Consider the following 51651-nt stretch of genomic DNA (forward strand, 5'->3'; position numbering starts at 1 on the left):
GACTGGTGCTTTTAGATCATTGACAATGAGAAAGATTTTGCCACTCTGTGTCTCTTGATAGGTGCATTTAGACCATTGACATTGAGAAAGATAATTGTCACGGGTTTTTGTGCATCTTCCTATAAGGGTTTATTGCATTTATGAGTGTTTTCTTTCTTGTCTTACAAGAGCACGTTTAGTCCTTCTGTCAAGTTTGGTTTTGACTCTGTGAAGTTCCTGAGCTGTTGTTTATCTATAAAATGGTGTATCGTTCCATCAAGTTTGAGTGAAAGTTTTGCTGGATAAAGTATTCTTGGTGAGGCATTCAATTTGTTGACTTTTTTCACTCTATCCCTCCATTGTCTTCGGGTTTGGAGGGTTTCCTCTGATAGGTCTGCTGTAATTCTAAAGGGTATTCCATAGTATGTGATTTCTTTCTTTGACTTTGCTGCTTGCAGTATTGCATCTCTATCTGCAGCATCCATCATTCTGACTATGATATGACTTGGAGTGTTTCTATCAGGATTTCTTTTACCTGGCACCCTTCTGGCTTCTTGAATCTGGATTCTTGCATTCTCTAACTCTGGGAACTTTTCAGCAAGTATTTCTTTAACTGTTTTTTTCACTGGGGTTGGCTCCCTGTCCTTCGGTACTCTGATGATTCTAATGTTGTTCCTCCTGGAGTCATCTCCTAGGTCTCTGATTCACCTTAGAGCTATGTTGAGGTCTTTTCCCATTGTGTGTTGTTGCCTGTACAATTTCTGCTGCTCGTCTTCAAGTTCGCTGGCCCCACAGAATGCCACGCCCACTTTTGATGAGGCCACACCCCATTCAGTGGAGGCCACACCCCCAGCCAGTCCCTTGTTAATGTTTAGTCCACACACACGTATGCTCACTGCCGGGATGGTCCTGGCAGGAGACTTTGGGCAGCGCAGGGCTGGACGGGAAGGGAGCATGTGGCAATTCACTGACCTGTTGAAGGGACCGGCGATGATGAGGCAGGCGCAGAGGGCACAGGTGAGGGCAGGTGCCCTTCTCTCACATTTTTAAAAGTAAGTTTTATTTAATAAAAATTATCTTGCTTAAAAATATGTTAAAAACTTTACTCTAAAGTGCATGTGGAAGGGAGTCTGGGGCCGGGGCCGGTGCCGGCTCGATCTTCGCCAAGATTTGACCCGGGTGACCATGTCTTTGCACAGCTGCTTTGCTGCTGAACGAGCAGGATCCAGAGCCAGCTATATGACTTTGGGTTCCAGTGATGCTTGCAGCCATGTTTCCGGACTGTGAACTAAGCTTTTGCCCCACTCTGGCTAACGGAGGAAATATCCTTCTTCCTTTGTTTTTCTTCCCTCCAGGAGGAAGAGGTGTGGTGTCCGCCATTTTATGGGACTTTTAAGCAGTTATGAACTTGGTGGCGCGGGGGAAAAAGAAGAATGTGCTTTGAACTTGAAACAGCAGGATGCCTGGGCCGTCTCGGGCCGGGGCCGGTGTTGGCTCGAGCTCTGCCGAGATTCGACCCGGGTGGCCATGCCTTTGCACAGCACTTTGCTGCTGAACGAGCAGGATCCAGAGCCAGCTATATGACTTGGGGTTCCAGCGAGTGCTTGCAGCCATGTATCCAGACTGTGAACTAAGCTTTGGCTCCATGCTGCCCCAGGAAGGGAAATGATTCAATTTTCAACTTAAATCTCCCTGGACTTAATTACTAAAATACAGAAATCCTAAAACTGCGTGGCCACTACTGCAGCTGCGTGACTTTATATCTCTTCATTCTCATCAGTGGAAAACTAATTATCAAATATTTCCCTGTCAATAGGGCCGTATCTTGGGAGATAAATTCCAACAAGCATAATCAGTTCTGTGTTGAAACTCCAACAATAGTGAGTATTGTGTTGAAATATGGAGTATAATCAAGGTAAATAGAAAAGGAAATGAAATTTTTCAGTTATTCTTGAGGGGTGGTTGGGGGGGTGGGGCGTGGGATGTATACTGGTTTTTTTTTTCTCTCTTTGGTGGTGGAATATGGGCACTGGTGAATGGACGGGTGTTTGAGCATTGTATAACTGAGACATAAGCCTGAGAACTTTGTAACTTTCCACATAGTGATTCAATTAAATAAATTAAAAATAAATAAATTTTAAAAAATAAAATGCATGTGGAAATTCAATGGACCCAGCATAATAATCAAGATAAAAATCTTGAAAAATAACAGAGATTTACAGTTCAGTTTCAAATTTCTATAAAGCTAGTAATTAAGACTGGTAGAAGAGAGAGGGCTAATACATCTATACAGGGCTCTGCATCCCCAAAAGAAAGAACACACATTTTTTTTCAATGCACACTGAACAATTACCAAAATAGACCATGTGCTGGGTCACAACACATACCTCAATAAAATCAGACAGTTTAAAATTTTATCAACTATCTTTTCAGACGATAATACACTGAAGACAGAAGTTAATCACGCTCAGATATGGAGAACCAAATCAAACACCTGGAAATCAAACTCAATGTTGAACAACAAGTGGATGAGGAAGGAAATCAAGGAAGAAATCAGAAGATACCTGGAAACAAGTGAGAAAGAAGACATGAGTTACCAGAACCCATGTGAAGTAGCTAAAGCTGTGTTAAGGGGACACATTTTTTATAGTTATTATTTTCTTATTACCTTTTTGAATGTTTCATGGATCTTGTACTTTATTGCTTTACTAAACATGTGATGAGCAGATATTTCATTTACATGAACAAATGCTTTTTGATCATGTAACACTCATACTACTTTAAAAAATTTTTTTTTTAATTTTATTGAATCATCATGAGATAGTTACAAGCTTCCTTTGGGTTACAATCTCACAACAATCAAACACCCAACCCTCCACCAGTGCACATTCCCCACCATCAATATCCCAGGTATACCCCACCTTTCCCACCCTCCCCCTGCCTCTACGGCAGACAATATTGCCATACTCTCTCTCTCTACTTTTGGGCATTATGACTTGCAACACAGACACTGAGAGGTCATCATGTTTGGTTCATTATCTACTTTCGACACACATCTCCCATCCCGACGGATTCCTCCAGCCATAATTTTCTTAGTGATTCCTTCTCTATTCCATCTGCCTTCTCCCTTCTGCTAATGAAGCAGTCTTCCAGCTATAGGGCAACCCCCCTGGCCCTTGTATCTACCATCCTTGGGTGTCAGCCTTACGTGATGCTACCCTACACTCCACAAATGAGTGCAGTCCCTCTAAGTCTGTCCCACTCTTTCTGACTCATCTCACGAAATTTGCTTATAAATGGATAAACATGGAGACTAGTTTTTAAAATCTTTTTTATTTCAGTGAAATCAAGTGATGGTACCTCATTAAATTTGGTATTACACATTTGTGCCTTCTCTCTTTTGTCAGAATAGTCCGGTTTTATCACCATGATTAACTATTTTAATGAGTTTGCTTTCATTGTTTTTCCATATTGATCATATGCTTGTAATTTCATTGATTTCTGCTCTTATTTTTCTCAGTAGTTTTCCTGGCTTATGTGGTTAAAACGCCTCACCATCACTTATTTTAATATCTCCTTATAGAATAAAGCTGCTTTGAACAGCTTTCCCACAATTTCAAAATTGGTATCAATATCTCTCAATAATACTAAGTCAAACTGTTTTATTTTCTTTCTTTTTCTTCTTCCTGTGTGAATGATTATGACGATCAAAATATCTACCTTGCATTATTTTCATTTTTGGAAGGTGGGATACCCTAACAGTGCTCGGGACTAACTCCTGGGGGATTACACTTCGGGGATGAGTGCTGATGGTATTTTCAGGACTATATGGGGTGTCTAGGGTCAAAACTGGGTCCAACATGCAAGGAAAATGTCCTACCTGATTCTTATCTCTTTAGCTTCTCATTTTCATTCTTCTTTTCTTATCTGAATTATGGAAAAAGGAATAAAATCTACTACTTGGCTCATCAAATTATAATTCTTACTTAGAAAAATACAAGGGGACATGTATATAAATAATTTGGTATATATTAATCATCTTTATTTCGCATATTGTCTATCTAGATTTACTCAATATTAAGTAAATATTATTATATATAGTGGCAAGTATAAAAGTTATAGATTATTGAAGAAACTGATGTCCACTGAGATTAAGGAAATTCTCTTTTATATTTTTAATTTATCTTATTTTATTGTGCATTTTGGGTCAGATCCGGCGATGCATAGGGGTTACTCCTGGCTCTGCACTCAGGAATTCCTCAGGAATTACTCCTAGTGGTGCTCAGGGGACCACATGGGATTCTGGGAATAGAACCTGGGTGCATTTGCCTAGCAAGGCAAATACCTCACCCACTGTGCTATCACTCCAACCCTGGAAATTCTCTTTTAATGTACATTGGTTTTTCCTGGCTTTTTGATGAAGATGGAATAGGTAAACAGTGCAATTTCAGGAAATGGATAAAAATGAAAGGAGGTAGACCCAGCCTAAGGTGGGCAAGATTATAGATAATATCACAGTAAAACCCAAATGGTCTCTATTTTTCACAGAGGAATGAAACAGAGTTTGTAGTTAGGGGGTACACGAGCAAGCCCACTGGAAATTGGGGTAGTGTCAATGTCCTCTGGGTCAACTTCAGATTTCAAGGTAAAATTCTGTAAAATGGTGGTGAGAAACAAAAACAGCTGCATACGAGCCAGACTCTCGCCAGGACATGTTCTTTTTCCTGAAAATAACAAATACAGAATGCAAAAAAAATCTTAAACAGTTTTTCTCAGTTAGAAGGAGAATATGCAATACCTGTGTGATGAATGCTTGCATAAAAGACAGAAGTTTTGAATAGACAGATGGACAAAAGGTAGACACATATGATATCCATTACCTAAAAACATATTTCTCTTTAAGTAAATATTTACTGAGCATCAATATTATACCAAGTACTTCATTAAATAATCCTATAATTGCTATTTTGACCTTTAAAACTTTGATCAGTGTTTCTCTAGAAATGCACATGCATTAGTAGCAATTTCTGTTCCTACTCTTTATTCCATTACTTTGTTTCCATTCTTCATAACCTTGCATTTCTTTTATTACTTCCTTTAGGAAAATTCAATAAACCAAGAAGTTCAGATATTTTACTACACTGTTATATTTGGTATGCCCTTTATTCATATTCTTAATACCTAGATCAAATTGTGTTTCTAACTTTTAAAAAGCTGAAAGAAATACCCAACGTTCCAGTGATCTCGATCAATAATTATTATCATAAAAAGGAAATTGCATGGATACTAAGATTGATGTTATTACTAAGAGGCAGAAATTCTATCAACCCATGTGTGAGCACTCAAGTGTCCAAGAATAGATTACCAGATAAAGAAACTATCATATGTATACACACGAAATATTACTCAGCTATAATTAAAAATAAAGAAAATTTGCTGCTGCTACATGGAGAAACCTGAAGAGTATCATGTTAAGTGAAGTTAGTCAGAAAGAGAGAGACACACACACAACAATCTGTCTCATATGCAGGTTATAAAGAACCATATTGGTGGGACAACATATGCCTAAAGACAGTGGAAACAAAGGACATGAGAACTGGGCTTCAGTAGGAAACATGCCACTTGAGAATGCTAGGGGATAGGACAGGGAGGGGCAAAATATCTAGGGTGGAGGGGAGTGTTCAAGCAGGGGAAGGAGATGTTGCCAAAAGGTGGTAAAGTGTATGTATGAAACTCTATCAGCAGTAGTACTGTAAATCACAGTGTAAAAACTTACATAGAAATTATTTTAAAAGCACCTCTCATAGAAGCAGACTGGTGGATGGGAGGTAAATGAGGTTCAGGGTTGGGAAAAATGAGAAAGGGAAGTGGACACTGGTGAAGGAATCCATGTTGAAACATTTCATGCCTGAAAACCAATCATGAATAAATTTTTGTTTGTTTCCTTTGGAGACACACCTGGCAATACTTGGGAGTTACTCCTGGCTCTGCACTCAGGAATCATCCCTAGGAGTGCTCAGGGGACATGACTATGTAGGATGCTGAGAATAGAATCAGAGTTGGTCATTTTCAAGGAAAACGCTATCATTGTACTATTGCTCCAATCCCCCGCCTATCATGAATACTTTTGTAATCTCACAATGACTAAATCTGGATAAAAATAATGGGTACTACATGAGTTTTTACTAATTCCCAAAATGTTCCTTGTCCTCTAAATACAAAGGAATTCAGTATTTGTTACCTGCTGAGAAAGCCATGAAATGGTCACTTTTCTTAAACTTGCCATTCTTATCCAGAAAGTGACCAGGGTCAAACACATTTGGGTTGGGAAATTCTTTGTCATCATGGAGGACTGAAGTCAGTGATGTTAATATCGTTGTGCCCTGAAATAAATATAAACTGAGTTAGGAAGAAGTTGTGAAGCTGGAAGAAATAGTCAAAATAATTCAATCTAATCATTTAGATTTGTTTTTCAAAGTCTGTTTCCAAGAAATGTCAGTGTATCTTGAGTCAGATAAAATGAAAAATACAGAACGATAAGTATAAAACTAGTGGTGGTAATGTTAATAACGAGGGCTTCAATAGTATTTAATACTGAATACATGGGATCTAGGATACCAGACCTCGGAATCCATCCTGCTTATTTGGACTCTGATATCTTACACTAACAGATGGATTATCTTATTTCTATTTTCACTAATTTCTAATGTTGATCAAAATAAAATGGAAATACGTATGAAGCTTGAGTTTAGTATTATCTGTATATAAGACTTTTATAAATAAATATGTGATCTAATAAAAATACTCCCTTTGTCTAATTAAGTAGCATAGTAACAAGTACTAGTATTTAGCATTGCCACATAGTTTGCTTTTCTTAACTAAAAATCAAGTGATGGGCACTTTAACAATGGTGATTCTTCTGACCAGTGAACTAGACTATCTTTTCACTTTCTTGTGCCATCATTTATTTATTTTAGAAGGAATTTATAACTTTCACTAAGTGTTTCTCTTCCTTTGTACAATGAATTAATAGATATTTAGCTATTTTTGAGATGATAATAAAATTATTATCTCTCTTTTTTCTTGCTTTTCCATGTCTTTATTAACACATTAGAATGCAATACTTCTGATTGCATTTGATTTTGTGGCCTGTTACTTTATGGTTTATTGGTTCTAGGATATTTTTAGGGGAATCTTTGGGTTCTCTTTCTACAATATGGTGTCCTCTTTACAGAGTGATCATATAACTTCTCTATTAATCTGACTTTGTTTTATTTTCTTGTTTAATTGCTGTGTCAAGAATTTCTCATATGAAACTTGTCTTGTGCCTAAACTAAGAGGAAATCTTTTCAATTTTCATTCTCAGGATAATGATATCCATGAGTTTATAAGGCTCTTTCAGTATAGAGATTAGTTCCTTCTACCCCTATTCTGTTGAGAGTCTCTACAAGGATGATTGGATTTTGTTAAATGTTTCTTCTGCATCTAAAAATATGATCCTGCGGTTCTTGTCCTCAATTATGCTACGAATCACGTTATGTATGTTAAAATATGCTTGCTGTGAATTACATAATTATGTATGTTAAGACAAACTTGCTTCTCTGGAATAAATACTGTCTTACCTTATCATCATGTATGATATTTTCAAAGTAGTATCAACATTGTAAAAATGACTATTTTACACACTGTATTTTATAGATGCAACACCACAATCATAAAAATCACTTGTATCACTTGTAGTCCCTTTGATCTTCTATGTGATCGAGCGGGCGCCAGTAATGTTTCCATTTGTCCTTGACGTGTGCTAGTGCAGCCCAATGATATCTGCTTGCTCCAGGAACAGAAAGAGCCTCAAATCGTTCATTCAGGGATTTGATGAAGAAATCTGACCATCTAGTTAGTGGGCAGCCACGAGGTCTTCTGATGTCCCGTGGAATCCAGTTGGTAACAGCCCTAGTCCAGCGCTCCTCTGTGAATCGCATCACATGACCGGCCCACCTGATTTTTGATGCCTTGGCAACTGAGACAGCATCCATAATTTTTGACCACCCATGGAGGTCAGAACTCCGGATTCCTTCTCTCACTTGAATGAGAAATTATATTCCCAGAATAGCTCTTTCCATTCCTCTTTGGGATACCCTAATAGCATTCTCATCCTGTTTGCGTAGGGCTCAGGTCTCTGAGGCATATGTTAGTGCAGGAAGAACGGTGGAATCAAATGGATGTGCCACCTGCCCACATACCAAATTCCGCAGGACGGATATGTCATTCCCAACATTATCCCTTCTGAAATCCGACATGCCATTTCTCTGGTAAAGACGTGAACAGCACCTGGTCCAAACAAGGTCAGACCCGAAACCTGAAGAATCTGCCGCCAGTACTCATCAGTACACTGGCCCAACCCTTCACACGCTTCCTGTCTGTATGCAAGGTTCCATCTCAGTGGAAAACCAGTAGGACCATTCTGTTGTACAAAAAGGGAGACATCCACGATATCGGCAACTCTCGCCCAATCTGCCTGCTGTCTGTCGTCTACAAGTTGTTCACTCGTGTCATCCTGAATAGAATAGGCAGAATTTAGATAAAGGACAACCATGAAAGCAAGCCGGGTTCCGAAGGGGACTCAGCATGATAGACCATAGCCACACAATGACCAAACTCTCTGAAGTTTTGCGAGAGTTCAAGATGCAGCTCTATCTAACGGTCATCGACTTAAAGAAGGTCTTCGATTCTGTTGAGACTGAGGTGGTCATCGAAGCCCTGGCAAAACAGGGCGTTCAAACTCAGTATATCAAAATCCTCCATGAGCTGTATTGTGGATTCACCACCAGGATCTCACCATTCTATAAGGAGGTGATCATTGATGTAAAGAGAGGGAAGCGGCAGGGTGATACCATTTCACTGAAACTCTTCAGTGCCACCCTCGAGAACATCATGCCACAACTGGTATGGGAAGGAATGGGAGTGAAGATAGATGGTCAGCAATTACACCACCTCCTCTTTGCTGATGATATCGTACTCGTAACACCAAACATTAACCTATTGGCACAAATGCTGGCCGACTTCGGCCACGAGTGTGGAAATGTTGGATTGCAGCTGAATCTCAACAAGACAATGTTCATGAAAAACGAACTGGTCCCTGAAGCTGCATTTGCTCTCAATGAAACGAATATCTCCAACTGCAGCAGCTATGTGTACCTGGGTCGAGAAATCAACATGAGGAACGACTTGGTGCCAGAAATATGCAGGAGAAAGATAGCAGCGTGGAATGCATTCAAGAGCGTTGAAGAAGTGGTTAAGTGAACAAAAAACCTCCGACTCCGGGCATAAAATTCTCTATGGAATTTTATGTATATCTTTAATTTTATATCATATAATAAAATTATATGAATCCTTAATACTCACAAAATAGCCAATATAATCCTAAAAAACGTATTTGGGAAACATTTCATTCTCAGACTTTAATCTTTACTACAAAGTTATAGTCATTAAAACTGCATGGTAATGAAACAAAGAGTCTAGATCAGCAGACTATAGTTTTAGGTCCAGAGATTAAATTCAGATGTATGGGCAGTGAATTTATAATAAAGACACTAGGTTTATGAAGTGGAACAAAAATAGCCATTTAACAAATGGTGTTGGAAAATCTGGTTATCCAAATATAAGCAAATGGGAAAAAAAAAAACCCGAAGCCCCTTCATCACACTGTGCATAACAGTTGACTCAAAACTGGTTACTGACATTAATCAAATACTTATTCGTAAAATATACTGAGGAAAACATAAACAGAGCTCCAAGATCTTGACCTCAGAGGATGTTTTAAAGATATGACCCCACTGGCAAAGAAAACAAAGCAGAAACCATCAAATGGGACTATATGAATTAATATGCTCCTTTACTGTGGAAGATATGAGGTCTAAAATAAAAGGACCCCCAACTAATTGGTAGAAATTCTATGAACATCACATATAAGACAGAAAGCCCTATCATATCTACATATCTATATCTATGTTATCATCCTAAAAACTCAACAACACAAAATAACAAAAATAGTATCAAAATGGGGAGAGTGAATGAACAATTTCTCAAAGATGTGTAAAGACAGCCAACACACTGAAAAAATGTTGTATCATCACAATTTATCAGAGAAACTCAAATTAAAATGGTAACGATATGATTTTACACCAGCAAGAATGCTTTATATAAAAAGGTCAGGAAAGAATAAGTGTTGGCCGATATGTTGGCAGAAACCTTATCTGTTGCTGTTTAGACTGTTGCTTGCTTTAGCTTCTTTGGAAAATGGTTTGTATTAGTGTGAAAAATTTAGGAATAGATATAGTCCCATTAGTTTACCTCTGTTTCCACTTGGTTGGTCAGTTGCGTGTCATCTTTGAAGATACCTGTAGCCTCAATATCATGGAGGGTTTTGCCGACCTTGTCTTCAATGTACCTTATGGATTGTGGTCTGATGTTGAGATCTTTAATCCATTTTGATCTGATTTTTGTGCCTGGTGTCAGTTCGAGACCTAAGCCCATTCTTTTGCATGTAGTTGTCCAGTTATGCCAGCACCATTTGTTAAAGAGACTTCCCTTGTTCAACTTCACATTTCTTGCTCCCTTATCAAAGATTAGATGATCATACATTTGATGTTGCATGTAGGGATATTCCACCCTGTTCCATTGATCTGCGTCTCTGCCTTTGTTCTAGTACCATTCTGTTTTACTTGTTACCGCTTTCTAGTAAAGTTTAAGTTTGGGGAGGGTGATGCCTCCCATCATCTTTTCCCCAAGAAGTGTTTTAGCTATCCGTGGGCGTTTGTTGTTCCATATGAATTTCAGGAATGCTTGATCCATTTCTTTAAAGAATTTCATGGGTATTTTTATAGGGATCATGTTCAATCTGTATAATGCTTTGGAGAGTATTGCCATTTTGACAATATTTATTCTCCCTGTCCATGAGCAGGGGATATGTTTCCATTTCCTCATGTCCTCTTTTATTTCATGGAGTAGCATTTTGTAGTTTTCTTTGTAGAGGGCCTTTACTTCTTTAGTTAAGCTGATTCCAAGGTATTAGACTTTATGGGGCACAATTGCGAATGGGATTGCTTTTTTCATGTCCCTTTTCTCTGTCTCATTGTTTGAAAATAGGAAGGCCATGAATTTTTGGGTATTGATTCTATAGCCTGCAACTTCACTGTACAAATCTATTGTTTCTAAGAGTTTCTTAGTAGAAGTTTTAGGCTTCTCTAGATCTAGTATCATATAGTCTGCAATCAGTGAGAGTTTGATTTTTTCTTTTCGTACCGGGATGCCCTTAATATCTTTTTCTTGCCTAACAGCTATTGCAAGTAATTCCAGTACTATATCGAACAGCAGTGGTGAGATACAGTGACCAAAATATAAAAGCAATCTAGAGAATGGGAAAGTATATTCACCCAATACCCATCCGATAAGGGGTTGATATCAAGGCTATATAAAGCACTGGCTGAACTCTACAAGAAGAAAACACCCAACCCCATCAGAAAATGGGCCAAAGAAATTAACAGAAACTTTTATAAGGAAAAGATATGAATGGCCAAAAGACAAATGAAAAAATGCTCTGCATCTCTAATCATCAAGGAGATGCAGATGAAAACAACTATGAGATACCACCTCACACCACAGAGAATGGCACATATCCAAAAGAACAAAAGCAACTGCTGTTGGTGAGGATGTGGGGAGAAAGGGACACTTCTACACTGCTGGTGGGATTGCCCACTGGTTTAGCCTTTTTTGGAAAACAATATGGACGTTTCTCAAAAAATTAGAAATTGAGCTTACATTTGATCCAGCAATACCACTTCTGGGAATATATCCCAGAGAAACAAAAAGTTATAGTCGAAATGACATCTGCACTTATATGTTCATCACAGTACTGTTTACAATAGCCAGAATCTCAAAAAAACCTAAGTGACCTAGAACAGATGAGTGGTTAAAGAAACTTTGGTACATCTATACAATGGAATGCTATGCAGCTGTAAGAAAAGATGAAGTCATGATCTTTGAATATATGTGGATCAACATGGAAAGTATCCTGCTAAGTGAAATGAGTCAGAAAGAGAGAGACAGACATAGAAAGATTGCACTCATCTGTGGAATATAAAATAACAGAGTAGGAGACTAACACCAAAGAATAGCAGTATATAATATAAGGAGGTTAGCTCCATGTGTTGGAAGCTGGCCTCACATGCTGTGGGAAAGGCAGCCCATATAGATAAGGGAACATCAAGTAAAATGTGGTTAGGGACATGGCACAACAAGAGAGAAGCATGCTAAAAGTAGACTAGAGACTGAACATGATGGCCACTCAATACCCCTATCGCAAACCACAACACCCAAAAGGAGAAAGAACAAAATGGAACACCCCGCCACAGAGGCGGGGTGGGGGGGGATGGGATTGGAGGGTGGGAGGGATACTGGGTTCATTGGTGGTTGAGAATGGACACTGGTGGAGGGAAAGGTTCTCAAACATTTTATGAGGGAAACACAAGCACAAAGATGGGTAAATTTGTAACTGTACCCTCATGGTGACTTGCTTATTAAAAAATAAATAAACAGAAAAAAATTAGGAATAGAGTTCTCCTTTGACCCTGCAGTTTTATCATTGGCCACTACCACAACAACATGATAACATTAATCAAAAAGACACGTTGAGGGTTTGGTGCCACCAGCAGCTCAACCTGTACCTGAGAGGGGTGGGAGGCAAAATGAATCAGCAGCCTGATGTCTGTCTTAAGCTTTAAGCTTCCTGATAACCCCAACTTGCTTCTCTGCCTCTGGCCAAACTCCAACAACTCAGAACCAAGTTTCTCTGAGAAATTAAATGGCCAAACGTTAGGTATGAGAGAGCCATGCCCACAAATCACCTCCAGCTCAGCTCTACAAGATTATTTTTTTGGCTTTGCTTCAGAGTTCCATAAAAAAATCTTGGAAGAGATCAAAAACTGCATTTAATCTCAGGCCTGTGCAAGGCTAAATAGACCAGGGTAAATCAGAGGGCACAGGTCAATCTGGGGCCCATTCAAGCAAAGCCCTTGGCAGATTCTTGCTCCCACAATCCAAAATCACCACCATGCCCCCACCAGACTTCACCATTTTGGGACAGACCTTAATGAGATACTACTGTCACTGTCATTCCTTTGGTCATTGATTTGCTCGAGCGAGCACCAGTAACGTCTGCATCCTTAAACTTGTTGTTACTATTTTTGGCATAATTATTATGCCATGGGTAGCTTGCCAGGCTCTGCCATGCGGGCGAGATACTCTCGGTAGCTTGCCGGGCTTTCCGAGAGTGACGGAGGATGACCTATTGAAAATTTGAGTATGCAGATTTTGTGAATGAAATCCCCAGGCTCTCTTGGGGTTGGGATGGGCTACCTCCTCTCACTTCCCTATACTCCTAGAAGTTCAGGCAATCACCCCCACAAACCAAGTCCAGTGCCTTCATGTAAGCTCTTCTATCGGCCTTGCTTCTGAGACCCATAAATAAATCTCGAATGAAAACAAAAGTTAGTTAATCTCAGGCATGTGCAAGGATGAACAGGACAAATAGGAGGAGCACGGGTTAGCCTGGTGTCCACCCAAGCAAAAACCCCTCCCTCACCCTGAGCTGCTTCCTTGCACAATCCAAAACATTGCATGTCCCTTGCCAGACTCCACCATCTTGGGATGGACCTCACCAAGATACAATCTGGTGAAAATTTGAGTAAGTAGGTTTTGTGATTGTATCTACAGGCCTTCAGGGGGGTCAAGGTGAACTACTTTCCCCACCTCCCAGTACTTTGAATGCCTCAGCAGTCACATCCACACCCCCAAACTGCCACCCAGTTGAAAAAGCTACTCCAGTATTACCCTCCAAATATAATTACTAAATGCCCTGAACAAACATGATGACCTCATTTTAGTGCCTGTCTTGCAAATCATAATGCACAAAAAGAGAGTGATGCAGGTGGGAGAAATGTTGAAGGATGGTGGGATGGAAGGGGGGTCATTGGTAGTGGGAAATGTACACTCTTTGAAGAATGGGTGTTGTTTCATTGTATGAATGAAATCAAATCGTGAACAGCTTTGTAAAGGTCTTACAAATATTCAATAAATTAAAAAAAACTCACACATACCTTTATGCTTATCACAGCATTATTCACAACAACCAAGATCTAGAAACAATCCAAAAGCCCAACAATAATTAAATGATAAAAAAACTTGTGGTGTATACAAAATGTAATCCTACTCAGCTATGAAATGAGATCAGGGGCTGGAGCGATAGCACAGCAGGTAGGGCGTTAGCCTTGCACGCGGCCGACCCGGATTCGATATCAGGCATCCCATATGGTCCCCCAAGCACTGCCAGGAGCAATTCCGGAGTGCAAAGCCAGGAGTAACCCCTGAGCATCGCTGGGTGTGACTCAAAAAGCAAAAAAAAAAAAATGAGATCAAATTTCATAATTCACTGGATGAAATTAGACTAAGTCATTCTGAGGTATATGAATCAGAATAAAAAATATAAGGATCAAGTGACTCCTTTTATTTTAGAATCTAAAGAATATTCAAGTGATTATAAAATCCCACATGGAAACAACTACAAGTTATGATCAAGAGAACCATGACCTTAGTGTGCTGGTGAGAGGGAAAACAGGGAATAATGGGAAGGGATCCAGACACTTTGATAGTGGACATGTTGTAGCAGTAATGCAAGTAGAAAACAATAATATTCTGTACTATTGTAAAAAATATTTGGGTTATCGGGCAAAGATGTGAGAGGCCCTGGGTTTGACACATGGCACAATGAACAAATTAAAATACACGAAACTATAAAGATTCTTCACTATGAAATAAACTCACTCAAACAAAAGACATCATACTGAATAGGTAAATAATTCACATATTATAATATGATACAGGGCAAATATTGAAGATATTTAAGGAGTACACAAAACTGCAATAAAACTAACAGATGAGCCCATCAGAAATAGGAAGAAGAGGTAGACAGTGAAGAGATAAAGATGTCCTTCAGGCACATGGGAAAAATGATTATTATCAGTGATTATTAAATAAAACTGTCAATGAGATAGCATCTCACGTAGTGAGAGTAACATATATCAAAATGACCAGAAACAATGAGAGCAAGCAGGGAAATGGTGAAACATAAACCTTCATTCAGTGTTGGTAGGAACATAAATTGGTTTAACTACTAAGGAAAATGGTATGAGGACCTCAAAAATATTAAAAATAAAGCACCATATGACACATAAATTGTACTTCAAGTATCTATTCCAAGAACACAAAAACACTATTTGAAAAGATAAATGCACACCCTATGTTCATGGAAGCATGACTTACAATAGCCAAGATCTGGAAACAGCTTAAGTGCTCAATGACAGATGAGTGAACCAAGGTGTGGAACACAGTGGAAAACTACTCAGTCATGAGAGAAGATGAATTCTTGCTTCTTAGTCTAACCTGAACTGGAGGATGTCATGCTAAGTGAAATCAGTCAGAAAGTGAAAGACAAATACTGGGTGACCTCCTTCACATGTGGTAAAGTATGAAGGTAAGGGAATAGACTATTTAGAATGAAAATATTCCCTAGGTATACATGTCTACATCCCACAACTACCTGCCATATTGACTTACCCACAAATCCTGTCCTACTAATTCATGACTAAATCTTCAAGGAGATGAAATGTGTATTCACAAAAAAGAAAAGATGATGATCCCCGGGTGGCTGCTGCTGCTGCTAGACACATGTGTGCGTTCAGTAGCCCTGAGCCACCTCCCTGCCTCCCCACCTCCCCAGGGTCTCCCAACAGAGACACAGAGAGAAGGGGAGATGGGGAGGCTGGGGACCATAGTCAGATGGTGAAAATGGCCTGCTTAATGCAGTTGCTAGCATACTTATAGAACATCTGAAGGGGGATTGTGGTAAGCACCGGTGTGATGGTCATTTACATAGATAAATATTTGGCAGAGGAAATTCTTTTAGGGAGATCAACTCAAGGAGACACACTATCTCCCAGGGACAACTGTACTGCTTTTATGTTTCCCTCTAATTGTATTAAGTTATCGATACTAGCAGTTGTTTGGATAAACACAGTAACAGACAAAGATCCCAACACTTAGTTCTCTGGGCTGAGAGCAAACAAGGTTTAAACAATTGGTTTTCTGGTCTCTGAGTGCAAGCAAGGCTTTTACCGTAAATCCCAGACTAAGTACTCAGGTCAGTTCAGCTAGTCCTTCCCCAGGGGGGTCCTGTCTCTAAAGTTGTAACAGTTTGCATGAAAACCATGCATTTATGCTTTCTAGAATGTCCCATTTCGCTGCCGGGTAGTTTTGCCACTCGCCCTGGGTCCATCCCAGTCCCACGGCGGGACCTCCCCTTTGGGGTGTCAGGAACTACAGAAACTGAAGCCTGAGTCAAGTAGTTATGATCAAGTAATTATGCCCAGGGGCAGATATAATTCAGTCAATCAACTCCCAAATATTAGGAGCATAGCAGTAATGGTCTTTCTGTGTTTAACCAAAGAACACTGCACTATGGTAACATATAAAAAGGCTATAGGGGAAACAGAAAAGCAAGTACAAATATACAGTACTTCAAATACAAAGCAGTATCAGTGCAAGTTCAGAATTACCAGAAAGTTTTGTTTTACAAGCAATGGAGATTAACATGGGGACTGTGACAATGTGAGGTAAAATACAAGGGAATGATTACAGATAAACTTTAACTAAGTTAGGGATGCTAGGAAAGGTAATATAAATTCCTCTAGGAGGAGGAAAGGAGACAATGCACTGATTTAGCCTAAAGAACTTAGGGTTAATATCCAACCCAAAGGGAGGTTGAAGATAGACCTTGGCTAAATTAAGGACTTTAGCAAGGGCACTGTAAGCTTCTCTGGGAGGAGGAAAGGGGCAATTCACTGATAAAGCCTAAAGCACTTAGGGTTGATATCCAACAATGAAAGCCAAACAGCTAAAATGTATGGACATTCTGGAGTACCCTTGGGAAGCAGGCATGCAGAGTACCCTGCTGAAGCCCCAACAGCTGTACCCACACCCCACCACTGGAGTCACACCAAGAGTTAACTCCACCACTTCACTAATATTCTCTGCAAACTGCAAAATATTTCAGGCACCCTGGTGTCAAAGCTGAGAAATATGGGGCCTTCTCAGAGTGGGTTTAGATAGCCTCCTCCCAGGCCTATATTTCAGGAAGCCCAGGCAGCCACAATCATGTGCCCCATCCACCATCTTGTCAACTTATTGGCTCAGACGAAAGATCTTGAATTCTCTGGTATGTGACCGCACAACACCTTCTAAATTCTCAAGACGCTGAAATTCCAGCAGGAAGTCACCCAATTGGATGCTAAAGTAACATAGAAACCAGCCAAACTCAACAAACAAAACAATAATACAGAAGGCTCAAATAGTGACAAAGAGCTTAGTAAATCCTGAGACAGTGATGAGATTTAACAATTTTCACAAAAATAAATTTTTATACTTATCAATTTTAATATTGGCGCATTGTTATCTAATAAATATTGGCTGTAGAATGAATTATGTCAACAGTTGTGGCTTTTTTTCTACATAAAAATAAATAAATTTTAAAAAATGTCTAGGATTTACCAAAGAAATTAAATTGCCTTGTGGAGGAGAGTGGGCTAAAGTAACCACTGTATTGTGGTGGAGTGTACTGTCACTATGCTAGTAGCAAACTGTGTACCTTATGAGTGTGTAAACATTTACATGTTTATAAACCAATGTTACCTCAAAAATGTTAAAATAAATATGGTTTAAATTTCCTCAAAGATTAACTCTAGCTAGATGCACAGAAAAAATAAAATTAGATAAATCATCATATGCAATAATTCATATGGGATCATTGATTCAAGCAGTTTTTATCCATTAGGCTAAACGTTTTGGGAAATTATTGGTCAATATCTTATTTATAACTTACTAAAATGTCATTCCAAGTTTCATATTAGAAAAACGTAAAAACCAAACCAAAACCAAAACCAAATGAACTCTGACCTCTGTCTAGTGCCAGATACAAAAGTCAGATCAAAGTGGATAAAAGACCTCAATATCAGTCATAATCCATAAGATACAGAGAGGAAAATGTAGGTAGAACCCTCTACGACATTGAAGTTAAAAGCAACTTTGTGGATGAAACAGCACTGATGAAGCAAGTGGAAATAAACATAAACAAATGGAACTACACTGAACTAAAGAAGCTTCTGCACTTTGAAAGAAATAGTGATCAAAATATAGAGAGAGGGGCTGGAGTGATAGCACAGCGGGTAGGGCGTTTGCCTTGCACGTGGCCGACCCGGGTTCAATTCCCAGCATCCAATATGGTCCCCTGAGCACTGCCAGGAGTGATTCCTGAGTGCAAAGCCAGGAATAACCCCAGTGCATCGCCAGGTGTGACCCAAAAAGAAAAAAGAATACAGAGAGAGTCCACAGAATGGGAAAGAATATTTACTCAATACCCATCTCATAAGGGGTGTAGCTACTGAGAGCTACACTATTCCATCCTCCCTCCCCCAAAAAGCTTAATTTTTGTTTTTGGGTCACACCCAGCAATGCTCAGGGCTTAATCCAGGTCCTGGCAGCACTTGGGAGTGAAGGTGGGAGGGGGTTTGCAAGGCAAGCACCTACCCACTGTTTTACAGTAAGCATTTAATGGTTTTGTAAATTTGAAGGCAATGTAAACACCAATTTGGAAAAGGGGGGTGGGAAACTACTTAATTTAAGCCATCAATAATTTCCTCTAGCAACCAAGACACAAAGACTGGAAGATGGCCTAGTGGTCTAAAGCACGTGCCTAGAAAGCAGGAGACTGGGATTTTAGACTCTAGGCCCGTCACATGGAAGTGCCAAGACAGTAACAGTACCATGGGTTTGTGAGTCCTGAAGAAGAGGGTCTTTAAGATGGCTCCAGTGGTTTAAAAAGTGCTTGCCCAGCAAGCCCTAAGGCACACCTGCGGGTATCAAGGGAATCTGCAAAGCTCTGCTATGAGATTCCAAAGGGAGAGGAGGAAGGGGACGAATGGTACTAGTGCCTCTGTATATTTCAGTTCGAAATTTCTAAAACACTCTTGAAGAACAACAGCAAACACTGTGGGGCAAAAAATTCAATTAAAGGGCCAGAGTGATAATACAGTGGGTAGGACATTTGCCTTGCATGCAACCAGCCACAGTTCAATCCCCAGCATCACATATAGTCCTCTGACCACTGCCAGTTGTAATTCCTGAGCCCAGAGCCAAGAGCAACCCTTGAGCACCACTGTTAGCACAGTGCTAAAGGGAAAGATAGCCAAATTATATGTTATTCTTTGAAAACTTATTGAAAGAAAAAATGAAATATTAATGTATTTATGATGACTTGAGTATGAATGCTATCATACTGTTTGAGACAAAAATAAATTATTATTAAATATATACACTGAGGACTGGGGGGATAGCATAGGACTGAGGACTGGAGCAATAGCACAGCAGGTAGGGTGTTTGCCATGCACGTGGCCGAGCCACGTTGTTTCGTCCATCTCTCTCGGACAGCCAGGCAAGTTACCGAGAGTATCCTGACTGCATGGCAGAGCCTGGCAAGCTAGCCATGGAGTATTTGGTATGCCAAAAACAGTAACAATAAGTCTCACAATGGAGACGTTACTGGTGCCTGCTCGAGCAAATAGATGAACAATGAGATGACAGTGCAGTGCAGTGCTATATACACTGAAATATTTAAGGTGTTGATAGGTGTATACGTCTTGATGTATAGATGTATAGATCTATAGGTGTTGATAGATGTATATATACCCAAACAGTTGAATATTTTTTTTAATTTTCTTTTTTTTTAATTTATTTTATTGAATTGCCATGTGGAAAGTTACAAAGTTCTCAGGCTTATGTCTCAGTTATACAATACTCAAACACCCGTCCCTTCACCTGTGCCCATATTCCACCACCAAAGACCCCAGTCAAACTCGCAAAATCCGCCCCCTACCCCCATCCCCGCCTGCATAATTGACAAATTTCACTTCATTTTCTCTTTACCTTGATTACTTTCCATAATTCAACACAAAACTCACTATTGTTGGAGTTTTCCCCTAAGAAAGACAGCCATACTGCCAATGAAGCATTTGATAATTAGTTTTCCATTGCTGAGACTGGAGACATACAAAGTTCCACTGTCAAGTACATAGAATATTTTTCCTCTCCTTCACCGCACCACCAAGTTCATGCCTGCTTAATAAATAGTCCTCATATTATGGCTGACACCACACTGCCAGACGAGAAAAAGAGATATTTCCTGTCCTCGGCCAGCATGGGGCTATGGCTTAGTTCACAGTCTAGAGACATGGCTGCAAGCAGTTTCTGGAACCAAAAGTAGTTCCTCCGGATTCTGGTTGATCTGCAGCAACACGGCCACACAAGAGTGTGGCCACCCGGGTTGAATCTTGGCGGAGCATGCACTGGTATTGGCCTGAGACTCCCCAAGTGTCCCGCTGTTCCAAGTACATAATTTTTTTAATTTTAATTTTTTCCCCTTCCATTCCCACACCTCTAAGTTCATGTCTGCTTCATAGACCTTATAATATGGTGGACGCCACACCGCATTTCTCCCAGAAAAGGGAAAAGAACCGAGAAAGGAGGACATTTCCTCTCGTCGGCCAGCATGGGGCTATGGCTTAGTTTACAGTCTAGAGAAATGGCTGCTACTTTGATTACCTTCTATATTTCAACAAAAAACTCAGTATTATTGTTTGGAGTTAAACCCCACAGTCAGACCTGCTAAAAAGGAACCCTTTCACATTGCTGACAATAAAGATAAAATAGGTTTCGCGGCCGCAATTGCCGCAAATTGGGTTATTTTTTTTTGTATGAAGTCAAGGGAAAATTCTGCCAGTATTTGCATCCCTGCAAGCTTTTACTTCCTTTTGTGGTGCTCATATGGAGAAGCCTGGAGAGAACAACCTTGCCCCACTGGCGGCTAATGGGCCAGGGGCTCCCATCCCAGTCTGGGGGCCTCTCCGGGAGCTGCTCATGTCCAAAGTAGCTCAGTTGCAGCTGGGGTCGAGCTCGTGGGGCAGCAGAAAGGACTGGGCCCGCGTGGCACTGTGCTTAAATATCGGTAAAGGGCGGGACCGGCAAACCCGCCCTCTGGGATCACCTGGACGTCCCGCTGGTACCTGCATTCTGTGTTCTAAAACCAGCTGTTGCCTTGCTGCGCCCAATAAGGAAGAGTTGAGAGAGAAAGCCCTGCCCTGCTGGCGGCGAATGGGCCAGGGGCTCCCATCACAATCTGGGGGCCTCTCCGGGACCTGGTCGTGCCCAAAGTAGCTCAGTTACCTCTGAGGTCGAGCTCGTAGGGCAGCAGAAAGGGAACAGTTGAATATTTTTAAAGAAATAAAAAGCAGCATAACTATTATACCACCATGTAATTAAAAACTTATGTAAACTCTTACCTGATTTTAAATCCATTGCAAACATTGATTATAATATATGTATAAATGTTTATAAATGTATACACATGAAATTATGTACTATACAATGTTAAGCACATTTATTTTATTGTTTTTAGCATTTAAAACTTTTTCATGTAAAACTAGGAAATTCCACCACTTAAAGTTGTTATGTAAAAGATCTGTGACTATTTTAAAAATTGTTCTGTCATATGTTTTAATCAAGTAATGTACAAAAATTCTACTTAAGTTTAAAAACGTCAAAATAAGAAGACCCAATATATATCTATATATCTATATATGTATAAATATATATATATATATTTTTTCTTTTTGGATCACACCCAGCATTGCTGGGGGTTACTCCTGGCTTTGCACTCAGGAATTATTCCTGGTGGTGCTCGGGGAACCATATGGAATGCTGGGAATCAAATCCGGTTCTGCCATGTGCAAGGCAAACGCCCTACCTGCTGTGCTATCAATCCAGGCCAAACATTTGAATATTTTTAAAGAAATAAAAAGAAGCATAACTATTATACATCGTGAAATTAAAAACTTATGTAAACTCTTACCTGATTTTAAATCCATTGTAAATATTGATTATAATACTTTTAAAAAATTCTTACCTGAATTGAAAAATGACTTAAATGTAAGCACTAAATGTATAAAGTTTTATAAATAAGTGATAGTAAATCTTTGAGTCCCTGTACTGGAAAATGCCCTTTGCCCATGAAGCGGAAACCACAAATACAGCAATGCAATATATTCTATTACATCATCTTATAACAGACATTGATACCAACAACCAATATGCAGACTGATTCTATCACCTTTTTGCACACTTATCTTGTATTTTTAGATGATTGGATACAGAATATGAAAGGATTGTCTTTTTAATAGAACCACTTAGATCAGAATAACAACAACAACAAAATCTTACATTGGGGATAAAGTAATTTCTGAATGTAACATCACGGGTCACAGCATGAGGCAAACCGTTGGGAGCGATGTCAATGAATCTCTGGACCTCGTGCACCAAGGCATCCATGTAGGGCATGTTGCTCCTGTCCTGCATGCAGGGGCTCCGGTGTCTGCCAATCACACGCTCAATCTCTTCTCTGGCTTTGGCTGAGATATAAGTAAGACTCATTGAAAAAGAGAACAGTAAGTACCACATGTGTACACCATTTCAGGGATACACAAAATATTATGTAAGTCCCATCATTATAGGTATCAGCTACATTTCAGAATTTATTAATGCATATAACTCTTTCACACTTAAGACATCAGAATTTATTTATGCATATAACTCTTTCACACTTAAGACATCTCTCCACACCTATATACTAGCACATATGATAATAAAACAGAAATGCCTATATATTAGCACATAGGATAATAAAACAGAAATAATGTCTCAAAATATAAATAAAATTAAGTTTATTTAATTAATCAGTTTAAAATTAAATTACAGAGACTGAGGTGCAGTAGGCAAGACATTTGTCTTGCATGTGGCCAACCTGGGTTTGATCCCTGATACCCCATTTTTTCCCCCAAGACTGCCAGGAGTGATCCCTGAGAGTAAGGAGTAAGCACTGAGTACTGCCAAGTGTGGTACACAAACGAATTAAATTACAATGACTAAATGTGTTGTTGCAGCATAACTGTGTATTGTTAGTATTATCAGTACAGAAGAGATCTCTAATAATACATGTACTGTTCAGGGGCCAAGGCAATAGTACATCAGGGAGGGTGTTTGCCTTGTAGACGGCTGATCCTGGTTCAATCCCCAGCATCCCATATGGTCTCTCAAGCACTGGCAGGAGTAATTCCTGAGCGTGGAGCCAGAAGTAACCCTTGAGCATCACTGAGTGTGACCCAAAAAGCAAAAAAAAATAATAAGATTCCCATTATCTCCTCTTCATTACATTTGAGAAGATTAAGCAAGTAGTCAGACAACTGAATAATGATGTTTTTCTAAGAAAAAACAAGACTCTCGGTGTGCCTTTGCTGTGTCTATCAAGATGTTTCTGAAATTCTCCCAGTCAACTATGCTGGTGATACCTGTGACATCTGGGTGTTTTAGCAGCAGAAGCAAAGCATATTTCAGTGTGGCGCTTGTTGTCTCGGTCCCAGCTCCAAATAGATCAATTACAGTCATCACCAAATTTCCTAAATTAAATATCAGCTCTTGACTTTGTTTTTCCTAAAAAGATTTTGATAAAATTATTTGAGAAATAATTTTCCAGAATTATAGCTGACCAGTAGAGCTCATATTATAAAATTAAACCAACATATGAGATTCCAGTTATATTTTAGAAAATATTAATATACGGTATAATAAATCACAGTAGATCAGATGACTAGAAGGTCATTTTCCAGTATCTAATTCCTTGCTCACCTAGAATTTCTGTTTCTCATATTTTTTTCACAGTTAGATGTGTCATGCAACATTATCTTTATCAGTGAGAAATAAGGAGAATTGAGTGTGTTATTTTTCTATTCCCCCTTCTTATCCAGAACTAAGATGGAAGAGCATAGAAAATATCATCTTGGTTGAGAGGAATCAATCATTAATTAAGGCTTATTATAAAACATTCTGTGTGGATGAAGAATAGTGGAAGACATTTGATTCTGATATTCCAGGGTCACTGTATTAAACTATGTAACATCATTATAGTCCCTGAATGGGAGGTGAATAAATCCATTACTTGTGAGAATAATAATAAATCTACTCATAGTAAACTTCCACTTAATTGTAGATGAGCATAAAATAATTACTAGATAAAGCTGAACTGGATGTTTGTCATGGAAGATACAAATATCTGATTCAAGATTTTACAATTTTCTCAGTGGAAAATTTATATGAATTCAATATTGTGAGACTTTGAAATGCTATGATAGCTAATATGGCAGCTCAACCTTAAATATATTCTAGCAAAACAATAGATTCACAAAGACAATATAGTATCACAAAATATTGTATATCACATTCAATGTAATAAGTATCTTGGTTTAGGAAACAAATTTAAGAATAAATATAGATTTAGAAAACACTGCAATAAACCCTCTCCCCAGAGTCCCCCAAGAGTGATTCCTGAGTGCAGAACCAGTAGTAATCCTGAATACCACTGGGTGTGGCCCAAAAACTGAAAAGAAAAAATAACTGAGGTAAATATGTGACATAGAATAGCAAGGGGAAGTTTTACATCTGAAAGGTATCATTTATGTAGAAAAGAGTATGCATTTGAAAACATAACCCTTGGCTTGCATAAATTTTATAATGTTCTTGTACTTATCAGTGAGCAAATGTATGTTAAATATTATGTATAAATACAATAAAGCAGAGTAGCTCCTCTGAATGTTTGAAATTTCTTGATAATCATGTCCTTGTTATCATTGGCTTCACATAGTACTTAAATTCTCAGTTCAAAATAACTCTAGTCATCATGAACAACTTTGTAAACCACAATGTTTATATAAAGTGTAAAGGGAAAATAAAATTTAAATATTAAAAATATCTAATACCAATAAAATAAGCAGTCGACTCACAAAACATTATTTTCATTTCCTGAATTAAATTTTAGATGCAATGCGTATGAACACATGGTCTATCATTATTTAACTGGACTAAACAAAGTTAACATCAATTCCATGAAATAATGCTGAGAGAAATCAAAGATCTAAATGATCAGCAAGTCTTCCCTTTTACAGATCCGGGCACTCTATATTGTAATAATGACATTACTTGTGTAACCTCACAAACATGGCAGAGACGAAGTTCCCACAAATCAGTCCTTACACTGAAACAACTATTAACTATGCACACTTGTCACTTTTCGTTTGTCATCCCATTGATCTTCGATTTGCTCGAGGGGGTGCCAGTAACATCTCAATTTGTCCCTGTTGCATACTAGTGTAGCCCAATGATATCTGCTCACTCACTCCAGTAACAGGAAGAACCTCAAACCGTTCATTCAGGGTTTTGATGAAGAAGTCTGACCATCCCGTTTGTGGGCAGTCACGCAGTCTTTTAACATCCCGTGAAATCCATTCGGTAACAGCTCTAGTCAAGCGGTCCTCTCTGAATCTCATTATGTGTCCGGCCCATCTGAATTTTGAAGCCTTGGCAAACGAGACTGCCTCCCTGATTATTGACCATCCACGGAGGTCGGAACTCCGGATTCCTTCTCTCACTTGAGAGAAGCGTGATACTCCAAGCATAGCTCTTTTGATTCCTCTTTGGGATGCCAGAATAGCGTTCTCATCCTGTTTTCAGAGGGCCCAGGTCTCTGAGGCATATGTTAGTGCAGGAAGAACAGTGGAGTTGAAAAGATGTGCCTGGAATCAGAGGTTCTTCGTCCTCTTAACCACTTCTTCTACACTCCTGAAAGTGTTCCATGCTGCTCTCTTCCTTTTGCGCAGTTCTGGCGTGAAGTCGTTCCTCATGTTGAATTCTCGACCCAGGTACACATAACTGCTACATTTGGAGATGTTCATTCCATTGAGAGCAAATGGAATGTGAGGGACTAGTTTATTTTTCATGAACTTCGTTTTGCTGAGATTCAGCTGCAGTCTGACCATTCACAAACCATGCACAAACTTTCTAAATGATCACTTGAATCTGATGATTTTTGGTCAGTTGAGATGCACAATGCAGTGCTTAAATCAGTGTCTTGCACATTTGACACATAGTGACTTATATTCTTATATTCTTCCAAGGCAGAAAATTCCTGAGAGTATGAATGGTATTTCTGCCACAGATAAAGGTCCCTAAGCGGCAAAAGAGATAGAATCTTCAGCACTGGAGTTGTGTTCTGATCACTGAGAGGGTTGCACCGAGAATAGTTATGATTTCAATCCCGACAGCCTTAGTAAATTTCTCCATTGGCTTTCACGAAGGATGCAAACAAAAGAGCCACCTTCTACTTTCTTTTTTTTTTCTTTGCTTTTTTGGGTCACACCCGGCAATGCACAGGGGTTGGTTACTCTTGGCTCTGCACTCAGGAATTACCCCTGGCGGTACTCAGCGAACCATATGGGATGCTGGGAATCGAACCTGGGTCAGCTGCGTGAAAGGCAAACCGCCCTACCAGCTGTGCTATCACTTCAGCCCCCACCTTTTATTTTCTGTTTACATCCTTTCACCAAGGATGCAAACAGAAAGCCAGGTTTACTTTTTATTTTTTTTTAAATCCAGGCATTTAAGGGTAACTTTCTGTAAGGGCACTGATCACAGAGATAATCAGAGATTTAACTATCTCACAGACATGCAAAAAAAACTATTGGCAAAAATCATAAAGAAAATTACTAAGCAAATAAAATATTTTGCAAGCAACAATGTAATTCCAAAAGAGAAAATTCTTATTTGCAAAGGTATTTTATTACAATAATATTTCAATGATTTATTACCAACAGAAAACACTTTCACTATCATCCCATTGCTCATAGACTTGCTCGAGTGGACACCAGTAACGTCTCCATTTTGAGATTTGTTGTTACTGTTTTTGGCATATCAAATATGCCACGGGTAGCTTACTGGGCTCCGCCGTGCAGGCAAAATACTCTCGGCAGCTTGCCAGGCTCTCTGAGAGAGGCAGAGGAATTGAAACCCAGTTGGCATGCTGCAAGGCAAACGCCCTACCACTGTACTATCGCTCCAGCCCAACAGAAAAAAAGCACAATTAAAAAAAATAAAGAAAGAGGAAGTGAGGATGGGGTGTAAAAAAAAAGAGACAGAGGTGTATGACCCATTAATAGCTGAAAATTTTAACTGACAAAAAATTCTTGAGAAAGCCCAGAAATTGAATTTACAAGATAATAATTTAAATAAATGTATTAAATATGCCCAATAAGAATATAAATAAGAATAGAAATGTTTTAAATAAATGTCTTAAATATAAAAAGCTAGAGATAATCATAAAACTGCATAAACAAGCTGAGAATTGATAATAAAAAATAAGTGGGTAGTTTCAGATATTGAAAATTATAATATCATACAGACAACAAGAATTATAAGGATAATAGAGCAGGTAGGGTGCTTGCCTTGCCTGCTGCTAACCTGGGTTGGATCCTTAGCATTTTACATGGCTTCCTAAGCACCTCCAGGAGTGATCCCTGAGTACAGAGGCGTAAGCCCTGAGCTACAGTTATATGTGGCCTAAGCACCACCTTCCCTCCAAAACAAAAATCCAGAAATAGACAACTGTAAGGAGTATGTTATAATGTCCAAAAGTAGAGAGAGAGTATGGGGAAATCTGTCTTCCAGAGAGGCAGGGGGAAGATTGGGATGAAGGGGTATATATTGGGGGACATCAGTAGTAGAAAATGTGCGCTGGTGGAGAGATGGCTGTTCAATCATTGTATGACTGGAACTCAAACATGAAAGCTTTGTAATTGTATCACATGATGATTCACTTAAATTTTTTTTAAAGAGTATGTTAAATCTAACAAGAAATAACTAATGAGTATAATAAAGTGACAGGCTACAAACTCAATATATTAAAGTCTTATGGTGTTAAAATGTCCATCTTACCTAATACATTTTATACATTCAGAATAATACCCATCAAAATCCTAATAACATTTTAAGGAAATAGTACAAGCAACATTTGTATGCAATATCTCGTATGGCAGAGCCTGGCAAGCCACCCGTGATGTATTAGATATGCCAAAAAATGTAACATGCTCTTCATGTTACTGGAGTGAGCAGATGCCATTGGGCTAGACTAGCACGTGACAGGGACGAATCGAGATGTTACTGGCTCCCACTTGAGCAATCAATGAGCAACAGGATGACAGTTACAGTGAAAGTGATAGGGTGATTTACCATTAAGAAGTTTTGTTGACATTTATGTAGAACCAAATACTGTGAATATAGAAAATAATTCTAAGGGGAAAAATATGGAGCACCATAAGAAACGAACTCAAACTACATTACAAAGAATCACTAATAATAATAATAATTAATATATTGAACAAAAATAGTATGTGGAATATAATTGTGAGTCTGAAAATAAGCACCAGTACATATGGACTTTCCAGACACTTGGGCTAAACCTCACGCATGAGTGAAGCCGCATAGAACCAGGTAAAGCAGAACTTTGCGACCTTGTACTCTAGGCTCAACGAGACCCAGAAATAAGATCCTTTGTTTGCCTTTTCCAATCTCTGAGGTGCCAGGATCAAACCCAGATGCCCCACCCTACCAGAGCCAGATAAATACCTCACCAGCAGACCTCCACTACCTCTACTATCCAGATACCGCCACATTCTAGGCCGCTTTCCAGACCTCGCAACTGCAAAGCAGCAGCACAATACACGTTAAGACACTTATTACCTGTTTTCCATAATTTTTGCACCATATTTAATGGTGTTCAAATATAGAGTGAATCATGGAAACACCTCTAAGGGCGATTAGAGATCTCTCCATCCCTCTTGAAGAGCCCAGCAAGCTCTCAAGAGTATCCCACCTGCACAGCAGAGTCTGGCAAGCTATATGTGGCATATTCAATATGCCAAAAAACAGAAACAACAATGGGCCCCAACTGCCTGACACTGAAAAAGCCTCCAATATAGCAGCGTTAAAAAGGATGAGCAAGAAGAGGCTGAAAAATTCTCAGGGACAAACTAGACTGCCAAGAGGAAGAAAGACTAAAATGACCGTCTGTACTTTCATGCATGTATGCTGGCATTGGAAGCATCCATCGAGGACCTGATGTTGCAAGCATGGAAGACCAAGTACAAGATAATTGGTCTGATCGAAATGAGAAGGCATCGATCACATTATGCCATTTTTGACACTGGAGAAAAGCTGTTCCTCAGAACATGTGACAACAGAGGCATTGGTGGCATTGGTGTCCTTGTCAACACAAATTTAGCCAGGAGCATTGATTCATTTGATTGCCTAACAACCTGAATTGGACGATTACACTTGAATAGATGTGGCTCACTGCCAGTAGTTTCTATCTTCGTTGTCTACACAGCAACATCCAACTACGATGAAAAAGAAATTGAGAAGTTCTACATGGAGTTGGAGAAATACTATAAAGAAGCCTTCTACAAGATTATTGTTGGTAATTTTAATGCCAAGGTAGAACTGAGAAGATCGCCCGAAGAACTCCACATTGGGACCCATGGGCTAGAATGGAATGAACAGGGTGAGAGACTGTCTGAGTTCATTATATCGACCAAGACCATACATGGTAACTCACAGTTCCAGAAGGCCAAATCTAAACGTTGGACATGGGAGTCTCCCAGTGGACAGTTACACAATGAAATTGACAAAATCACATTCAATCAAAGGTTTTGCCTGAAGTTCCAAAATGCAAATAGGATTGGAACAACATCTCCTTCGTGCAAAATTCTACTTCACAGAGCGGGGAGAAAGGTCAGCAAAGTTTAAGTTCAAGAAGAGAACTCCCAGAATGACCACCAACTGGAAGCTCTTTGGCACTATTGCGGCAATGTGGGAAGATGCCGTCATTGACAATATCTAAGAGGAATATGATTGACTGGTTCAGCACCTCAATGACTGCGTGAAGAATGCCGAGAGATAAACTTGACTGCAAAATGGTAACAATTTAAACAGAATGGTACTGGAACAAAGGCGGACCGGCAGACCAGTGGAACAGGGTTGAATATCCCTACAAACAACCCCAAGTGTATGATCATCTAATCTTTGATAAGAGAGCAAGAAATGTGAAGTGGAGAAAGGAAAGCCTCTTTAACAAATGGTGCTGGCATAAATGGACAACCACATGCAAAAGAATGGGCTTAGACCTCGACCTGAACCATGCACAAAAGTCAGATAAAAATGGATTAATGACCTCAATATCAGACCACAATACATAAAGTATGTTGAAGACAAGGTTGGCAAAACCCTCCACAACATTGAAGCTAACGGTATCTTCAAAGATGACACTCAACTGAACAATCAGGTAGAAACAGAGATAAACAAGTGGGACTATATTAAACTAAGAAGCTTCTGCACCGCAGAAGATACAGTGACCAGAACACAAAGACAATCTACAGGATGGGAAAGGATATTCACCCAGTACCCATCTGTTAAGAGGTTGGTATCAAGGGTATATAAGGCACTCTTTGAACTCCACAAGAAGAATACATCCAACCCCTTCAGAAAATGGGTGAAGAAATGAACAGAAACTTTCTCAAGGAAGAGAAACAAATTGCCAAAAAGCACACAAAAATGCTCTTTATCACTAATCCTCAAAAGATGCAGATTAAAAGAACTATGAGGTACCACCTCACACAACAGAGAATGACACACATCCAAAAGAACAAAAGCAACTGTAGTTGGCGTGGATGTGGGGAGAAAGGGACCCTTCTACACTGCTGGTGGGAATGCGGACTGCTTCAGCCCTTTTGGAAAACGATATGGACGCTTCTCAAAAAATTATAAATTGAGCTCCCCATTTGACCCAGCAATACCACTTCTGGGAATATATCCCAGAAGAACAAAAAGTTATAGTCGAAATGACATCTGCACTTATATGTCCATCGCAGCACTGTTTACAATAGCCAGAATCTGGAAAATACCCGAGTGCCCGAGAATAGATGACTGGTTGAAGAAACTTTGGTACATCTATACAATGGAATACTATGCAGCTGTTAGAAAACATGAAGTCATGAACTTTGCATATAAGTGGATCAACATGGAAAGCATCATGCTAAGTTAAATGAGTCAGAAAGAGAGAGACAGACATAGAAAGATTGCGCTCATCTGTGAAATATAAAATAACAGAATAAGAGACTAACACCCAAGAATAGTAGAAATAAGTACCAGGAGGTTGGATCCATGGCTTGGAAGCCGGCATCACATGCTGGGTGAAAAGGTAACTCAGATAGAGAAGGGAACAACAAATAAAATGTGGTTGGAGGACCCGTAGATTCATGCATATGATGCACAATGAAAGCACTTGACAGCATTATTTGTATACTTATTGTATACTTATTGGTAAATGCAGAACTATTCAACAAACACAAAGTGTTAAAAGTGTACTAACAATCAAGTAATTGAACTTCCACTAACATCTTACCTGCTCCATTTTGATGAGGAAACAATCAATAAAATCTCGAGGATTATCAATGTCCAAGGATGCTTTATGTTCTGCCACTTTCTCCATAAAATAACTTTTAAAATAAGAAAAATTTTGATATAATTTGCTATAAGTCCCTGGGTAATAATCAAGGAGAATCGGAAAAGAATTGCAGAGCTAGAAGAGAAGACAAGTTTATTAAATAGTGAACATTTAAAAATCTACATATAAACACCAAGCCTTGTTAGAAACTGCATTATAAATTTAAATAAAACAGTCTTTGTCTTGAGAGAAAATATTTATTTTTTAAATAGCTACCATTTTAATGCTGATAGATGATTTGGTAGAAAACATTTTTTACTAGGTGATCAATCTGATAATCATGTCTTTCATTCATGTCATGTTTATAGATTCAATAATCCTTATCAGTTTCTCATGTGTAGATGAAATCTTTCATATGCTCTTAAAATATTGAAACTACTAGAGTTCACGTTTTGTGGGTTTTAGACAACACTGAAGAAATACACTGGGGGCTATCCCTACCTCTGTACTCAGGAGGTAGATTTACATATTTTATTTTACTTTTGTTTTTTGGGCCACATGCTGTGATACCAATGGTTTACCCCTGGCTCTGTGCTCAGGGATCACTCCTGGCAAGAATGGAGAATCATATGTGGTGCCGGGGAGCGAACCTAGATCAGTTGTTTGGAAGGCAAACATCTTACGTCCTGTACTTTCTCTGCACATCCACAAATGAACATATATTAAATAACACCAGAGATTTAGGAAGTTTGGGCAGTAAAGAAAATCCTGCTATTTCTACTAGATTCAAATAAGAATTGATGTTTTAGAAGTGCATGTGTCTTTAAGATACTGTGAAGTATCTCAACAGAAGATACTCTCTAAATATTCTCCATATATAGAAACTGTGCAATAGAATAGTGAGATTTCTTTGAAATAACATCACTATCTTTGAGGCAGAGTACAGATACATCAGCTCAATACAGTGTAAGACTATAATTTTCCTTGTCACTCCTTTAAAAAAACAATTATTTTCTTTTTTAGAAAGCCACTTGAAGCTCAACAATCACAAAATGGTACTCCCTGAAAGAATATTGTCCTCTTCCCTAAATACAGATAGTTTTGCATCTAATGTGATCTAAGTGTTATTTAGAGTTGAAAGACAATATTTGCAGGGAATGGAATCTTTTAATGAGTGTAAAGGAACTTTAATGCAATGGACATGTTTTGGGGAAGTTACCAAATTAATTTACAGATTTGAACTTTAGTGAGAAAAGCACTGAACAAATTCAAGGGAATTTAATTCCAGTTCTTTATTCTGGAAGTACTCTGAGCACTTTATTGCCAATATTTCCAGGGGGCAAGGCCGTATTATGAGACTGACGCTCTGCCTACTGCGCTAAGAGGACTGCTGGGGCAAGGCCACATCTCAGAGATGAGCAATCTGAGAGCTAAGCTCTGCAGGGCTGTGGGGTCCACACATTTACTAATCAGCTTAGTCTGCTGAGAGGTTTGCCATCTTGGAGAAAAGAACAAAATAATTCCTATGTAAAAGTGAATAATAGCCTCACCTGAATCCATGGGGAGCTAAGAATTTCAACATTTTCGTTCAATTTTTCCATCAACTTTAGAAAATCTTGATCTGTATAATCAAAGCGATTCTGAAAAACAATGGAGCAGACCACATTGCATGGAGCACATCCGAGGATAAAGGTGGGGTCACAAGGTGAGGCTAAAGATCAGAGAATATATTAAAATATAATTAATATATGCACATGAAACATGATCATTTAGATGACAAGTAAACAAAAAATTAACCTTTAAAATAAAATATTCCCTAAAAATTTGCTTAAGAAGAAAAATACCAACATGTATAAAGCTGAAATATCACTTTTATGTTAGATCACTGTAAACTATTTTGACCCAGGTAGCTAAATAATGTTCTATAAATCACCTTATCATTGTTATCACTGTCATCCCATTGCTCATCGATTTGCTCAAGCAGGCACCAGATCATCTCTATTGTGAAACTTGTTGTTACTGTTTTTGGCATATCAAATATACCATGGGTAGCTTGCAGACTCTGCTGTATGGGCAAGATACTGTTGGTAGCTTGCCGGGCTCTCCAAGAGGGGTGGAGGAATAGAACCCGGATTAGCCACATGTAAGGCGAGATACTCTTGGTAGCTTGCCGGGCTCTCCAAGAGGGGTGGAGGAATTGAACCCGGGTTAGCCACATGTAAGGCGAATGCCCTACCCCTGTTCTATTACTTTATACCATCTGACAGTAAAGTATAAACATTAACAGAGAACAATTAAAATATTTAATTTATTGCCATTGCCTATATTTTCACCCATTCTCAAAAGTGCCTCAATTAATTGGACATTTTAAAAATGACACTTCAGAAGCCATTTAAGAAATTGCCCTGCCAGGGAGGCTGGGTGTGGTGAGGGGGATGGGATCAGGGGTGGGAGGGATACTGGGTTCACTGGTGGTGGAGAATGGACATTGGTGGAGGGATGGGTTCTCAAAAATTGCATGAGGGTAAAACAAGCACAAAAATTTGTGTATCTATACTGGACCCTCACTGTGACTCACTAAAAAAAAACAATTAAAAAAATTAAAAGAAAGAAATTTAATAGCTAAAGTCATCAGAATTCCATATTTTCTATATGAAGAAACTATATAAAATCAGGTACAAAGATTACAGGCAAGAGTATAATATTAGGGATTTTAAATGATTCACTCATAGTTAGATTGGAAAAAAAAACTGGTTTAGGGGCTGGAGAGATAGTACAGAAGATCGGGTGTTTGCTTTGCACAGAACCAGAAATAAGCCTGAACTCTTCTGGGTGTGGCCAAAAACAACAACAACACACATACACAAAAGCAAAAAACAATAAAACATATAACCTGAGCTGAAAATCAGTGAGACAAGCACATAGTACTGGAAGACAAATGAAAACAATAAGTTTACTCCAAAGGACCAAGATTTAGTATTCCAAAATAATATGTTTGTTTAGAATAAGTATTATGTTCAGCTGAATTCTGTTTGTTTGTTTGTTTGTTTTTTGCTTTTATGGGTCACAACCAGCGATGCTCAGGGGTTACTCCTGGCTTTGCACGCAGGAATTAGTCTTGGCAAGGCTCAGGGTACCATGTGGGATGCTGGGAATCAAACACTGGTCGGCTGTGTGCAAGGAAAATGCCCTAACCGTTGGATTATCACTCCTGCCCCTGGTTGAGTACTTTTAAAAATAGCCCACTTGGGGCTGGAGGGATAGCACAGCAGGTAAGGCATTTATTTTTCTTGAGGCCTACCCGGTTCAATTTTCAGCATCCCATATGGTTCCTCGAACACTGCCAGGACTAATTCCTGAGTGAATGAGCCAGGAGTAACCCCTGTGCACTGCTGGGTGTGAACCAAAAAGAAAAGAAAAAGAAATAAATAAAAACAGCCCACTTAAGATTTTTCTTTTCTTATCCCTTAAGTGTCTACCTAAGGAACTGTTCTTAACAGGTATTACTAGGTATACAACAACAAAATAATATGAAGTTAGACTGATTAGGCTGGGAATATTAGCAAGGTCTGTTTGTTCAAATTCTTCTCTGTGTCTCTTTATCTCTGCATGGTACAGCAAACATTTGTTTACTGAATATTTTCCTTTCCTCTTCTTCCTATAAATTTTCTTCCTTCCTTTTGAAGTTTAAAATTACCCTCTTTCCCCCATCTCATAGAATTTCTCATTGCCTAACTGTTGTGAGCCTCTTATATGTTGCTGGATGTCTGTAATATAATATAATTTTGAGTGTTTATATTATAGAATTATGAAGCAGTGTACATTTAAGCACAGAGGGCACTGATAATGAAGAGTAATTAATGCTGATATATTTTGAACAGGCTGATCTGTCTTTGCACAAGAAAAACTAGGAATGAGAATTGCACCATAATATTTTTACTTGGTTCAAACCACAGATGGTATTATTATTAGCCCTAATTGTAGACCTGATCTCTGAGTTAACTCTGAGACATGTCTGTGAGACTGATTATATAAATATAGTCCAACTAAGGAACATATTAGTCTCCTGTATCTTGAGATCATTTCTACCTTGTGCACTTGACAAGCATTCGCAAGTAAAATGTTCTAAAACTGTAGTAACATTCGCTAAATCTTTCATTTAATGATTCAAAACTATTCTCTGTGATTTATGGTCTAAAAACTTAATTCAGGACCTCCCACAGCCACCACCCTATTGACTTACCCGATAGCCCTGCTAGACTGATTCCTGACTAAATCTTCCAAGAGATATAAGCCAAGAATCTAAAACTCATGGAAACACCAATCCTCATAGTTGAAAACTGGGTCTGCCCTTGGGAGTACCTGCCATGCTGCAGCTCCAGCAGAAGCGTCCACACCCCACTGCTGCAACCTTGCCAAAGGTTCAACTCTACTGCCTCATTAATACTCTCTGCAGAGCCTCTCTCCACCTGCCAATACAAATGTCTTGGAAGCCATGCCTACATCTCCAAGATGCCACCTTATGAGCTTTTTTTTCTAAATTTATTTATTTTTAATTAACGAATCACCATGAGGGTACAGTTACGGATTTATGCACATCTGTGCTTATGCTTCCCCCATACAAAGTTCGGGAACTCATCCCTTCACCAGTGCCCATACTCCACCACCAGTAAACCCAGCATCCCTCCCATCTCCCCCCACCCCACTCTGTCACTGTGGCAGGGCATTCCCTTCTGTTCTCTCCCTCTAATTAGCTATTGTGGTTTGCAATAAAGGTGTTGAGTGGCCACTGCTCAGTCTCAAGCCCTCATTCAGCCCGCAACTCCCTTCTCCCACATGGCCTTCGACTACATTATAGTTGGTGATCCCTTCTCTGAGTTGCCCTTTCCCCAGAATGTGAGGCCAGCCTCCTAGCCATGGAGTCAACCTCCTGGTAGTTGTTTCTACAATTCTTGGGTGTTAGTCTCCCACTCTGTTATTCTATATGTCATAGATGAGTGCAATCTTTCTATGTATGTCTCTCTCTTTCTGACTCATTTCACTTAGCATGAAACTTTTCATGCCGATCCACTTAAATAAAAAATTTGTGACCTCCTTTTTTCTAACTGCTGCATAGTATTCCATTGTATAGATGTACCAAAGTTTCCTCAACCAGTCATCCGTTCTAGGGCATTCGGGTTTTTTCCAGATTCTGGCTATTGTAAACAGTGCTGCGATGAACATACATGTGCAGATGTTGTTTCGATTGTACTTTTTTGCCTCTCTGGGATATATTCCCAGCAGTGGTATTGCTGGGTCAAATGGGAATTCAATATCTAATTTTCTGAGAATCGTCCATACTGTTTTCCAAAAGGGCTGAACTAGCCGGCATTCCCACCAGCAGTGTAGAAGGGTCCCTTTCTCCCCACATCCTCTCCAACAGCGGTTGCTTTTGTTCTTTTGGATGGGTGCCAGTCTCTGTGGTGTGAGGTGGTATCTCATGGTTGTTTTTATCTGCATCTCTCTGATGACTAGTGATGCAGAGCACTTTTTCATGTGCCTTTTGGCCATTCGTATTTCTTCCTTGGTAAAGTTTCTGTTCATTTCTTCGCCCCATTTTTTGATGGGGTTGGATGTTTTCTTCTTGTAGAGTTCAACCAGTGCTTTATATACCATTGATATCAACCCCTTATCTGATGGGTATTGTGTAAATATCCTTTCCCATTCAGTGGATAGTCTTTGGATTCTAGTGACTGTATCTTTTGCGGTGCAGAAGCTTTTTAGTTTAATGTAGTCCCATTTGTTGATCTCTGTTTTTACTAGATTGCTTAGTTCTGTGTCACCTTTGAAGATACCTTTATCTTCAATATCGTGGAGGTTTTTGCCGACCTTGTCTTCAATTTACCTTATGGTTTGTGGTCTAATGTTGAGGTCTTTAATCCATTTTGATCTGACTTTTGTGTATGGTGTGAGGTCAAGGTCTATGCCCATTTTTTTGCATGTGGTTGTCCAGTTGTGCCAGCACCATTTTTTAAAGAGGCTTTCCTTGCTCCACTTCACATCTCTTGCTCCCTTATCAAAGATTAGATGATCATACATTTGGGGTTGTGTGTAAGGGTATTCCACCCTGTTCCATTGGTCTACGGCTCTGCCTTTGTTCCAGTACCATGCTGTTTTAATTGTTACTGCTTTGTAGTAAAGATTGAGGTTGGGGAGGGTGATGCCTCCCATTGTCTTTTTCCCAAGAATTGTTTTAGCTATCCTTGGACGTTTGTTGTTCCATATGAATTTTAAGATTGCTTGATCCATTTCTTTGAAGAATGTCATGGGTATACTTACAGGGATCGCGTTGAATCTGTATAATGCTTTGGGGAGTATTGTCATTTTGACAACATTGATTCTCCCTACCCACGAGCAGGGTATATGTTTCCATTTCCTCATGTCCTCTTTGATTTCATGGAGTAGCGTTTTGTAGTTTTCTTTGTAGAGGTCTTTTACTTCCTTGGTTAAGCTGATTCCGAGGTACTTGATTTTCTGGGGCACGATTGTGAATGGGATTGCTTTTTTTATGTCCCTTTCCTCTGCCTCATTGTTTGCATATATGAAGGCCATGGATTTTTGGGTATTGATTTTGTAGCCTGCAACTTTACTGTATAAGTCTATTGTTTCTAAGAGTTTCTTAGTAGAGGTTTTAGGCTTCTCTAGATATAGTATCATATCTTCTGCAAATAGTGAGAGTTTGATTTCTTCCTTTCCTATCTGGATGCCCTTAATCTCTTTTTCTTGTCTAATAGCTATTGCAAGTACTTCCAGTACTATATTGAAGAGGAGTGGTAAGAGTCGGCATCCTTGTCTTGTGCCTGATCTCAGAGGAAAGGCCCTTAGTTTTTCCCCGTTGAGGATAATGCTTGCCGTAGGCTTGTGATAGATGGCTTCGACTATCTTGAGGAAAGTTCCTCCAAACCCCATTTTGGCTAGGGTTTTCATCATGAAAGGATGTTGGATCTTGTCAAATGCTTTCTCTGCATCTATTGATATGATCATATGGTTTTTATCCCACCTTATGAGCTTTTTGGCACAGAACATAGATTCTAGCTAAGCGGTCTTTGGACCAAGCAGCCTCCTACACCTTCTAATTCTTCAATACTGAAGTTCCAGTAGGAGCACATAAACTTAAATTGAAAAATCATATTGAAGCCCACTATCTCAATAAACAGAAACTATAACACAGAAGGCTCCACTAACAGCAAACAGTCTAGTAAACCTTTAGAAAGGACTCCAAATCCCCATGATGGGATGTAACAATTTTCACATTTGATTTTTGTATAGTTATTGATTTTAACATTAGAAATTTGTTATCTAATCTATTTAAGTTCTGGAAATGTACCAACAGCTTTGGGTTTTGTCTGCATGAAAATAATTTTAAAAAATTAAAATAAAACTGAATTTAATAGAGAACCGAATAACATTTCATATTTCATACCCACACTGACACACAGTACAGCATAGGTGTACATATGTGCCAGTCTCAGTTGACTCTTTCCTTCAGATTCCCCTGCTTAGAGGGCCTGAGGGATAGTGGAGTAGGGAAGGTGTTTGCATTGCAAGTGGACATGTGAGGAGTTATAAAGGAGCACAGAACTCCAAGTAAGCCCAAAACAATGCTGATTGTGGCCCCCAAACAAACAAATATACAAATGATATTATTCTTTTCACATAGGTTAGACAGCTTCTATCCCTAAAAGTAGTTAGCCCAACCTGAGACCTTTCTAAGGGTAGGGGTGAAGCAGAAAACAGCCTCTAGGCCTGAGTTAGAGCACACATAATCATCCCACCATTGGTTTTTCTCAACTCCTCCACAAGGCAGAGGGCTTCCTCTTGAACTCGATCCTCAATGCTCCTCTTCCCCATCCCTAAACTCCGCAGGGTCAAGATAGAAAAGCGCCTGAGTTCCTTCCATGTCTTTCCATCACTGAACACTATTCCATCTATGAGAGAAGACAGAAAAAGGAGAAACATTGTAGGTGAAGAGAAGGTGATGTGAATTGGCCAAATTTCACTGAAGAGTCCAACAGATTCCTGTCTTTCATCTCCTTCATCCCCAATATCAGTGCTACACTTGAACACACCCACACCTACCATGTCCTTCATTAAGTTTTTTAAATACTGGGACATCACTTCTTCCAGCAACCTCTTCTCCCAGATCTACCAGGGCTTCCTTCACTGCTTCATATCCATACAGGACCACAGCAGGCTTCATGCCGAAATACACAGTGAAGACAGGGCCATAGACTTTTGAGAGCTGGGAAAGAAGGCAAATGGTAAGTCAGTATTTGAAAAAATACTGTGCTTTCTTCAAAATGGTATTATCAGGGTTTTTTTTTAAATCACCAAATTCTAAAATAGCACTACAATTTTAGGATAACATACACACATGTATATATATGTATGTGTATATATATGTTTATATATACATATCATTGTATCACTGTATCACTATCTTTCCATTGCTTATCGATTTTCTTGAATCAATCTATGAATCCCAATTGTTTCTCTACACACAAACTCCTTTCCTTATCTCTCACTATTTACCTTGACAATAAAACACAAGATAAAGTTTTAAAATAACTGGAAGAATTTGACCCACAACTTTTACAGTGAGTCAATTTTAATAGTGTGGCACCAGTAGTATATCTTACCTTTAAAATCTGGTGTAAATTACTTACATTTCATATCATTAAAGAAACGTAAAATATACTCACATTGCTCAGAGATTGACTGATGTTCTTAACATCTACTTGCAGGATATTTCCAATAATTGGGAGAGGAGTAGGGCCAGGCGGAAGCTTTCCTTTACTGGCATTCTGTTTCCTGCGGGAAAGGAGAAGCCAACAGGAGAGACAAAACACCAGCAACAGAACTGGATACATTGGAGCTTTCTCTTCTTACTCAGAGAAGTTGACCTGAAATCTAAAGGTTTTTTAAAAGCACTCTCTGCTCATGTGCCTTTCTGTAAATACAACCGGTTACAGGCTCTGTGAGTGGACTTTGACCTATCAATAGCACTAGCACTGTAGTCCAATTATTCATTGATTTGCTTGAGGGAGCACCAATAACATCTCCACTGGGAGACTTGTTGTTACTGTATTTGACATATAGAATACACCACAGGGAGCTTGCCAGACTCTGTTGTTCGGGTGAGGTACTCTTGGTAGCTTGTCTGGTTCTTCCAGAAGGATAGAGGAATCAAACCGGGGTCTGCCATGAGCAAGGCAAATGCCCTACTTGCTGTGCTATTGCTTCAGTCCTGATAAAGTAACAAAACGGCCTTCAGTCTTTTCTTACCTTTAGTCTAGTGGCTATCGGTAGATTCTGCTTTAATTTAATACTCCTTTGGGATTATCAGGTATTGATAATTTTAAAAAGTTTTAATACCTGGCCCTTTTATTTATTTATTTTTTGGTTTGGAGGCCACACCTGCCAAAGACAAACCCTGCGTGAACAACTCAGAGTTAGGGACACCACAAAGATTAAGAAAACAGACAAAAATAAGAGAGCCAAAGCCTGCTATCATTCTCTAGAGTGCACCTAATAGTGAAAACATAATGACTAAAAGAAGAACTGTTAGAATTGCCATAAGGGAAGAGAAATGTTTTAGGGAACTGAAACTGTGTATAACAGCAGTCATGCTTTCAAGTAGATCTCAGTGGAAAAAAACTTGAAATTTCTGAGGAAAAGTATCAAAGATTTCAAGTTGCAAATGTTGTATGTCATAAGACATACTTCCTGATTAAGCAAATGTTTTCTAATTAATTTCCATGAATGCTGTTTCTTTATAAAGTTTGGGAGTAACACAGAACTTGGTAAAATTCTGATTACATATTAAAGCACATTTAGTTTGTAAATTTTGTATTTCATCCCCTAAAAATAAAACAAACAGTGCTTGTTGCAAATCTGCTATTTGGGTAATAGATTTTTTTTATCGATTTATTCTTTATTGTTGACCATGTCATAATAAAGTAGTGTCACTGCCAGTTCTCAACAAAATAGACAGTTTGGATGCAGTTTCAACAGCAGTTGTAGTGGCCATTAATGCTATTAATCCTGTTATTCCAAAGATATGCATTAAAATAAACCTTCATGATCTTTTCAGTATCTTCTAACAAACTTTCTACAATGCACATTGAAGGAGAGTCTGCTATGTCCTAGGAAGCTCAGAAGGCATCCCTGGGTTTAAGTAAGTAAAGGGAAGGAAATTCGTGAATTTGGGCAAGTGAATAATCTGCAAAAGACACAGATTAGGGTTTGTTTTTCTTTATCAAATCTTTCTTTTCCGATTGATAGGATAGGGTATTTTCACACAGGTTTGTATAAAATGAGTCTCATATTCTGTGAAACTGAAGCCAGGCAGAGTTCCTTTACTAATATTTTATGTTTCCCTATCCATTCTTTCATGAATTTTAAAGTTGAAACAACCCTCCACAGTTCCAAATGTTGAGGTCTGCCTGGAATACTGGGCTTTGGAGGAGAAAGTTCTCCCACTTTCCATAGTATAATCATGTTGGAATAAGCTGTTATAGTTTCAGTTTCTCTAACAATTTTCCTATTCAATTTAAATATTTTTTTTTTTGCTTTTTGGGTCACACCTGGTGATGCACAGGGGTTACTCCTGGCTCTTTCTACTAGATAATTGTGAGTTTTGTGAGAGTTCAAGATACCGCTCTGTTTAAGGTTCATCTATTTAAAGAAGGCCTTTGATTCTGTTGAGACTGAAGAGGTCATCGAAGCCCTAGTCAAACAGGGCATTCAAACTCAGTACATCAAGATCCTCTTCAAGCTGTATTACAGATTCACCACCAGGATCTCACATTCTACAAGGAAGTGATCATTGACATAAAGAGAGGGTTTGGCAGGGTGATACCATTTCACCAGAACTCTTCAGTGCCACCCTTGAGAACGTCATGCGATGACTGGAATGGGAAAGAATGGGAGTGAAGATAGAAGGTCGGCAACTGCACCACCTCGTCTTCAATGATGACATTGTTTTCACAACACCAAACATTAGCCAAGCAGCATAAATGCTGGCCAACTTCGACTGCGAGTGTGGAAAGGTTGGACTGCAGCTGAATCTCACCAATACAATGTTCATGAAAAATGAGCTAGTCCTTGACGTTTCATTTGCTCTCAAGAGAATGAACATCTCCAAATGGAACTGCTATGTGTACCTGTGTCAAGATCTCAACATGAGGAATGACTTGGCACCAAAACTGCGCAGAAGGAAGAGAGCAGCGTGGAACACCTTGAAGAGCGTCAAGAAGTTGTTAAGAGGATGAAGAACCTCCGACTCCAGGCACATCTTTTCTACTCCACCATTATTCCTGCACTAACATATGCCTCAGAGACCTGGGCCCTATGAAAACAGGATGAGAACACTATTTGGGTATGCCAAAGGGAAATCAAAAGAGCTATACCTGGAATATCATGTTTCACTCAATTGAGAGAAGGAATCCAGAGTTCTGACCTCCGTCTATGATCAAGAATCAGGGAGGCTGTCTCATTTGCCAAGGCGTTGAAAATCAGATGGGCTGGACACATGATGTAATTTAGAGATGACTGCTGGACTAGAGCTGTTACCGACTGGATTTCACGGGATGTTAAAAGACTGCGTGGCTGCCCATCTACAGGATGGTCAGACTTCTTCGTCAAAACCCTGAACGAACAGTTTGAGGCGTTTTGTGTTCCTGGAGTGAGCAGATACCATTGGGCTCCACTAGCACATGACAGGGACGAATGCAGATGTTACCGGTGCCCTATGAGCAAATAGAAGTGATGACAAGTGATAAAAGTGATACAAGAGGAGGGACAAATATTCAAAAGATATGAAAAGCTTACAACTTGTCAACAAAAAACAGAAACACGGGCCAGAGATAGTACAGAGGGGAAGGCTCTTGCCTTGAATGCATTCCACCTGGGTTAGATTCCTCACACCACACAATGGATTCCCCAAGTCTTTTCAGGAGTGATCCCTGGGCACAGAACCAAGAATAACCCTGAACACAGCCTTATGTGACCCCCAAACCCAAGACAAATAACAATAAAACCCCACAAATAACTCAATTTTAGAGTATAACACTTGCTCTTCAAGTCTGTGTTTTCCCTTGAACATGTTTCTCCCTTGATTGTCTCTGTTTCTTTGCTTGTTTATTTCTACTCTGGAGAAGCCTGTGTTCTTTCTTTTTTATATATATTTTTTAATTAATTTATCTTTTAATTAGTGAGTCACAGTGAGGGTACAGTTATAGATTCACACATTTTTGGAATTGTTTTTCCCTCATGCAATGTTTACCTGTGTTCTCTCTTGAACACCTTTCCCTCTTTCTCTCCTATTACATCTTTGTAAGCAGATTCTATCACCAAAAACTACCTAAAAAATAAGGTAAAAATTTAAATGGGCAGAAAATTTGAATAGATGTCATTCTTAGGAAGACATACAGGTAGGCACCAAACATGTTTTTTATTTTTTTACATCTCTCTGTGTTCACAAGGAATTGGATATATGTAATGTGAAAAGGGATATTGGTAAGCAGAGGTCAGTATAAGAAAAACAAATCTTACCTTGGGGATGATGTAATTTCTGAATTTAATATCTCGGGTCACAGCATGGGTCATGTCGAGAAGGAGGAGGTCAGTGAATCTGGACCTCATGTACCAAGGCTTCCGTGTAGGAAATGTTGCTCCTGTCCTGCATACAGTGGCTCTTGTGTCTGTCAATCACATACTCAATCTCTTCCTGGGCTTAAGCTGTAAGACACAAATCATGACTCAGAGCCAAAGAAAAACTCAAGCCACATTTTAACACCACTCAAGGATGCATGGAATAGGCTTGTGAAGTTATCACAACATCATTTTTGTGTCAAGAAATGCACTATGAGACCTTATTCACAATTTGTAGAGAATGTTTTCTGGGTCAACTCCTAATGAAAAACAGAACAGAGATAACTGAAAAATTTAAAAATAGTACTCCCTTATGGCCCAGTGTTTCCACTCCTTGGTGTCCATCCCCAGAACACAAAAACATAAATGCAAAAGATATCTACACACCATATTCATTATAGCAGTATTTAAGATATGGACACTATCGATGATAACAAAACTACAGAGTTGAGGTTATCAGGTCGTTGAGCAAGAGTGACGTCAGAATAAATGGAATAGACATAGCATAAGAACAGTGACTGAGGGTCCTTGGCACTTCAGATATAGTCAAGGTACGGTAACTTTGTATACCATAAGCATAAATGTTAAAACTATGATAACTATGTTACCTCAATTATAATAAAAATAGAGCTGTATCATCCAGCAATTTCATTCTTGGGTATTGAGGGTATAAAATGCAATCAAGAAGATAAATATATGTATATGCATATACATATATATGTATATAAGCACTTGTTTTTAATCCCTAATGCAATACCACAAAGCTACAGGAAGGAAAAAAGAAAAAGAAATCCTATCTTTTTCTACAATATGAATGAAACTGGTGTAGGTGATCTAAGCAAAAACCTAGGAGAAAGATATATGCCAGGAGTTCTCACTCACAAACGATATATACTGTAGCAAGAAGCAAGAAGACAGACAACATCCAGTAGAGTCAAACACTTAGACTATCCTGATGAATTGGGGATATTGGTACTTTGTTGACAGCTTTAGTGTCCTAGCAATGTAGTTCTAAACCCAGCTATGTGGGGCTTTGTGACTGAAAACTCTGGATTCAAAAGAATCTGGAATGGGGATCCTTTGCTAATATCTCCCTGCTTCCAGCAATTCAGCATTCAGCCCATTAACCATCTCTGGCCGGCACCAGATAATTTCATCATTGGCCACGATCCAGTGTCGTGTATCTTTCTCTCCTGGAAGGGAGCATAACATGACACATGCCATAACCATGCCCCCGGACACCACTCCAGGTTGTTTCATTTAGGGTGCCCTGGACGGGGGTGGTGAGACCCCTTCATGCGACAAGAGAAGGGACCTAGCCATGGCTGCCGAAAACCTCCAGAACTCAACCATTGCCATGCTCACAGCCACTCTCCACATGCTTGGACATAGGTTCCTCTATTCACTGCCAGGGTCCCTCCTGAACACCAAGTTAGAAACAGTATCTGCAAAAAATAATTATTTTTTAGTTTCCAACCAAACTACAAATAAATGTAAGTAAAACATAGTGATAAATAGCATTTAAATTATTAATGCCTCTGTGTGAACTCACAAAAGCCACTCTATGTATCTTGTGTACAAATCACTCAATGTACTGTGTGTACTATAATACTGAGATTTGATGATTTGTTACAGTCTGACTTTCCAAATATCTAAATTGATTAATGGTTACTGAGTGACTAAACTTGACAGCACTGAAGTTTACTTTTATAAGATTTCAACTTCATGGAATGCAAGGGAATGCAAGACTCATGGTAATTATTACCTAAACAGAGAAAAGTTGCATCAGAACAATTTTAAGCAAAAACTTTCTAAAACCCCAAATAGGAATTATGAATATAGATGCTGGTACTATTCACAAAATAACAGTTTCCTATTATACAGATGTTTCTTGCTTGAGTCCAAAGATAAAGATTCTATAGATTCTCAGGAAAAGAATAAAATTAAGATGTCCTCCTTTTCTCCATTCTATAAGAGATGAAATTGGCTTAACCCAATCTCAAAACATCAGGGACAGAGTTTGAGACACTGGCTTCCCTCACCTCTGGTACTCCAGGCATAACTACTTCTAATGCCATTTTCAAATTTGCCTTCATCAAAAGTAGTGTAATGAATTATGCACAGTAATGAAGGGAAATTAGCACAAAAAAGTATTTATTAAGTAGAACATGGGAGGCAGGGACTTCACTAAAAAGACCCAGGGCCTGGAACCATCATCACATTTATATTGATCAATAAATGACTTAAAAAAATTTATTAGTGAATCACCGTGAGGTACAGTTAAAAACTTATAAACTTTCATGTTTGCATTTCATTTATATCCCTCCACCAGTGCCCATTTTCCTCCACCAGTGTTCCCAGTATCCCTCCTACCTCTCCCACAGGGCATCCCCTTTTGTTCTCTCTCTCTCAAAAGATGACATTTAATGGTCACAATACTGTAAATGTCAGTGATGGCCAGATAGACAGTACAGTTTGTAAGGAGCTAGCCTTGCACACAGCCAACCTGGGTTTAATCCCTGGTACCAGTATATTGTCCCCAGCATACCACTAGGAGTGATTTCTAAGCATGAGGACAGGACTAAACCCTGACCACTGCCCAGTATGACCCCCAACATATATACATAGAATATATGTGTATATATATACATGTTTTTATATCAGTGAGTGATAGAGTTACAAGATAGCACAGTAGCACTGTAGCACTGTCATCCCATTGTCCATCAATTTGCTCAAGCCGGCACCAGTAATGTCTCCTTTATGAGAGTTGTTGACTGTTTTTGGCTTATTGAATATGCCATGGGTAGCTTTCCAGGCTTTGCCGTGTGGGCAGGATATTCTTGGTAGTTTGTAGGGCTGTCCGAGAGGGACAGAGGAATCAAACCCAGGTGGGACACATGCAAGGCAAACTGTTTGTTCTAAATTAAAACACTGTATCACTGTTTCACAGTCATCTCGTTCTTAATTGATTTGCTCGAACAGGCGCCAGTAATGTCTTCATTCGTCATAGACCTAAGATTTTTTTATTTTAATTTTTTCTGTATTTTAATTATTTTAATTTATTCTGTATTTAATTTAAAAAAAAATTTATTGATCAATGTGAGACACTTACACAGTCTGCAGGTCAGAAATTTCCTCCAGAAAGAAATACAAATGGCCCAAAGGCACATGAAAAGTGCTCCATATCGCTAGTCATAACGGAGATGCAAATCAAAACAATGAGATGTCATCTCACACCATAGAGACTGGGATACATTCAAAAGAACAAAAGCAATCATTGCTGGCATGGATGTGGTGTAAAAGGAATACTGTTTCATTTTCGGTGGGAATGTCGACTGGTCCTGCCTTTCTGGAAAACAATATAGACAGTCCTTCAAAAACTAGAAATTGAACTTCCATATGACCCCGCAATACCACTTCTGGGAATATACCCCGAGGACGCAAAAAAGCATAGTAGAAATGACATCTGTACCTATATATTCATTGCATCGTTGTTCACAATAGCCAATATCTGGAAACAACCCGAGTGGCCTAAAATTGATGACTGGTTAAAGAAACTTTGGTACATCTACACAATGGAGTATTATGTATCTGTTAGGAAAGATGAAGTCATGAAATTTGTTTATAAATTGATAGACATGGAGATTATCCTGCTAAGGGAAATGAGTCAAAAGAGAGGGACAGACATAGAAGGACTGTACTCATTTCTCGAGTATAGAATAACATCACATGAGGCTAACACCCAAGGACAGTAGATAGAAGGGCCAGAGGGATTGCCCCATAGCTGGAAGACTGTTTCATTAGTGGAGTGGGGAAAGACAGATGGAATAGAGAAGGGATCACTAAGAAAATGATGGCTGGAGGAATCAGTTGAGATGGGAGATGCATGCTGAAAGTAGATAATAGAACAAAATGATGACTTCTCAGTGTCTGTTGCAAGCCATAATGCCGAAAAGTAGAGAGAGAGAGTATGAGGGATATTTTCTGCCATGGAGGCAGGAGGAGGGTGAGAAAGAGGGGGTATACTGGGGATATCAGTGGTGGCGAATGTGCACTGTTGGAGGGATGAGTGTTTGATCATTGGGAGATTGTAACCCAAACACGAAAGCTTGTAACAATCTCACTGTGATTGAATAAAATGAAAAAGAAAACAAGCCCATTCTTTTGCAAGTGGTTGTCCAGTTATGCCAACACCATTTCTTTTTTTTTATTCAAAGTTCACAAGAGGTTTATTTGTTTATTTAGGAATGCATGAACATTTTTTTAAATTAATAGTTTATTTTTAATTAGTGAGTCAACGTGAGGGTACAGTTACAGATTTATACATTTTTGTGCTCATGTTTCTCCCTTACAAAGTTTGATAACCCATCCCTTCACCAGTGTCCATTCTCCACCACCAGTAAACCCAACATCCCTCCCCCCTCCCCAGTCCCGTCTCCCCCCACCCCACACTGCCACTATGGCAGGGTATTCCCTTTTGTTCTCTCTCTCTGATTAGGTGTTGTGGTTTGCAATAAAGGTGTTGAGTGGCCATTGTGTTCAGTCTCTATTCTATATTCGGCCCGCATCATCTTTCCCCCACATGACCTCCAACCACATTTTACTTGGTGTTCCCTTCTCTGAGTTGCCCAGAATGAGAGACCAGCCTCCAAGCCATGGTGACAACCTCCTGGTACTTATTTCTACTATTCTTGGGTGTTAGTCTTATAGTCTATTATTCTATATTCCACAGATGAGTGCAATGTTTCTATGTCTGTCTCTCTCTTTCTGACTCATTTCACTTAGCATAATACTTTCCATGCTGATCCGCTTATATGCAAACCTCATTCTTTCTAACAGCTGCATAGTATTCCATTGTATAGGTATACCAGAGTTTCTTCAACCAGTCATCTGTTCTAGGGCACTCGGGTTTTTTCCAGATTCTGGCTATTGTAAACAGTGCCGCGATGAACATATAAGCCAACACCATTTCTTAAAGAGGCTTTCCTGCTCCACTTCACATTTTTGGCTCCCTTATCAAAGATTAGATGATCATACATTAGATGTTGCATGTAGGGATATTCCACCCTGTTCCATTGGTCTGTGACTCTGCCTTTGTCCAGTATCATGCTGTTTAAATTGTTACCGTTTTGTAGTAAAGTTTAAGGTTGGGGAGAATGATGCCTCCCATCCTCTCTTTCCCAAGAATTGTTTTAGCTATCTGTGGGTGTTTGTTTTTCCATATGAATTTCAGGATTGCTTGCTCTATGTATTTGAAGAATTTCATGGGTATCTTTATAGGGATCGCGTTGAGTCTGTATAATGCTTTGGGGAGTATTGCCATTTTGACGATGTTGATTCTCCCTGTCCATGAGCAGGGAATAAGTTTCCATTTCCTCAAGTCCTCTTTTATTTCATAGAATAGTGTTTTATAGTTTTCTTTGTAGAGGGCCTTTACTTCTTTAGTTAAGCTGATTCCAAGGTACTTGATTTTCTGGGGCACGATTGTGAGTGGGAGTGCTTTTTTCATGTCCCTTTCCTCATTGTTTGTATATAGGAATGCCATGAATTTTTCGGTATTAATTTTATAGCCAGCGACATTACTGTACAAGTCTATTGCTTCTAAGAGTTTCTTAGTAGAGGTTTTAGGCTTCTCTAGATATAGTATCATATCATCTGCGAATAGTGAGAGTTTAATTTCTTCCTTTTTTAATCTGGATGCCCAAAAACCTCAACATCAGACAACAATCCATAAAGTACATCGAAGACAAGGTAGGCAAAACCCATCACGATATTAAAGCTAAAAGTATCTTCAAAGATGACACACAACATACCAAACAAGCAGAAGCAGAGATAAACAAATGGGACTATATTAAACTAAGAAGCGTCTGCACTGCAAATAATACAGGGAACAGAATCAAAGACAATCTACCGGATGGGAAATGATATTCACCCAATACCCATCTGATAAGGGGTTGATGTCAAGGGTATATAAGGCACTGGTTGAACTCCACAAGAAGAAAACATCCAACCCCAACATAAAATGGGGCGAAGAAATGAACAGAAACTTTTCCAAGGAAGAGATATGAATGGCCAAAAGGCTCATGAAAAAAATGCTCTGCATCACTAATCATCAGGGAAATGTAGATCCAAATAACCATGAGATACCACCTCACACCGCCGAGAATGCCACACATCCAAAACAACAGCTGTTGGAGAGGATTTAGGGAGAAAGGGACCCTTCTTCACTGTTGGTGGGAATGCTGACTGGTTCAGCCCCTTTGGAAAACAATATGGACGCTCCTCAAAAAATTAGAAATTGAGCTCCTATTTGATCCAGCAGTACCACTTCTGGGAATATATCCTAGAGAAGCAAAAAAGTATAGTTGAAATGACATCTGCATTTATATGTTCATCGCAGCACTGTATACAATAGCCAGAATCTGGAAAAAAACCGAGTGCCCTAGAACAGATGATTGGCTAAAGAAACTTTGGTTCACCTATACAATGGAATACTATGCAGCTATTAGAAAAGATTAGAAAAGATGAAGTCATGAACTTTCCATGTGCACTAGAAAAGAATGTGTATTCTTTCTTTTGGGGGGTGTAAAGCCCTGTATAGGTCTATTAGACCTCTCTCTTCTATTTCTTCCTTCAGAGTCTGTGTTTCCTTGTTGTGTTTTTTTCTTGTCGATCTATCCAGAGGTGATAGGGCAGTGTTGAAATCTACAATCTTCTGAGCTAGCCTCTTCATTAAGTAAGGTTGGTGGGGTTCTGCATTGCTTTACTATTGTGACCTATATGGTTTAGCCCTTCATGCTTACTGTTACTATTCTGCTATGATGCAGTATTAATTGAGGTGCTCTTAATGAATTATTGGCTATCGTCTTTCTTGTGGTTAAGCTAACCTAGTGAAAGTTCCTACTAAGAGGGTAACTTATGGTTCTTATAGGATATTGAAGGGGGAGAGTAATTTGTCATCGCGTTAGCAGCTTGGGGTAGTCGTGCAGTGTGCCTCAATTCCTGTCCCTTGCAGACCACGGATTAAAACCGGCCACCCTGGGGTCTCATTAGAATCATGGCTCTGGGAAGAATCCCTGACATGTGCTGGATACCTGAATGGGATGAGTCGAGGAAGCTGGAACATTGAAGCTTGGAGTGCTTATGTGGTGTGCCTCAATTCCTGTCCCCCACAGATCAAGGATGAAAACCAGCCACCCCTGGGTCTGGTTAGGTTTGCCGCTCTGGGAAGGAGTCCTGACATGGACTGGATACCTGAATGGGATCAGCCCTGAGATTTTAGCATTCTCTCTTGTCCCTCCCAATGTTGCTACATTGGAGGCTCTTTCAGGGTCAGGGGAATGAGACCCATCATTGTTACTGTTTTTGGCTTATAGAAT

The 51651-nt window shown here is 39.2% G+C and overlaps 1 protein-coding gene across 3 annotated transcripts; it reads right to left on the reverse strand.

Annotated features, from left to right (window-relative positions):
- Window positions 1-4521: 4521 nt before the first annotated feature.
- LOC101550043 (cytochrome P450 2C19-like) lies at window positions 4522-40488 on the reverse strand. 3 transcript variants are annotated; one of them, XM_055119029.1, is made up of 9 exons: window positions 40321-40488; window positions 39692-39860; window positions 39394-39537; window positions 33130-33290; window positions 31538-31714; window positions 23544-23685; window positions 22420-22607; window positions 6221-6362; window positions 4522-4703 (listed from the first exon to the last, which is right to left on the reverse strand). In XM_055119029.1, the coding sequence occupies exons 1-9, from the start codon at window positions 40486-40488 to the stop codon at window positions 4522-4524; spliced, it is 1473 nt and encodes a 490-aa protein (XP_054975004.1). The 3 variants fall into 3 exon arrangements, with proteins under 3 accessions (XP_054975004.1, XP_054975003.1, XP_054975005.1); XM_055119028.1 differs by having other exon boundaries at window positions 39394-39546; XM_055119030.1 differs by lacking the exon at window positions 31538-31714.
- Between the last annotated feature and the right edge of the window lie 11163 nt (window positions 40489-51651).

The sequence above is a fragment of the Sorex araneus genome, chromosome 11 (assembly GCF_027595985.1).
Source record: "Sorex araneus isolate mSorAra2 chromosome 11, mSorAra2.pri, whole genome shotgun sequence".
In the NCBI taxonomy this organism is placed as follows: Eukaryota; Metazoa; Chordata; class Mammalia; order Eulipotyphla; family Soricidae; genus Sorex; species Sorex araneus.

What these genes read in the sequence shown, in the direction of transcription:
- LOC101550043 (XM_055119028.1), bottom strand. Translation starts at nt 40,488, where the DNA reads ATGTATCCAGTTCTGTTGCTGGTGTTTTGTCTCTCCTGTTGGCTTCTC. An exon ending in TAATGAAGGACATGGTAGGT is followed by an intron (nt 39,547 to 39,691) that starts GTGGGTGTGTTC and finishes CTTCTCTCATAG; the next exon opens with ATGGAATAGTGTTCAGTGAT. An exon ending in TCCTCATCAAAATGGAGCAG is followed by an intron (nt 23,686 to 31,537) that starts GTAAGATGTTAG and finishes AAATCTTTTTAG; the next exon opens with GAAAAACAAAGTCAAGAGCT.